Genomic DNA, 69,985 nt, shown 5'->3' on the forward strand with positions numbered 1-69,985 from the left:
AGAGAGATAGAAACATCCATGATGAGAACTAATCATCGATTGGCTGCCTCCTGCACGCCCCACACTGGGGACTGAGCCCACAACCCAGGCATGTGCCTGACCAGGAATTGAACTGTGACCTCCTGGTTCATAGGTCGCTGCTCAACCACTGAGCCACGCCAGCCGGGCAGTACCAGAGAGTTTTTATTTTTTATTTTTTTTATTTTATTGATTTTTTACAGAGAGGAAGAGAGAGGGATAGAGAGTTAGAAACATCAATGAGAGAGAAACATCGATCAGCTGCCTCTTGCACACCCCCTACTGGGGATGTGCCCGCAACCAAGGTACATGCCCTTGACCGGAATCGAACCTGGGACCCTTCAGTCCGCAGGCCGACGCTCTATCCACTGAGCCAAACCGGTTTCGGCAGTACCAGAGAGTTTTAGAGTGGCTGCTGACTGGCGCCTGAGGGGGGGCAGAGCATTCGAGATTGCACCTCCTGACATGAGGCATTGAGAGGGACACCATCACTCCTGTGGAAATGTTCCACGTAGCCTCACTCTCATCACGAGAAAACATCAGGCAAACCCAAATTGAGCAACATTTTACAAAATACCTGACTAGTACTCTCCAGAGGTGTCAAGGTCATGAAACAGGGAACGACTGAGGAGCTATTATGATTGGAAAAGACCAGGGAGATAGGACATTTGAAGGCTTTGTGAGCTCTGGAACAGAAAAAGAACGTGGTACAGGGTCAGCAAACCACTGTCTGTGGACCAGATCTGGCACTCTGCTTTTGTTAATAAAGTTTTATTGGCACACAGCCAACCCAGAGTTGAGTGATTGCAACAAAGACCATATTGGTGGCAAAGCTGAAAATATTTACTATCTGATCCTTTGCCTACTTTTGCATTACAGGAAAAAATCTGGTGACGTCTGAATAAAGTCTGTAGTTTAGTTAATAAGATTTTAACAATGTTGATTGCTTAGTTTTGCAAATTGGCCCCGTGGTTCTATAAGATATAAATGTTAGGTAAAACTCTCTGCACTATCTTTGCAATTCTTCTATAAATCTAAAATGATTTCAAAGTTTTAAAATGTTTTAATGAAGAGGAAAAGAAGCCCGAAGCGGGGGCGGAGAGGCGTGGGCAGAGGCAGCCTTGCTGACACAGGCCCTCACGGCGACGGGGTTTTAGGCACGAGGAGCCCGCTCCCAACTCCTGGGCACAGAGCACGTCGTCCAGGCGGAGGGCGCACAGGCCCTGGGCCAGGCCTGCCCCTCGCGTGTGGGTGGGGGTGGGAGGGCCCCGCCGCGGCTTTCTCTGTGTCTCCCTCCTCCCCTGGATGTCCTCTGTGGTGTCTCTTCCTCTCCTGCCTCTCTGGTTCCGTGTACCTCTGTCTCTGGGTGTCCCTCTGGTCTCTCCCTGACCTTCTCCATCTCTCTGGTCGGTGTCCCTGTGCCTCGCCCTTGGTCTCTGTGTGTCTCTGCCTCTCTGTTTATCCCTCTCTCTTTCAGCGCATCCCCTGTCTGTCTCTCCCTGCCACCCCGTTGCGTTCTCTCGCCCTGTGTGTCTTGTGAGTCTGAGTTTCTTCCCGCCCCGTTTCCATTGTCTCCCAGTCTGTGCCTTCCTGTGTCTTGCTGTCTCTGTGACTCCCTTGTCTCACCTCTCTGCCTTCTCCTCAACACCCCCAGCATCCTTGTCCCCAAGGCACCAGACCTCTGCCTCCATCCTCCCGTCTCCTCTCTCTCCTCTCCCTCTCTCTCTCTCTCTCTCTCTCTCTCTCTCTCTCTCTCTCTCTCTCTCTCTCTCTCTCTCTTTCTCTATCCCCCCTCTACTGCCATCCTCATGTCTCCTCCCACTCTGCCCTCCTGCCTCCCTTATAAGATAAGGACCCTGTGGTGACACTGGGCCCACCTAGCTAACCCAGCATAACCTCCCCGCTCTGGATTCTTACCTTAATTACACTTGCAAACTCCCCTTGGTCTTGTGAGGTAACGAAGTCCTAGGCTCCAGGGTGCAGGGTGTGGATGTCTTTCGGGAAGAGGGGCCGTGGTTCAGCCTCCCAGACTGATCATCCACTAAAGTCAGACATCTTGCCCTGACCGGTGTGGCTCAGTGGATAGTGTCGGCCTGCCGACTCAAGGGTCCCAGGTTTGATTCCAGTCAAGGGCATGTACCTTGGTTGCAGGCACATTCCCAGTAGGGGGTGTGCAGGAGGCAGCTGATCGATGTTTCTAACCCTCTATCCCTCTCCCTTCCTCTCTGTAAAAAAATCAATAAAATATATTTAAAATAAAATAAAATAAAGTCAGACATCTTGCACACAAAACTCGTGCCCCACCTCTGGCCTCACATGCCCCTTCCAGGAAGGAAGTGAAGAAGAGCCAGCACCTGTCAGAGGAGGAAACCCCCCGCACGCCTTGGCAGCCCTGTGTCTCTGTGCCTCTGTGCACACCAGGCAGCCCTGGTTTCCACGGGTCTCACGGGTCAGAGCTCTGCTCGTTGGCATTGCATTTCGTCAACGCTTTTCTGCATCGATGGAGGTGAGCTGTAACCCCCTCTCTTCTGTCAGTGGGTGATCACACTGATTGGTTTTCATGGGTTGAGCCATCCTTGCATCCAGAGGTGAGGCGCACTGGGCGGGGTGTGCGGCCCGTGCTGCGCTGCGGCCACTTGCCTGAGGGTTTCCATGGCGGCGCTCACAGGGACAGTGGCTCGCCTGACCTTGGTCTACGAGGAATGCTGGCCCTTCGAAAGAGAAGGTGTTCCCTCCTCGACAATGTTTGGAAGAATCTGAGAAGAACTTGTTTTCTTTCAGTGTTTGTGGAATGTACCAGTGAAGCCATCTGGTCCTGGGCTTTTCTTTGTTGGGAGGTTTTGGATTACTGATTTATCTCCTTACTAAAGATGCATGGCACCAGAATTTGAAGCCAGACCTACACACCTCCACCGTCTCAAGTACCCATAGTAGAGGTTTCATGAGTATGTTTATCCTGCGCGTGCACACATGGGTAATAAGGTGAAGAGGAGATATTTTCTGTTTTGGACAAAACTCCATTAGACTGTGTGATATAAGGGTGGAGACTGTCTTATTCATTGTTTTAATCCTAGTATTAGTACTCATTGACTACATGCCCATAAAGAAAGCCAGTTTCCTCAGCACTTTATACTAAACTAGAGGCCCAGTGCACGAAATTCATGCAGGGGGTGTGTCCCTCAGCCCAGCCTGCACCCTCTCCAATCTGGGACCCCTCGAGGGATGTCCGACTGCCCATTTAGGCCCGATCCCTAAAAGGGCAGTCGGACATCCCCCTCACAATCCAGGACTGCTGGCTCCCAACCGCTCACCTGCCTGCCTGCCTGATTGCCCCTAACCGCTTCTGCCTGCCAGCCTGATCACCCCCTAACCACTCCCCTGCTAGCCTGATCGATGCCCAACTGCTCCCCTGCTGGCCTGATTGCCCCTAACTGCGCTCCCCTGCCAGGCTGGTCACCCCTAACTGTCCTCCCCTACAGGCCTGGTCGCCCCCAACTGCCCTTCCCTGCTGGCCCAGTAACCCCTAACTGCCCTCCCTTGCCAGCCTGATCGCTCCTAACTGCCCTCCCCTGCTGGCCTGGTCCCTCCCAACTGCCCTCCCCTGCAGGCCTGGTTCCTCCCAACTGCCCACCCCTGTAGGACTGGGTCCCCCCGCAACTGTCCTCCCCTGCAGGCCTGGTGACCCCCAACTGCCCTCCTCTGCCAGCCTGGTCACCCCTAACTGCCCTCCCCTGCCGGCCATCTTGTGGTGGCCATCTTGTGTCCACATGGGGGCAGCCATCTTTGACCACATGGGGGCGGCCATCTTGTACGTTGGAGTGATGGTCAATTTGCATATTACTCTTTTATTACATAGGATTGTGCACCCTTCCCATTACTTACGGGAACCCCTTTGCTATATGCTTTAGTTCAGGTTCTGCCTAAAGGAGAGCCGGCCCTGGGTGCAGGCAGCTTATTTGAAAGAAGGGTGACTCCAGGGAAGGAATGGGAAGTGAGGTGCATTCTTAATGAGTGAGCAGCCAGGGCGGTTCCGCTGGGGACACTGGGAACTGTGTGTCTCTTGACAATGGAAAGGCCATGGATTCACCAGTGCTCACTCCTCCGGTGAGGGCTGTCCCAGGGGCACTGACTGCCCGCTGGGGCGTGGGGAGGGGGGTTGCTAAGGAAAAGAAAAGAGAGAGGCCTGGGCCCTTGACTCTGTTTGGTGATCTACCGCTGCAAACACACCACCCAACATAGCGAAATGCCAGGAGTCGCTGTTACTGTCTCTCTGGCTCAGCGCCGGCTGGCACAGCTGGGCCACTCTGGTCCAGGGTCTCTGCTGCGTTACAGTCGGTGGTGGCTGGAGCTGAGGGTCTCAAGGCTTCTTCCCGCATCTGCCTGGTGGCTGGTGCTGGCTGTCAGCTCGAACACCTCTTCATGGCACCCAGCTGCTAATTTTGTTAACATTTTGTGTCTTTTTAAATGTTTTCTTCAGCCATCCCAGAGCTTAAACAGAGTTACTAGATGTAGGCTGGGCTATGCCAGGAGCAGAAGGGGGCGGAGCTGGGGAGAGTGGCTGAGCCTCATGGACCAGCCCCCAGGCCTGAGGACCAGGAGGAGAGTCCTGCATGGAGGAGTCGAGAGGGGGAGGGGCATGGGTGGGTCTCCGGGTTCCAAGAGGAAGGGATCAAAGCCCCCAGGGGGTCAGGACAAGCCAGTCCCCTGGGTTTGCCTCTCCCAGGAGGCCCTTCAAGTTTTCCAGAGGGTGCTTTACCCCCAGGACCGTGATGGGCATGGCTTTCTCTTCCTTCCATTCTGGCCCATTCATTCATTCACTTACTCACTCACTCATTCATTCACTCGACTGTTGTTTTCTTTAAGTTGATTTGAGAGAGAGAGGGCGAGAAACCGAGAAAAACATCCATTTGAGAGAAACATTGATTGGCTGCCTCCTGCCTCAATTCCCAACTGGGGATTGAGCCTGAAACCTGGTTTTGTGCCCTGGCCCAGAATGGAGCTGGTGACCTGTTGGTGAATGGGACAACACGCAACTACTGAGCCACACTGGCCAGGACTATTTTTATTTTTTATTTTATTACTTTTTAAAAATATATATTTATTGATTGATTTTTAGAGAGAATGGAAGGGAGAGAGAGAGAAGCACCGACAGGAGAAACATGGGTCAGTTGCCTCCCACACGCACCCCAATCAGGACTGAACCCACAACCCAAGGTGTGTGCCCTGACGGAATCAAACCACAACCTTTATGGCATATGGGATGCCACGCCCACCGAGCCACCTGGCCAGGTCCTGTGTGGCCCCTTTAAATACACCCTTGATCCTTGGGAAGCCCCATCCAGGGCCAACCAGCGACATAGGTCCCTAAACACAGGCAGCCCTGGTTTTTGTCACTCTGTGAGGCTGGTTGATTGGTTTGCACGTCTGTTTATTTACCCATCCCGCAGGCACGCCTAGGCACCAACCAGCCCCTGTGCCGATGCAGCTGAGAAAGGCAGGCTATGACCTCGAAGACACTGAGTCACCCCGGGGGCCGGGTGTGCACAGGTCGTGGTGACAGCAGGCCAAGGGCAGGAGGGGCCGGCTCCGGCTGCTCCCCTCCAGCAAGCGCTCTGGCACACCTTGTTCTCCTGTTTCACCAGCCCCTTCGCTCCTGGGTGGATAACATCTGAGATTTTAGTTCCAGATTTAATCTTCAGATGCACTTAGACATAACGTTGCGTTAGCTCTTTGCTCACCACTCTTTCTCGTGTTCCATTCAGTGGATTACATTTTCTTCTTGCTTGAGCACATCAGTTAATATTTTCAAGAATCATTGTTTTCAACAAGTTATTTTTATTTTATTACATTTTATTACATCTTAACCGTGTCTTCAGGATGTGTTTGATTCTCACACTGGTTGGGCATGGATTCTTCCCGCTTCTAGTACTGCATTCTTTTGCAAATCGTCTGGGTTTTGCCTGGTGAGATTTTAGACTTCCATCCCGTGTGCTGTCAAGTAGTGGGTCTCTTTTCATTCACCCTGCTGGCACAGGCCATCTCTCTTAACCAGCATTCTGGGGCCTTTGCATCTCAATTCTGGGAAATCCCTGCCCTGCATGCTGGTCTCCTTCAGACTAAGAAACAGAGTGTCCTCCGCATATTTTTTTTTTGTACTTTCCATCTTTTGGTCTGCTGTGACCTTCGTGGCAGAGTTCAGGAGGGGCCGACGCACAAATGAAAATGCTGTACAAGAAATATGAATTTGGAAGGCATTGGGGGGCCAGGTGGAGACCTCTTTCGTGAAGAGGCTCACTGAGTTCTGGCCTAGTCTGCTTTTTATTTACTTGAATACACATTTTCCCTTTAGCAATGCATACAGGCAGATCAAAGGTAAAGTTTGGTAAACAATGTAAAGATTATCAGACCAGGAAATTGCCTCGAGCCATTGTGCCCACAGCAGGGCAGTTTTGTGCTGATTTGCAGCCCTGCTGAATATCAAAGTCCATTGGCCTTCCAATGTCTCTTTTGCACTTTTATGCTAATTGCTGTTTGCTTTAGCCTGCATCGTCCTTTTGTGCTGCATCCAATAAGCCGTCAGCTCTGCTCCCCAATCACGCACTTGCTCTGCAGGCCTGGCCATTGCTGCTGTGCAGCCCAGTGAGTGGTTTCCCCCAATGACCAGATTCTAATTTTCCAAATTCTCTAGTCAGCCTTTCTGAGGATCAATATCACAGCATATTTGTTCTAAATTCTTTTCTGGTTACATTAACACCCTTTCCTTGGCTGTCAGTTCTCTTGGTTAGGAGTTTGGTGCCCATCATTCACGGGGCTCATCTTGGTGTCTGAGGTGCGTTTAGCTACAAGTGTCACATCTGTTTCCCACATCCTGCCCCTCAGAGGAGTAGACCAGGCCTAAGGCTCTGTGCTTGGGGCTCTCCGCTGTCTCTGGGGTCACAGCCACTGGGACACTGTCTGTCTCCTCAACCCTAGAACCCACACTCCCCCATCTTCACCCTCCAAAACAGATACCTGTGTTCTTTCTTGGGCCAGGGGTGCGTGTGCATGCGTGTGTATGCGCATGTGTGTGCACGTGTGTGTATGTGTGTGTGTGTGCACATGCAGCATGTGCATATGCGCATGTGCTGTGGAAAAAGACTCACCTCACCTGGTGGCTCCTGCTGAAGTACCCCACACAGGTATCCTTCCAGGCACCCAGGGCACTCACTTCAGTTCCCTCCCCCGCTCCAGGGCCTCTGCTCCCTCCCACAACTCTCCATCCCCGGGGCATGGGCCTTCCAGCTTTAAGGCATCGCACTGGTCTGGCCGCGTGGGCAGCGGGAGGCTGCGGTGACAGCCCACCTGACCCGTCCCATGCGCCTCTGGGCTGCTCACTCTGCAGCCTCAGGCAGCTCTGAGTGACAGAGGCATGTAGAGTCAGACCCAGCCTGGGCTCCCCTGCTCAGCTTCAATGTTCTTCACAAAGTTACGATGAGCTGGTTTTCACCTCACCTCATGGTGATGTAAGAAGGTCAGTGACGGGATAACGTGTCGGCACATGCTCAGTAAACAGGGGTCCTTCCCCTGCTTCCATCCATTCACTGTGCCTGTCCTGAGCCTGGGGTGCAGTGGTGGCTCAGGCAGCAGGCGCTGAGGGGCAACCGGGAGCTGGCTGGGAAGCTGTGAGGACTCTGGGGTGGGAGGGAGGCCAGTGGGGGGCTCTGCGAAGAGGAAAGGGGTGCTGTGGGCTGGGTAGGTGTGTGGGAGTACAGGGGAGGCCGAGTGTGGGATGTTGGAGCAGATGGTGGCATGCCTCGTTTAGGGTGGGCAGTCAGGGACTAAATGCCCGTGGGGCCAGAGATGACAGGACCGTGTGCACGCCTGGGCCATGGAGGGGTGGCGACAAGTCTCCTGGCAACAGTGAGGGGACATTGATGCCAAATTGATGCCATTGTTTAGCATTGCTCAGCCAGGACCGCCACCAGCACCCAGGCCGGGCTCCCACACTCGCAAAGGAGGGTTATAAAGGGTCCCTGAAAACACTGTCCGCCAGCAAAGTGTGTGCGAGGCTGCGGGGGCACCTGCGGTCTGCACGGAGTGCCTGGTGAAGGAGGGAGACAGGAAGCGTGGCTGGGACCCCACAGCAGTGAGGCCTCCGTGGGAACAGGGACCCAGGAGGTCTTCAGTCCCGCATTCTCCCACATATTTGCTAGTTTAGGTGGGAGTTAAGGCTGATGTGATTCATCCATTAACTCAGCCATCATTAGCTCCGGTCCCCTCTGCACGCAGTCCAGGCCCTGCCCACAGAACGCACAGGGGGTCACAAAGAGATGCTAGTAGCTGGGAACACCAGCTTGGGACCCTAACACAAGCAGGTCTGGTCCAGGAGCTCCAGGGGGTGGCGGTCAGCCAGAATTGGTCGTCTGGCGCCATCCAGTGGCCATGAATGTGAACTGCAGCTGCCCTACTTTTCAAAAAAGAAAAAGAATTGGGGTGAAAACCCTGCTTGTATCACAGGCTGCATCCCTACGTGCGCTGCTCTCCCGGCTTCTAGCTTGTAAACACTATGATCATTTCTTGCCTCCGTTGGGATCCAGCCTATGGATCCAAGCCAGTTTTGCTGAATCTAATCAAGGATTAAAAATAGAATACAAATCCATTCAAATTGCCAAAAGGCCGAGGTATTTGCAGGACAGGTGATCTGGTCTCTATTCCCACGCATATCCTTCAGAGCCATTTCATAACAGCCCAGCTTAGTCTGTGAGGAGCGCAGCTTTGTGGCTCAGGCTGGCCTCGCCCTCTGGAGGCCCAGCCCCTGGACTGGGCAGCTCTGGATAAAAATCTGCAAATGCCGCTGCTGACACAGCAACGGTGCAGGGCTTGGGGGACAGAGCCTGGCTCCCCAGAAGGTCAGAGGTCGGGGCTGGTACAGAAAGCCTTCCAGAAACAGAAGCAAGTGCGTGTGCCAAGCAAGGAGTTCAGGGAGGGGGGCGGCTGTGGAGGGTCCTCCTCGCGGGCGAAGGGGCCTCCCCCTTATCTTCAGTGCAACGGGGAGCAGCCTGGGTCTGCACCGCCTGCCAGCTCAGAGGCAGGGGGACTTCTGTCTCAGGCCTTAAGGCCTTGAGGGTGGCGGGCCTTTCAGGTTTGTGGCTGGAGACAAGGTTGGTCTGACCAGGCAGGCTGGAGGCCGGTCCTCAGCCTGCGGACACGCACACGCGGGCCCCCGCCACGCCAGCGGGGAGGGGCGGAGGCGGTCTAGGAGGACCCAGAATCGGTCCTCCCTTCTTCCCCAGCATCGCCCGGGCCGCAGCTCGCTCTCCTCCCCTCTCCCCTCACCCCCTCCGGGGTGCATTTCCAGTGAGGGGTGCTGCTCCCTGGGGGCCGAGCCTGGACAGGCGCCCTGGCTCCCGGGCCGCCGTGCTTCCCAGAGCAGGTGCGGCCCGCCCGCTGCCGGTCCCGCACTAAATCCCTGTGCCCGCCGCCCGCAGCCCCTCCTGGAAGCGGCCCGCGGACACGGGCTCTGGAGCCAGGCGGCGGCACAGACCGCCCCCTCCGGCTCCTGCTCCGAGTCCACCCCGGCCCGCGACTCGGACCCTGCGCCTCGGGGAGCCGAGCTCCCCCGCCCCCCGCGGCGGCTGTGCGGGGGGGGGGGGGGGGGGGGCCTCGGACCCGGCGTGCGGGCTCCCGGCTGCCGCCCCTCTCTCGTGGCTGATCACCGGTCTCTCACTCAGCCTCTCCCCAGACGGCTTCCCGGGCCTCGCTCCCTGGACGACCTAGAGCCCCTCGCACGCGTGCGCTCCCTGTCAGGGGCCCCGGACCCAGAGCCGCCGCTGCTCGGACCCAGAGCCGCTCGGTGCCCTGGCCGCATGGCCCCGCCTGCCTGCTCCCACGGCCCCCAGCGGAGGTGCCCAGCCATTAGTCAGCAGAGCCAAGTACAGTCCCTCCTGCGCTCCAGGCAGCCCGGGTCCCCCCCACGGCCGCAGGGACGCCAGCCCCTTCGCTTTGGTGCCGGGAGGGGGCGGGGGGGGGGGGCCGGACAGACATCAGCGCCCCGCTCCCGCCCCTCTCCAACCCCGCTCCCCGCCCCCCTCCCGCCCCGCTCCCCGCCCCGCTCCCCGCCCCCCTCCAACCCCGCTCCCCGCCCCGCTCCCCGCCCCGCTCCCCGCCCCCCTCCAACCCCGCTCCCCGCCCCGCTCTCCAGCCCCCCTCCAGCCCCGCTCCCCCCCCCGCTCCCGCCCCGCTCCCGCCCCCCTCCAACCCCGCTCCCCGCCCCGCTCTCCAGCCCCCCTCCAGCCCCGCTCCCCCCCCCGCTCCCGCCCCGCTCCCGCCCCCCTCCAACCCCGCTCCCCGCCCCGCTCTCCAGCCCCCCTCCAGCCCCGCTCCCGCCCCGCTCTCCAGCCCCCCTCCAGCCCCGCTCCCGCCCCGCTCCCCGCCCCGCTCCCGCCCCCCTCCAACCCCGCTCCCCGCCCCGCTCTCCAGCCCCCCTCCAGCCCCGCTCCCGCCCCGCTCTCCAGCCCCCCTCCAGCCCCGCTCCCGCCCCGCTCCCCGCCCCGCTCCCGCCCCGCTCCCCGCCCCGCTCCCGCCCCCCTCCAGCCCCGCTCCCGCCCCGCTCTCCAGCCCCCCTCCCGCCCCGCTCCCGCCCCGCTCCCCGCCCCGCTCCCCGCCCCCCTCCAACCCCGCTCCCCGCCCCGCTCTCCAGCCCCCCTCCAGCCCCGCTCCCCCCCCCCCGCTCCCCGCCCCGCTCTCCAGCCCCCCTCCAGCCCCGCTCCCCCCCCGCTCCCGCCCCGCTCCCGCCCCCCTCCAACCCCGCTCCCCGCCCCGCTCTCCAGCCCCCCTCCAGCCCCGCTCCCCCCCCCCCCGCTCCCGCCCCGCTCCCGCCCCCCTCCAACCCCGCTCCCCGCCCCGCTCTCCAGCCCCCCTCCAGCCCCGCTCCCGCCCCCCTCCAGCCCCGCTCCCCGCCCCGCTCTCCAGCCCCCCTCCAGCCCCGCTCCCGCCCCGCTCCCCGCCCCGCTCCCGCCCCCCTCCAACCCCGCTCCCCGCCCCGCTCTCCAGCCCCCCTCCAGCCCCGCTCCCGCCCCCCTCCAGCCCCGCTCCCCGCCCCGCTCTCCAGCCCCCCTCCAGCCCCGCTCCCCCCCCCCCGCTCCCCGCCCCGCTCTCCAGCCCCCCTCCAGCCCCGCTCCCCCCCCGCTCCCGCCCCGCTCCCGCCCCCCTCCAACCCCGCTCCCCGCCCCGCTCTCCAGCCCCCCTCCAGCCCCGCTCCCCCCCCCCCCGCTCCCGCCCCGCTCCCGCCCCCCTCCAACCCCGCTCCCCGCCCCGCTCTCCAGCCCCCCTCCAGCCCCGCTCCCGCCCCCCTCCAGCCCCGCTCCCCGCCCCGCTCTCCAGCCCCCCTCCAGCCCCGCTCCCGCCCCGCTCCCCGCCCCGCTCCCGCCCCCCTCCAACCCCGCTCCCCGCCCCGCTCTCCAGCCCCCCTCCAGCCCCGCTCCCGCCCCCCTCCAGCCCCGCTCCCGCCCCGCTCCCCGCCCCGCTCCCGCCCCCCTCCAACCCCGCTCCCCGCCCCGCTCTCCAGCCCCCCTCCAGCCCCGCTCCCGCCCCGCTCCCCGCCCCGCTCCCGCCCCCCTCCAACCCCGCTCCCCGCCCCGCTCTCCAGCCCCCCTCCAGCCCCGCTCCCGCCCCCCTCCAGCCCCGCTCCCGCCCCCCTCCAGCCCCGCTCCCCGCCCCGCTCCCCGCCCCCCTCCAGCCCCGCTCCAGCCCTGCCTTGTGGCGCGGCCTCCTCCCGGCCAGTTCCTGCGGGGATTCCCGCCCTCGGTGAGGGGCAGGCGGGGCCATCTCCCCGGACCGCTCCCCCTCACTCTGGCACATGGTCCCAGCACCAGAGCCCCTTCTCCCGGGGGCCTTCCCCACGCCATCGCCTCCTCTTCCTCTGCCCGCTCCCCCGCGGCTCCCGGCCCCCCCGAGAGGCAGGGGTGCGGTTCACAAACCCTGTCTCCCCGCTCGTCCTTCCCTCCCGGCCCGCGGGACTCAGCGAGCGCCCTCCTTCCTCCCCCTCCTCGGGCTGGTCACCGGGCCGTGGTGTCGGGGACCCACCCTGCTCTGCAGGGCTCTCCCCACCCGTCCGTCTCCCCGTTTCTGTGCGGGCTGGGTCCCCTACACCCGCCTCAGGTGGAGACCCCGCCCAGGCGAGACTGCGTCACCCACGGACTGGACCCTTGGGATTCTGGATTCAAGGTCAAGGCTGACTAGAGGCCACAAGCATCAGCAGAGTGTGGCTGCCCCAATCCTGGTGCCACCAGCTCGGTGAGCCCCCGCCCACCCTGCCAAGCCCACAGGAGGTGGGGTGAGGTCACCCAGATGCTCCTCAGCATCCGGAGGCGGGCAGGGAGAGCATGGTGCTGTTGTTGTGATACTGGGACGGGTCCTGAATGAGAAATGGACCCAGAAAAAGGAAGAAATTGCACCGAGCCTTTCCGCCCACAACCCCTGCCCACTCCGAGGCCGTCGCCCTTCAGGGTTCCACCATCACGCTCAGTTAATGTGACAGAGGAGGCACGAGCATACAACCGAGTCAAGACCGTCTCTTCAGTAAATGGTGCTGGGAAAAGTGGACAGACACGTGCAAAAAAGTGAAACTAGATCACCAACTTACACCACACTCAGAAATAAATGCAAAATGGATACAGGACTTAAATATAAGTCGGGAAACCATAAAAATACTAGAGGAATCCACAGGCAGCAAAATCTCAGACATCTCTCCCAGCAATATGTTTACCGATACAGCTCCTAGGGCAAAGGACACTAAGGAGAAAATAAACAAATGGAACTACATCAAAATAAAAGGCTTCTGCACAGCAAAAGAAACCATCAACACAACAAAAAGGGAGCCCACTGTGTGGGAGAACATATTTGGCAATGAGACATTTGATAAAGGGTTAATATCCAAAATATATAAGGAACTCATGCAATTAACAAAAGGAAGACAAACAGTCCAATTAAAAAAATCTCCGAAGTGGACGTACACATGGCCAAGAGACATATGAAAAGTGCTAGAAGTCTCTGAAGTTATTCAGGGGAAGACAGACAACCTTCCCTAAATGCAAATCCGATCACCCCACCCTCCTTCATCAAACTCCCAATGGCTTCCCCATCTCCTAGGCAGGCCCAGGGTCTTCACCACAGATCCCAGGGGCGGGCCTGTTTGCCTTGCAGCTCCACCTCATACCACTCCCTTCAGTTTCTGAATCTCAGATAACATGCTGTCTCCCAACACTTGGTCTTTCTTAGCACATACTGTCTTCTCACTTAGTATAAGTTCTCCCTCCCTTATCTTACTAACGCCTATTCTTTCTTTAGAGCTTAGTTTTGTGGAGGAAAAGGGGCCACATGCTAACCTGACTGGCTCAGGGGAGGCCTGTGTGGCAGGCTTGCAAACTTGGAGACCTAAAATAACCACAAAGGTTTAGTTAAAACTTTTTAACTAAAAGCAGTTTATGGTGGGTGTTGGGAGCGGTTATAGGGTTAAGCCTTGGACTGACCTGCTGGCAAAGTCACAAACAAGTCCCAGCTTGATCTTGTGAATGCTCCCTAGATCTTTCCTGGGTAGCTAGTGGGCTGTGGGAGGGGCAGCAAGTGCTGCCAAAACAAGTGAAACTTACAACAACATTGTCAATTGCCTTGTTTGTCCCTGACAATAAATAAAGCCTCAGCTTTGCAGTCTGGATCTGTCTGTGGCCTCAGCCAGGCACAGAAGATCCACCTAGACCAGCTTTTTCTCTTTGTCTATCATTTCTTCATCCTTCCTCGCCCCCACTCAGGCTTCCTGAACCCTTGGCTGTGCTGGTGTGGCACAAGTGGCGCCCAACGTGGGGCTGAGTGTGGAACAAGTGGCGCCCAATGCGGTGCTGAGTTCAGCCCAAGTGGCACTCAATGTGGACCTGAGTGTGAGGGAACTTCAATTGTCAGGTGAAAGGAGCCCCTAAGGAGGCGTGTGCACGCAGTAAGTAAGGAAGGGCGTGCGCACGCAGTAAGTAAGTACTAGCTAGGTGTAAAATATGGGAAATTCAGGATCGCAGGGAAAGAATGTATGTGTATCCATGCTTAAGGTTATGCTCCAAACAAGGGGCTGTTCTGTGAGGTATGAACAGCTTTTCGAGTTTTTGGATTTTGTAAGTAAAACCGGCCCATGGTTTTCTGAGGAAGAAAAGGTAAATATAGAGGCACGGGAAAAGGTAGGAAAACAACCTGGCAATCGTTATATAGCTGAAGGTCCAGAGGAAATGCCTGCCTGTGCTTTCAGTCTCTGTTCCCTGATTCTGGACTGCCTAGAGCCACTCCAGAAGGGGAGTGGAGGAATGTGGCAGGGAAATGCAAATCTTGGCCAAATTGGGTGATTAGTTATTACTTTAGAAAGCGAAAAAGAAAGAAAAATTTAAGGACAATTTTTGCATTTGAATACTTACAGGCTTGCTACTCAGTTTCCCCGGGCAAGGAAAAAACATGGTTTGTTCTTAAAAATGTAAAGTGTTATTAATGTAGGAAATGCTAAATACATTTGACTTGCCAGCTTTAAAAGTTCAAAGTGCAATTGGAAGAAATTATATAGTTGTGGTAAATGTCCAAAGTATAAGAAATTATTTTTGAGAAAGTAAAATGTTGTGTTTTCTCTAATAATTAGGAATTCAAATAAGTTGCTTATTAATGGTCTAATTTAAAAAGAGGATTAATTCTGTGATCCCAACCAAAATTTTTCTATGCAAAAACTAGTTTAAAATCTAATTAATATCTTAAGATAATTATAAAAGGTATTATAATATTTAAATCATATATAGATATTTTTTTTAATATTTTTTCCATGTTAAAATTTCAAGGTCTTAACAGAGATGATTCTTGGAAAGCTCCAAGTGCCCGGAGTAATACAAGAAATTTGTTCTCTCTTCTTAAAGGAAATCTTTTTAAATTTAACAGATCTAATATACTTGAAATTGCATGGAAAGCCTTATCAAATTTATTTATTGATTAAGGTGTCACATATTTGTCCTCATCCCCCCATTCCCATCCCCCACCCCTCCCCACGGATGCCCCCACCTCCCTGTTGTCCTTAACCATTGGTTAGGCTTGTATGCATGCACACAAGTCCTTTGGTTGATCTCTCCCCCCTACCCCCACCCTCCCCTACCCTCCCTCTGAGGCCCGACAGTCCGATCGATGCCTCCTTGTCTCTGGGTCTGTTCTTGTTCATCAGTCTATGTTGTTCATCATTTCCCCTAGATGAGTGAGATCATGTGTTACTATTAATCCTATCTAATAAAAGAGTAATATGCAAACTGACCATCACTCCAACACAAAAGATGGCTGCCCCTATGTGCACACAAGATGGCTGCCCCCATGTGGACACAAGATGGCCAGCAGGGGAGGGCAGTTAGGAGGGACCAGGCCTGCAAGGGAGGGCAGTTGTGGGTGATCAGGCCAGCAAGGGAGGGCAGTTGGGAGGGACCAGGCCTGCAAGGGAGGGCAGTTGGGGGCGATCAAGCCTGCAGGGGAGGGCAGTTAGGGGTGACCAGGCCAGCAGAGGAGGGAAGTTGGGGGTGACTAGGCCTGCAGGGAAGGGCAGTTGGGGGGGACGCAGGCCTGCAGGGGAGAGCAGTTGGGGGGACCAGGCCTGCAGGGGAGGGCAGTTAGGGGCAAACAGGCTAAGAGGGGAGCAGTTAGGCATCAATCAGGCTGGCAAGGGAGTGGTTTGGGGGTGATCAGGCTGGCAGGTAGAAGCGGTTAGGGGCAATCAGGAAGGCAGGCAGGCAAGCAGTTGGGAGCCAGCAGTCCTGGATTGTGAGAGGGATGTCCCAGATTGGAGAGGGTGCAGGCTGGGCTGAGGGACACACACCCCCGTGCACGAATTTCGTGCACTGGGCCTCTAGTATATTTATAAGAACCGAATGTGAGACGAGCAATAATAGTTATGCTGACAGGCAAATGAATCAGTCTGTAGTAAGTTTCTTTCTGGACCAACAGTTCTTTTGAGACCCAATTTCAATGTCCACCAGTTCCTTATGTGTACATGTTGGCACTGACTTTTCAGCTCTGGATGGTGGACAAATGGTGGTAATGCAGGTCCGACTCCCTCTGGTTTGGTCTCGCCCGGACCCAGGGGCGCAGCTTCACCCGAACTCAGGGGCGCGTGGCCTCTCCTGGACCCAGGGGCACGGCCTCACCTGGACCCAGGATCCAGCTTCACCCAGACCCGGGACCCAGCCTCACCCGGATCCAGGGCGCACAGCCTCACCCGGACCCGGGATTCAGCTAAATAAATATATTTTAAATGTTATGAAGGTTTTTTCCTCTAAGAAGGGAAAAACGAAGTAACTAAATATCTCTTATAATGCAGGATTCTCTGTACTGTGCTGGATTATGCATAGCACCTGAAAAAGTTCAAAGGACATTTCCTTTTTCTTATCTTGGCAGCATTATTGAGGGAAAAACAATAAAACCTCAGAAAATTCAAATTCGGACTGACACTTTACTTACATTAAATGACTTCCAAAAATTATTAGGAGATATTAACTGGGTTCAACCTGCTTTAAAATTAACCACTGCTGAATTAAGCCCTTTATTTCATACTAGAGGCCCAGTGCATGATTTAATCATGCACCTGGTGCACCAGCTGGCTGTCTGTCCGCTGGTGCCCCAGGCCTTCCGAAAGCCTCCGGCGCGGCGGAGGCTTTCGAAAGGCCTTGCGCCGGCGCAGACAGACAGACAGCTCCCCCGCTTTGGCTTTTGATCGCGGGGGAGCCGGCTGGCTGTCTGTCCGCCGGTGCACCAGGCCTTCCGAAAGCCTCCGGTGCAGCCATGACACAGACGCTGAGCTCGCGGCGCCACCCTGCTGGCCCAATCAGCTACCCCGGCCACCCTGAGTCCCGCCCCCTGCGCCTCCTGCTGGCCCAATCGTGGGCGTAGCGGAGTGATGGTAATTTACATATTACCATTTTATTATGTAGGATACTAAGGGGAGATTCATCTCCATCATCCCCACGCTGCTTGACAGAGGAAGCCAGGACAGCCTTACATAAAGTTGAGGATGCCTTAAGTTCAGCACAACTTACTAGAATTGATTACTCCCTTCCCTTACAGGTTTTAATTTTCCCTACGACACATACACCCACTGGGGTCATTTGGCAAGCTCCTGGAGTTGTTGAATGGCTATATTTGGCTCATTCTCCAATTAAGGTATTACTAGAACAGAAAGGGGGAGATGGATGTTATGTGTCACCTCAAAACAAACTCAGTCATGTTCTTTATACTTTAAATTTTTTGAACTGCGATGCAGAGGGTCGTACAGCAGCCAAAAGGCATCGGACTTACTGTACAATAGCCTCCATGGGGTTAGCCTGATGGAAGGATGCACAAACTGGACAATGGTTTGGACCAGATCCAGTAATGATGTGGGGAAGAGGTTGTGTTTGTATCTTTCCAGAAGGAGCAGCGCAGCCAATTTGGGTGCCAGAGAGTTACGTGCGTCACCACAATGGACCCAGAGAAGCTCCTTGTTCCATCGTTCAAAAGAGTGAAAGTTGCCCAGATGACAGCAAAGCGGAAAAGGAAGATGACGAAGGCTACGCAAGAGACTGAGGTGCCAACATGGGGTCAGCTGAAGAAGTTAACAACTGAGGCCCAGCAGATGGCAGAAAAGCAGGAAGTAGAGCTACTACCTCAACCATGTTTCTGGCCATGCTAGCATTGGTTAGCTGCCAGTCTTCTGAAAACTCTTTCGCAGCCAAGTTTGAGGACTCATGAGTAAATCAGCAAAAGAAACTTTCATTTAGCAGGAAAATGTTACTGTAGTTTGATTTCTTTATTGTTGTGTTGCATTGGCATTATTGTTGTGTTGCATTGGCATTGTTTTATTAATAGCCATGTCTAGATTTTGCATTGGCATTGTTTTCTTATTGGGTTTTGCATTGGAGTTGCTTTGTTAATGTTTTAATGCTCAGAACTTTGTTCTTAATGTTTAAGTTTTACTATCATTATTAGTAGCTTAAATTTAAAAGAAAGGGTGAGATGTTGGGTGAGGTTATAGGGTTAAGCCTTGGACTGACCTGCTGGCAAAATCACAAACCAGTCCTAGCTTGATCTTGTGACTGCTCTCTAGATCTTTCCTGGGTAGCTAGTGGGCTGTGGGAGGGGCAGCAAGTGCTGCCAAAACAAGTGAAACTTTCAAGAACATTGTCAATTGCCTTGTTTGTCCCTGACAATAAATAAAGCCTCAGCTTTGCAGTCTGGATCTGTCTGTGGCCTCATCAAGGCACAGAAGATCCACCTAGACCCAGCTTTTTCTCTTTGTCTATCATTTCTCCATCCTTCGTCGCCCCCGCTCAGGCTCCCCGAACCCTTGGCTGTGCTGGCGCGGCACAGGTGGGTAGTCATGTCCTACACCAGCATCTTCCCTGACAAAGGTCAAACTTTAGCCTAACTGAGCCTGTTTATTGTCTTTTTGCATCTATGATAACATATCTTTGGAATGTCAAAGTAATTTTCCTTTTCCTGGACTTCCTCAAAGCACAGGCACCATTCTGCAGACTACAAACCCCCTCATTGTTACTGAGTTCATTGTTTACTGTTAACTGTGATATACTCACCTAAGTGAAAGAAGTATGTGAAACCCGGCCAGCGTAGCTCAGTGGTTGAGCATCAACCTATGAACCAGGAGGTCATGCTTCGATTCCTAGTGAGGACATATGCCTGGGTTGTGGGCTCGATGCCCAGCGTGGGGCATGCAGGAAGCAGCCCATCAATGATTCTCTCTCATCATTGATGTTTCTCTCTCTCTCTCTCTCTCTCTCTCTCTCTCTCTCTCTCTCTCTCCCCCCTCCCTCCCTCCCTCTCCCTTCCTCTCTGAAATCAATAAAAATATTTTTTGAGCCCTAGCTGGTTTGGCTTAGAGTAGTGGTCGGCAAACTCCTTAGTCAACAGAGCCAAATATCAACAGTACAACGATTGAAATTTCTTTTGAGAGCCAAATTTTTTAAACTTAAACTTCTTCTAACGCCACTTCTTCAAAATTCACTCACCCAGGCCGTGGTATTTTGTGGAAGAGCCACACTCAAGGGGCCAAAGAGCCGCATGTGGCTCGCGAGCCGCAGTTTGCCGACCATGGGCTTAGAGGATAAAGTGTAGGCCTGCAGACCTAAGGGTCCCCGGTTCGATTCCTGTCAAGGGCATATGCTTGGTTGTGGGCTCGATCCCCAGTAGGGGGCGTGCAGGAGGCAGCCAATGGATAATTCTCTCTAATCATTGATGTTCCTATCTCTCTCTCCCTTCCTCTCTGAATCAATAAAAAAATATATATATTTTAAAATATATTTTATTGATTTATTACAGTGAGGAAGAGAGAGGGATAGAGAGGGATAGAGAGTTAGAAACATCGATGAGAGAGAAACATCGACCAGCTGCCTCTTGCACACCCCCTACTGGGGATGTGCCCGCAACCAAGGTACATGCCCTTGACCGGAATCGAACCCGGGACCTTTCAGTCCGCAGGCCGACGCTCTATCCACTGAGCCAAACCGGTTTCGGCTAAAAATATATTTTAAAAAATGTTTTGAAAAAGAGAAGTATATGTCTATTATTTTGCTTTTTATCAATTCCCAGAGGTTTCTCCACTTTGCTTTCTCCAGCCTCCCTAATCTATCACCAATGGATTTCATATAACCCACATTCGTTTCCTCTTTTGATTGTAATGCATAAAATAAGGTGCAAAACTGCCATTCTCTGGAGCATTATCTCAATCCGTTGAGATTTTTCTTCCTGGCAATTGCTGACTGTTTGACTCAAACTCCCCAAAATTCTTCACAGATTTGAATTTTTCTTACGTTGACAATTTGTGTCATTTCCTTGAGAATGCCTTCCCTCTTGTTCCCAGGCTAGGTCAGTTTCCTTCACTGCATGACCTTACAGAACCTTGTTTCACTCCTTCAGAGCACTAGCCCCTTTTTTCTAGGGTCTTTATTTGTCCATTATCTGCAGGGGGAAAGGACAATGACTGTTTTCACTCCACAGTGTATCTCTAGTGCCTAGCACAGCACATTGTAGATGCTCAGTAAATATATGTTGGATGACATTTTAAAATGCGTGTTTACTTACTCAGACCCTACTCTGCATTAATTCTTGTGTGTGGACCTTAGAAGATGCTATTAAGAAGGGCCCCAGTGGCTAACTGGGCTAACATTTAATAACAGAGCCTAAGCAGCATAGGGGCCTTTCTCACCAACTGCACTTCAGGGAGAGGCCTGCACTAAGCTGTCTGCCTGCCTGTGTTCCCGCCAGCTGAGCCAGCCTCTATAAAGGAGTCCCTGGAATCCTATTTTAACCAACAGGACTGAGATTTCCTCATCCAATCAGAGCTGCATAGCTATATCTTCTCTCCCCCCCCCCCCCACCCCATCAGCTTCTTCATCGACCAATCAGAACAGTGCCTTTTGGACCAATCAAACTGTGAGGTTTTAGAGTCCTCATCTGCATGACAATGAACCAATCAGGAATCAGGAGTGTGGACTTCTGTCTATACTAGAGGCCTGGTGCACGATTTTCTCGTGCACGGGTAGGGTCCCTAGGCCTGGCTGGCGATCAAGGCTGATATGTAAGGCGACCAGCCGGCCCTGCCCCCCACCACCGCTGCCGGTCACCTCCTTCTGCAGGGCGACCAGCAGGGTGATTAGGGGCCCCCCCCTGCTCGCACCGGCCTTGGCTGGCCTGGGGCCTGCTGGCTGAGGGCAGCTCCTGCATTGAGCGTCTGCCCCCTGGTGGTCAGTGCCCATCATAGCGACCGGTCATTCTGCCATTTGGTCAATTTGCATTTAGGCTTTTATTATATAGGATAAGCCAGCTCCCCTCTTGCTCTGAGAGTGCACTTTTCCTTTCCACCGAGAGTGAGAGCTGTGTTTGTGGATTCCCTTTCCACTGAAGGTGGGGAAGGGCTGTGCTTTGGCTGGAGCTGAAAGGTGAAAGAGGAACTCCAAAGATGTCTCACCAGAGCAGCCACAGAGCAAAGCAGCACGGGACAGTCCAGTGCAGGGCAGAACTGAGCTGTCTAACTGGAGAGGGGCCTGGCCCCGGACTATTTGGACTATTTTCACAGCCGTGCTGTGTCACAATTGAGCTGCTCGCACTGAAATTGAGCTGTTTGCATGGAATAACGTTTCCTTCTTTGCTGCACCCCAAGTTGGGGATTCCTTTGGTGTTGAATTGATGCCATCAACCTTAAGTTGATATGTGTTGGGCCCTAAGATGTCCAGAGGTGAGTAAGACAGATGTTTGATCTCAAGCAACTCCATGCAGGTTAAAAGCAATGGATATGGTATGGATTATGAAGACAAAGTTCTGCAACAGAGAAGTGGCTATATGAGAAGAGCAACATGCTTGAGGAGTCAAGTAGAGGAAAGACAAATCAATTCATTCAACATATATCTTTTTTAAAAAATATGTTTTTATTGATTTTAGAGAGAAAGGAAGAGGGAGAGAAACATCAATGATGAGAGAGAATCATCGATCAGCTGCCTCCTTGCAAGCCCCTTTCTGGGCATCAAGCCCACAACCTGGGCATGTGCCCTGACCTGGAATCCAAAGGTGATCTCCTGGTTCATAGGTTGATGCTCAACCACTGAGCCACACTGGCCGGCTTATCAGCATATATATTGAATGAACACATAGTTCTAAAAGTGTTTTAGGTGGTTGAGGTCATTGTAAGAATTTTACAGGTGAGGAAAACAAGACAGGATGGTCAAATAACCTGCACAAAGTCACATAGCTACTCAGCAGTAGGAAAGAGATGTGAGCACAAGGCTGCGTGTGTCTACGTTCTACTCACAGGCAAAGGCTCAGGGAAGAAGTGGCCATTATGCCCAGTGTGAATGACGGGGCCAGTGTTGTATCATACATCAGCCAGCTAGATACAAGACGCCTTAATGAGCCAATTAGTTAGGAATCATTTTTATTACGCATGGGTTCAGAGCAGAATATCTCTGTCAAATTCTGAACAACCACAGGAAGGAGTATTCTCTTTTTATATCCTTCTAGGTCTTTGTGTAAGTTATTTTTGCAGACAGCTTCTAGCCTTGAGTACCTATATATATACAGACACCTGTAACCTTGAGTACATATCTATATAGACACCTGGCATGGGACTATTATCAGGATCAGCGTATCAGCCCCTTACGTTAGATGGCTAGCTTGCAAGGTCAGACAGTTAAGTTTATCTTTTCTATTATTTAAGTTAAAAAACAAAGTTATTTTTACAGAGTAAGAGACCGTCGAAAAATAACAGAGTTGACTTATGGAACAAGGGACTAGCAAGAAAGAGCAGAGAACATCAAAACCGCAGTTTCAAACAGCAGTTTTCCCAAAGGGGTCATTACTCTGCTTCACAGGGATTACGAGGTTAGCTTCCTCCTCTGACCACCCTGCCCATTAAACAGAGGGAGGGATTTCATAGGTGAACAACAGGAAGAAAGGAAAAGCGAGTAGCTTCCCGCTAGGGCGAGCAGCAGCACTGTTTCCAAGGAAACAGTAACTGGTTCCCAGGCACGAGATCTCGCGGTGCTTGACCTGCGGAAGTGACGTTGCCGCTCCTGGCTTTCCGGCGGCTCGCGGGCGCCCACCCCAGAGCGAGGCTTTTTCCCGCGGGGCCGGCTCGCTCCTCGGAGCCCGGGGGAACATGGCCTCGGCCCTGGAGCAGTTCGTGAACAGTGTCCGACAGCTCTCGGCTCAAGGTGAGGCCCGGGCGGCCCTGCAGCCCCAGGCGCTCATCCCGAGCCGGGGCCCGGGGCTGGGCTCGCGGCCGCGGCGCGTAGGCCCGGACGGGATCGGGCGCTGCCGAGCGGGAGCCGCCCCTCGTGCACGCGGGCTCCTCGGCCTCCGCCGTCCGTGCGCTGGGCTCCCGTCCCGGGGCCTCCGGGACCCTCCCGCTCCCCCGCCCGCACCCCCCGGACGCCCCTTCCACCCCGGCGCTGCGCTTGACATTTTGGGGCGGTGACTTCCGTTGGCCGCCTGTGCGGGCGCCCGTTGGTCCCTTCAGCCTCCCTCGCCCGCGGTGATTGGTGCCCTGGCCGCCTGTCCCGCGGCGCCCGGCGAGCCCGTCCTAGGAGGCCGCCTGCGGCCCCCCCACCCCCCCCGCCGGCGCCCGGCGAGCCCCCGCGCCCATGTTAGTCCTGCAGAAGGCCGGAGGAGCGCTCGCTCGGAGGCTCGGTTTCTAGGGTAGAATTGTGACCGTTATCACTTTGCCCTTAATTTTCGTGCTTTCGGGTTCATTCATCTCATCCCTGATGGAACCCTGGGCTCTGAATTAAAGAGATTAGTTGCTGGCTGTGAAGGCCCCTTTCACCATCCTGTTTCTTCATCTGTAAAGTAAAAGCAAGCCCGCATTCCATGGAGTGGCTAGGGTTGAGAGGGAGAAGCCGTGTGAAAGCACCCGCCATACGGGCGCAATAAGTAGTTGCTAATTGTGGACGGCAGTGGATTGTAAAGTTCTGGGAGCTGCGTGACCTTGGGCAAGTCCCCTTTGGTGTCCAGTCTCTTTATCTCCACTTACCTCTACCTCGCTGCTGTTGTAAGGCTTAACTGTTCTGTCTCGTGTCCCGTATTTTTTATAGAAGTTAGGCTCACAGGCAAGGCATCGACTTTTTCAGTCTCTGTGAATGGAGAAACCGCCATTCATTAGGACACAAACACTTCGTTTCAGTTTTCTGGGCTGCAGGGTGCTTAGAAGGTCGGGTTGGGTCCTGCCTCATTCACTTCGTGTACAGGCCACTGAAATCCCCTGGCTGTTGAGCATCCAGAGGGATCGCTTACCTGGAAGCTGTGCCTGCATGCTCTGTGCACGAGGCCACTTCAGGAGCAGCTTGCGGGCGGAGAGAGGACGCAGTGACTGCCCTCCACACTGTGCACAGCATAGTGCATGTGGATGAGGGTCTGTTTGCTCTGCTCTCGTTCAGAATTTCTTAACATGGAGCTTAAGTGAAGGGATAGAGGGAATTTCACTGCCACATCTCTAGTTGGGCTCATTTCAATGTGCTGTGACACTTAAACTTACTGTGGACTCTCCCCTTGGCCCTGCAGTAGTTGACTCTCATGATTTCATAATGGCCCAGCTTTTAAGTCTCAACTCAGCATTGATCATTTAATATGGAGGGGGGGGGGGAAGAACTGAAATGCTTATTTCTGGGTGTTTCAAATCATTGCAAACTTATTTCAAGTAGTGGGCTTAAAAGGGGGCGATCATTTAACTGGCAGATGCTGCGTATTCATACATGCCAGTGAGGTCTTTAATGAAGTGATAGTGAGTCGGTCTGTCTCAGTTCAACTTGTATGATTGTCTTGAAAAATGATACCTAATAGATCATGGAAAGACAGCTAGTGAGGTGTGTCTGTTACTGAAATAACCTGTTACAATTGGTAAGTCTAGTTCACAGTACCAATTTGGGCCTAATTAGAATCTATACTTTTGTTGTTATAACATTGTGATATAAGGGAAAGAAAAATGGGTCTTAGGAGAGTCATCAAGCTGCTTGTTGATTGATTGGCTTTGTCAAACTATTATTAAGCTGGAGAAGGGACTCTCTTCACCTGAGTTTATGCTGAATTACCTGTTCTCAGGTGATGGGGAGAGGACAAATATCCAACCAAGTTAGCCATGGGAAAGGAGGGTAGGTGAGGGTCCAGGAAGACCAGGCAGATGTAGAGCAGGGTATGAGTCAGGTAGAGGAGGACATGGGGGAGAAGCGTGAAGGGAGGAACACGCAGCATGGAGAAAAGCAGGTGTAGAGGCACAAAGGTGAGAGAATAGGGATGTTGGTTGACTTTTGAGCTTGGCGTGACCAAAGACGAGGTGTGTGAAGGGAAGTACAGGACATAAGGCTGGGAGGCACAGGGACCAGTCACGGGCTGAAGCATTTGGACTTCTTAAAACCATTGGAGTAATTTGATTGAATTTTTCATTGTACAAAGATCACCAGGCGCCAATGTGAAATATGGGCTGCAGGAAAGTGGGCATTGGGAAGGTTTATGATGTAGTTTAGATAAGAAATAAGGATATGAATTAAGTCGGGGGAGAGCGAAAGGAATGGAGCTGAGAGACTTAGGAAGTAAAAGGAAATATCTTTGGTGACATTTTGGATACAGAGAGGGAGCAGGGAGCAGGGAGCGGTAGTGATAGTGTGTGTACATTTCTGGCTTGGGGAACCAGAAAAAGGAATGGAGGGAATGGAGAAACTTTCAGGGGGCAGAGGGATGTGGATGGTCTAGTTCATTTCACTTCTCTGGCCCTTCTCCATCCTCATCTGAAATGAAGGCAACATAAGGAATAATCTAGGTATTTCTTCCTCCGGGATAGGAAGTCTCGTGTTCCTCCCTTTGGTGTGGTTAGTACTGTAACTGAATGACATCGTGTTATTCCTGTTTTTCAGGGCAGATGACTCAGCTTTGTGAGCTGATCAACAAGAGTGGGGAGCTCCTTGCAAAGAACTTATCCCATCTGGACACTGTGCTCGGGGCTCTGGATGTACAGGAGCACTCCTTGGGCGTCCTTGCTGTTTTGTAAGGGACATCTTCTTGGGTAGCTTTGTGCTTTCTACACTGAACACTGTGCACCTTCTGACTTTAGTTTTTTGGTGCAGGAAGTAAGCCATGTAACAACATGGAGTTCTTTTGCACGACTAAAGTCATGTCATAGTAGTTACGTTTTACTTATCCCTACTAATCGTTTTTAACTTGTGTTTATATTTATGCACATTTTGAAGTTTATTTTTAAAAATGAATGGCCATCTCACTTGTGGGCACTAGAGTGTGTATTTATCTGAATACCTTTACTTATGTAGTCCATCGGATTGCCCACATTTCCTAACTTGGAAATAAAGTAGCAAGAGTGATGAAGCATGGCATGGCTGTGTATATTGAGTGTAATTACCAGTGCCCAAAAGCAACATTGCTTTGAATTCTCCAACTTTTTATTAAATATATATTTTTATTGATTTCAGAGAGGAGGAGAGAGAAACATTAATGATGAGAGAGAATCATCGATCAGCTGCCTCTTGCACACTCCCCACCAGGGATCCAGCCCACAACATGTACCCTGACTAGGAATCTAACCATGGCCTCCTGGTTCATAGGTTGACGTTCAACCACTGAGCCACATCAGCTAACAAGTTTAGCTGTTTGAGATCAAGTTAAATATACCTTGTTTTAATTGGGTTCCTTGTAACTCCGGGTACCTTACAGTAGAATTATTTATCTCTTGATGTTTTAGTATTAAAATTGGGATGTTAAGGTTGTTGTGAAAGTTGTAATAATATAAATAAACCGAGAAGAACTAAGAGTGAGGGTCTGGCTCTACTTGGACTGGGATTCCTGAGGCAAAGGTAGGGGTCAAGAGAGTTTAGAGAAGAAACTCCGATTGAAAGGGTCTAGAGCATGGGGGAGATCCTTTTTTTGCCAAGGGCTATTTGGATATTTATAATATAATTTGCCAGCCATACAAAATTATCAACTTAAAAATTAGCCTGCTCATCCCTAATGCCTTGGCAGGGCCAGACCAAATGATTTCATGGGCCGGATGTTCCCCACCCCTGGTCTAGAGCTTTGCTTTGCAATACAGTAGCCACTAGTGACATCTATGTAAATTACTTTTAAAAAGGTAAAGATTCAGTTGCAGTAGCCACATTGCAAGTACTCAGTAGCTACATGTAGCTGCTGTGGTAACTACTGTATTGTGCAGGGCGAATACCGGACATTTCACCATTGCAGAGAGCTCTGGGATGCGCAGGCTGGGAAAGGCTCCGCTGTCAGTGTTCGCTGGTTAAAAGGACAGAATGCATGCTTTTATCTTGTTTATTCATTGGGGCTTCCCCCCTTTTTTAGCATGCATGTTTTATACACACATTCACAAGTATGTACGGGGTGGGCAAAAGTAGGGCTACAGTTGTGAGTACACAAAACACAGTTTCTTCTTGTATTTAAGTAAAAGAAAACCTGAAAAGAACCCTGACCTTGTTTCTGTGTACCCCGGATTTGAATTATGCTCTTCCATTATTAGGCATGGGGTCCCAAGTTTCATGTTTTTATTTATAAACTGGAAATGACAGTGCCTTATTTATTGTGAAGCCCTGATGAAATTGATTCAGACATACTTGATAATGGGGAAGTACAGTGACAGGTGATGTTAAGTCAAGTAATACTGAACTGGATAGAAGTACAAATTGTAAGATTTTAGAGAAGTTGTGAATTAGTTTCAACAGTTCATTTTTTTTACTAAAAAGAAGAGCTTGAAGTTGACTTGTAAGCAGTGCCTCAGTGGTGGTAGCTTATGTGATTTCTTCCCCAAAACCTATCTTTGAACCTTCCTCCCCCCCGAGTGTTTATCGTGGGCAATTGGAAGGTACCATCTGCCAAGGGCATCAGGATGGGTCATCTGAGTCCTCCCTCTTCCCAGCACCTCCAGTTCATCCTGTCCTGCTCATTAGAAAGTGTTTTCTCCCAGATGGACCATAGCATTGCCCAGGCCTGGCCATAGCCTTCTGGTCCGTAGCTCTAGTTCCTTGTCCTGCTCAGCCTGTTATCTTCAGGGCAGGAAAAGCAACAACTGGCTTTTAAATTGAATAAATAGTCCTGACCACATTGGAACTGAAAAGAAAAATATTATTTTAAACTTTAGGTTATAAGTTTATATTGAGTTCCTTCACAAATACTAGGAAGACCTGATATTTGGCCTCATTTAATGGAATTTTTCTTTTTTTCTTTAATTTATTTTTTATTGATTTCAGAGAGGAAGGGAGAGAGAGATAGAAACATCCATGATGAGAGAGAATCATGGATCGGCTGCCTCCTGCAAGTCCCAACTGGGGATCGAGCCCACAACCCGGGCATGTGACCTTGACCGGAATTGAACCTGGAACCTTTCAGTTTGCAGGCCAACACTCTATCCACTGAGCCAAATGGCTAGGGCTGGAATTTTTCTTTTTAAAAGCTGTTCTTTTCCAAGCATTTTTTTTTTAAAATCTATGTTGTGTCTTGATTGTGCAAACAAACAAACAAAAAACAGGCCAAGAGAATCTCATAGATCCTTTTTCTTAATTTTTAAAAATACTGAGACACATTTAATTCACAGAGCATTGGAGGTAGGATGGATTTCTGACCTCAGTTGCTTCTACCTTTTCACCCCGTGAAATATCAAGATAAATTGATTTTTTCCCTTTATTCCAGATTTGTGAAGTTTTCTATGCCCAGTGTTCCTGACTTCGAAACATTATTCTCACAGGTTCAGCTTTTTATCAGTACTTGTAATGGGGAGCACATTCGATATGCAACAGACACGTGTAAGCTAAACTGCATTTTGCTATTTTCCATTGAATGTATTTTGCCTGTCTAGTCATTTATATTTTTAATATTTTGTTATTGTATCTAGTTGCTGGGCTTTGCCATCAGCTGACAAATGCCCTTATGGAAAGAAAACAGGTAAGCAATGTTATTCAAGTGTTTGTAGTTCTGTTATAACATCCTAGATGCCCGGTGCACAGATTCGTGCACCGGTGGGCCCTCAGCCTGGCCTGTGCCCTCTCACTATCTGGGACCCCTCGGGGGATGTCGGACTACCAGTTTCGGCCCAATCCCCGCAGGCCAGGCCAAGGGACCCCACTGGTGCGTGCACCAGGCCTCTAGTATGCATATAAGATCTTTGGTTAATCTCTTCCTGCCCTCCCCCTAACCCACTTCCCTCTGAGATTCGTCAGTCTGTTCCATGTTTCCAAGCCTGTGCATTGAGCATCTGTCCCCTGGTGGTCAGTGCATGTCATAGCGAACTGTCAGTCGCTTAGGCTTTTATATATATAGAAGATATCTAACTTAGACAGTAAACTAATTTGTTAAGGTTCCAGGTTAGTACTAAGAGTCCTACCACTTAGATGTAGGTGGTCACTTCAAGTACTCATAGTGTTTGCAGTAAGGACAGCTAGTCCCTCCGCGGGTGTAGACTCCAGTGCAGGGAGAGGCCGGCCTCGGACCCTGCAGCCAGCGGCGATGGTTTTGGAGCTCCTGTTCTAGTGTCCTTTGTGTGGTAATATGCTGGGTTTTGTTTGCTAAAACTTTTTAAACTTTTAATTGTAACATAATTTTCGCTTTATAAAGAGTTGCAAGAATAATATAAACAATTCCCATATACCCTGCACCCAGATTCTCCAGATATTCATATCTTACCACAGTTGCTTATCTTTTCTCTCTCTTTTTTCCTGAGCCATTGGAAAGTAAATTGCAGATAGAATGGCCCTTGAGTGTTGCCTAAAAAATGGGACATTGTCTTATATAACCACAATACAAAGATCAACCTCAGGAGATGAACATTGATAAAATTCTTTAGCAAATATACTGACTTTACTCCCATTTTGCCAGTTGTTTTATTAATTTCTTTATAACAAAAAAAAAATCTCAGTTCATGGTTTGTGCTACATTGTCCCACAACTTTTATTTCCTTTAATCTGGAACAGTTCTTTGGTCTTCCTTTAATTTTGTGATATTGACACAAGTTACAATTGGGTGTTTCTCTTTTATTTGGAATTGAACTTCAAGACTAGTTGTTTGAAGGAGACTGAAACAGAAATAAGCGGTTGGTATTTTGTAGGAGAACTGAGTACGTGGTGGTTTGAAAGAGAGGGTTAAAAAAACTGCCAACAACCTTTACTGAAAAACTATTTACAGTTATTCAGCACTTTAGTCACATCTCCTGTCCTGAAACTGACTGTACCTCACTTGAAACTCAGTCTTGTTATTTATAATCAGGTTCCTTTATAACTGGTCGTATCAGTTTCAGGAGTAATTTATTATCAGGTAAGAGATGATGTTGGAGAACGTTTCCAGATGATGCCCAGCTACCTGAGGGGAAAATGTCAGTGTCCTTGAACACAGTTAAGTTTACTAAGCATAGGCTGTCATCTGTTTTAAATGATTTATTTAGATGTAAATATATTGAACTGTTGAAGTAATGTTGCTTTTGATTATTTATCTTCATTGTAAAAAAGGCTTTATGGTTTTAAAAATGGTGCTGAATTACTCTAACTGTCACAAGAAACAGCGTCAGAAAACATTGTCTGACTGAATTGGGACAGTCCTGAAAGAGTATGGAAACCTCATGTTGTCATTCAAAGAAACCTGTCAATTAGTGTTATTTTTTATTTGTAAGTGACAACATAAGATCCAATGTGCTGCCATCTCTGAGAGCTTATCTGAAAGAGATGTCATTTCTGACAGCCCCTGCGAGGAATTGGCATCCTCAAGCAAGCCATAGACAAGATGCAGATGAACACAAACCAGCTGACCTCGGTACATGCCGATCTCTGCCAGGTAAGCAGCAGAGGGTTAGACTGAGTCGGGGATGGAAGATTGGTTGTAGGTTTGCTCAACATCAGATTAGATAAATGACGGCAATTTAGTGGAGACTGATATGTTCTAGCAATTGATATATATAGGTACCTCTATCTATAGAAAGGGGATTTTCAACAGTTTTTGGATAAAAACTATAGAACAGGGCTCAGCCAGTAGGCTTGGTAGAACAGAGTAATTAACACTTCTGACATTTAAAAAATGCCAAGTTGTTTTCTTTTTTAAGGAATCTGGAACCTGAGAATAAACACAGGTAACTTTACACTTTAAAATGTTAGTTATTTATTTTAATACATTTTATTGGTTTTTTACAGAGAGGAAGGGAGGGGGATTGAGAGTTTGAAACATTGAGAGAGAAACATTGATCAGCTGCCTCCTGCACACCCCCTACTGGGGATGTGCCCGCCTTTGACCGGAATTGAACCTGGGACCCTTGAGTCCGCAGGCCAACAACTCTATCCACTGAGCCAAACCGGTTAGGGCAAAATGTTATTTATTTTATTGCGCGTGGTTCAAAATCCAGCAGGCAAAATGAAGTCTCCCTACCACCCTGCCTCACAGCCACCTCTCTCTCCAAAGGCAGCCAGTGTTAGCAGTTTCTTGTTTATCCTTCCAAAGATATTTTATGAATGTACAAGCAAATATGTCTATTTTTTCTCTTTTTATTTAATTTTCACCGGAGGAAATGTTTTTATTGATTTTAGAGAAAGAGGAAGGGAGAGAGAGAAACACTGATGTGAGAGAAACATTGATCAGTTGTCTCCCCAACCGGAGATCAAACCTGTAACCTAACTATGTGCCCTGACTGGGAATTGAACGCGCAGCCTTTTGGTGTACAGGTCAGCGCTCCAACCAACTGAGTCACCTGCCAAGTCTGTCTCTTTTTTTATACAAATTGTAATAATTTGTATGAATAATTACATACAGTACATTGCTTTTTGCTTTTTCCTCCCCTTGCTTTTTTCTACTTAATGTATCTGTTTTTTGTTGTTTTGTTTTGGTTAATCCTCACCCAAGGATATTTTTCCATTGATTTTTAGGGAGAGTGGGAGAGAGAGGGAAAGACAGAAACATTGATGTAAGAGAGACACATCGATTGGTTGCCTCTGGCATGCGCCCTGGACCAGGGCCCAGGCGGGGGAGGAGCCTACAACCAAGATATGTGCCCTTGACCGGAATCAAACACGGGACCCTTTGGTCCACAGGCTGATGCTCTATCCACTGAGCCAAACTAGTTAGGGCAATTTATCTTTTTTTAAAAAATATGTTTTTTATTATTGATTTTAGAGGGAGAGAGAAAAACATCAATGTAAGAGGGTAACATCGATAGGCTGCCTCCTGCACACCCTCTATTGGGATGGAGCTCCTAACTGGGGTATATGCCTTGACCAGGAATTGAACCAGCAACCTTTCAGAACATGGGACAACTCTGAACTAACAGCCACACTGGCCAGGGCTCTACTTAAAGTATCTTAGGGATGGTTCCATATCAGTGGTTTATAGCTGCAGAGTATTTCATAATATGGGTTTAACCAGTTCCCATATTAAACAATTGAGATTGTTTCCTTAATGAATAACATGGTTTGTGGATTATTTCAGTCACATGTTCTAGTTTCAATGAAGGTGTGCTTTTTCCATTTTTTATGTTTTAAGAAACGTTTGTGATTGGTGTATAAAATACATAAAGTGCTCTAGTAGTACGTGAACAGCCAGCTCAGGGAGTTGGTACGTTGTGTGCACCTGTGCCACATCACCCACATACAGGACGTTGCCATGTACTTGCACAATTTCTTACGCTTATGTAAAGGATTTAGAAATTGAAAAAGTATAATTAAAGAAAAAGCTTCCATTTTTAATCATAGCATACTGATCTGTTTCTGTGATTAGTTCAGCAAAGAAAAAAAGGACTCACTTGTTTGCGCATCTATGACAGAATGGTTACTCGGTGAATTGTTAGCTGAACTTTAATTCATTTGTGGCGTACTGAATCATGGTTGGTTCATCCTTTATAAAGAAGTGCTATTAGCCCTGCTGGTATAGCTTAGTGGTTGAGCATTGACCTATGAACCAGGAGGTCAGGGTTCAATCCTGGTCAGGGCACATGCCCAGGTTGCTGGCTCCTGGGGAGCATGCAGGAGGCAATCGATCAATGATTGTCTCATCATTGATGTCTCTCTCTCCCTCTCCCTTCCTCTCTGAAATCATTAAAAAAAAATATTTTAAGAAACAACACCAAATGCTACTTTATTCTGAATGCTTAAGAAAACAGAGTAATATGTTGATATGTGGATCCTTTTAATCAATAAGTTAAATGTGAAAATGTAAAACAATGTTTTCTTGAACTTTTTGGAGTGTGTGAATTTGCTGCTTCTGCTAAAGCTTGCCAGAGTACAATTAAAATGACAGTTTAATACAAATATTTTTTCACAGCTTTGTTTGCTAGCAAAATGCTTTAAGCCTGCCCTTCCATATCTTGACGTGGACATGATGGATATTTGTAAAGAGAATGGAGCCTACGATGCAAAGCACTTTCTATGTTATTATTATTATGGAGGCATGATCTATACTGGGCTGAAGAACTTCGAAAGAGCACTCTACTTTTATGAGCAGGTAATCTCATCTCTAAGTGGGTGTTTTGAGCTTGTGTGGTCAAAGACATGCCCGCCTGGAGCGGATTGATTTCGGGCTCTGAGTACCAGGTGGAGGTCCTGTCAAAGACCACTTCTCAGTGACCATGTGCACCAAGCATGTCAAACTCAAAGGCTAACACGGGCCAAATAAACAAGGCCGCAAAAAAACCCCAAAAGTTTCCATTTTCATAGGAACGTAGGTTTATTTCAATAAGAGACATGCTGAATACAAAGGGCTGAAATAAATGAGTCATCGTTAACATAAAATAATAGAACATTTTAATGAAAATTAATATCTTATCTTGAACGTTAACTTACCAGACACTGAATAACTGCACAAATTAATAAGCGTAATGCAAATAAACCTGTTTTTCTTGTTCTCTGAAAGCGAAATATTTCCTGTTGCGCACACCAAACAAGTCAATCCAAGACGAATGACGACGTGGCCATCGGCTGCTAAAATATGGGCTGCTGGTCTTAGTGGAGAGAAATGCTGCGCCTGTGCGTAAGGTGCATAAGGGAAATGAAGGCAACACGATTATAGTAACCAGTCATTAGCAAACGTAGTTCGTTAATAATTATGTATAACAGGATATTATAAAAATTAAGTTATGAAATTTTTATTAAAACGTTTCTTACATACCATTATATTGGCTGGGCTGCAAAAATATTCGTTGTGTGCCGCATGCGGCCTGCGGGCAGCGAGTTTGACATGCCTGGTGTCCACAGTGGTGATTTGCTCCTCAGTCGAAGGGCATTAGCTAGGAGGGAAGGGCACTGGTGGTGGGTCTGACCCGGCTGTGCCGCTGATGCCGTCTAACGGGTTCAGTTGTAGATGTCTCAGCCTTCGTAGCGTCCTTTGCATGGAGGTAAGAGTTTGAACTGAATGATCTTTGAAGTGTCTTGTTCTAAAGCCATATGTCGTGTTTTAAGTTTTATTGTAATAAGTAAAATATTGTCATGGTTGAAATTCAAAGGATATTAAGTATGCACAGTGGAAAATCCCCACTTCTTTGTCTGTGTCTGTAATAGCCACTGGAGTATGTAGTATGACACTCTGCAGCTTGGTGTAATAGTCGAGGTTTCCTTAGAGTCTGAAAGGGAGAATATAGTGCAGGGGGGCAGGAGTAGGTGTCCAGCTCTGAGTACATGAAACAGTTTATCCTTGTATTATTACTTATTAATTATTGTATTAATTTCCACATGAACGGTAAACATATTTTTGCCCTATCCTGTATTTTCTAATACTAGTGTTTTAAGATGTTTATCAGATGTCAGTTAGTTCTTATTTTATTCATAGCACATATTAAAATAAAGGATATTTAAACCTTCAAGGAGCTTACCACTGAGCTGAAATACTAGCAGGTAAATACGCACACATCTGTGACTGAGCATTGCCTCCGTGAGTGGGGGTTGACAAGTACCACCAAGAGAACCTAGGGAAGGGTCACCAGAGGTGCTGGTCGCGTTAAAGGACGTTTGTAGGCAGGTAACATCTTCAAGAGGACACAGTCCCAAATTTCAGTTCCGCCCAGCCTGTGTGGTCCAGTGGTTGAGGGTCGACCCATGAACCGGTCTCAGTTGGATGTCCAGTCAGGGCACGTGCCTGGGTTGCGGGCTTGTTCCCCAGTGTGGGGCTTGCTTGCAGGAGGCAGCCAGCTGATCGGTGATTCTCATCATTGATGTTTGTGTCTCTCCCTTCCTCTCTGAAATCAATAAAAATGTATATTTTTTAAAAATTCAATTCTTCAGAAAATTTTAAACACACTTCGTAGCCACTGAATGCATTATCATTGTACAGCCCCAGTATAATAAGTGATTAGATACTGATCTAGAAATATCAAGATGATAGGCAATGTACTTAGAAAAATAGTTCCATCAAACAGTTAAAATATTAAAAACAAACTTTTTATATTTATAGGTGGAAGCCTTTTACCTGAAAATATACTTATTCCCTGATTTACCCTAAGGACAAGTATTTAGTATTAGTCTACTCCATGCCACTGTGTGGTTTTTTTGTTGTTGTTGTTGTTAATCCTCACCCGAGGATATTTTTTTATTGATTTTTAGAGAGAGAGGAAGGGAGGGGGAGAAACATGGATAGAGAGACACATCCATTGGTTGCCTCCTGGGGCCAGGGATCCTTCAAGCCTGCAGCTAAAGTACATGCCCTTGACTGGAATCAACTCGAGACCCTTCAGTCTGCAGGCAGACGCTCTATCCACTGAGCCAAACCAACTAGGGCAAGCCACTGTGTTTTAATAATATGTATGCCATTATAGATGGTATTAGTAACTTAATTTCAGAAGGTGATACCGATTATATTACCACTTCAAAAAAATTCCAAAAGGACGTACATATTGGAAAAAATTCAGTATAGCATTGTATCAGGCAAAAAGTGAAGCATCTTCATTTCCTCATATTGCACCACAGACTGGCCCAGGTAGTGGACTGGTCCTCGATGGGTAGAACTGAGAGTTGATTCTGTTCTTTCACTGCAAGAGCAGGTTGCAGGGGGCCGTATTCTCGTGTGCTTAGGTGACTGTTTCTGTAGAATAATCTCAAAGAAGTGCCTCAGGCTCAGTGGGTTGAGTTTTGCTATGAAATATTGGGTTGATAGGGTGTGATCGTTTTCAGTTCTTCTTAACCTTCACAGATGCAGGTGAGAAAGCGAAAAGGCAGCCGCAGAACGGGAGAAATATTTGCAGATCATGTTTCTAAGGGACTTTCATCCAGAATATACAGAGACCTCTTAACAAATCAACAGCAAAATGAAAAATTTCTAAATGGGCAATGGACTTGCATAGACATTTCTCCAAAGTTATACAAATGACCAATAAGCACATGAAAAGATACTCATCAACATTAGTCATCAAGGAAATACAGATCAAAAGCACTCTGAGATACCAGTTCATACTTCCTAGGGTGCCTGCATTAAAAGATACCAGCAAGGATAAATGTTAGTGAGGTGTGGAGGGTTTGGAGCCCTCACAATTGCAGTGGAATTATAAGATGGTACAGTCACTTGGAAAAGGAATTGGGAGTGCCTCAAATGTTAGACTTAGAGTTACCATGTGACACAGCATACCCAAGAGAAATGAAGACAAATGTTCACACAAAAATGTGTGCTCAAATGTTCATAGCATCATGACTTACAGTGGCCAGAGGTAGAGACACCCCAAATGCCCACCAACTGAGGAGTGAACAAAATGTGAAACATCCGTGCAGTGGAATATTCTCCACCATGAAATGGAATAAGGTATCAGCAGCAGGGACGAACCTTCACAGCTGAGCCAGCACAAAAGGCCGCATATTTATGATGCCATTTATATGAAATGCCACATCAGGCAAAGCCATAGAAACATAAATAGAACAGTGATTGCCTGGGGCTGAGGGGAGGAGAGAAGGGGCGTTGCTGCAGGTGGATGTGGGGATCCTTTTGTGATGGGATGACAATGCTCTGAAATTGGTGGGAATAGTTACACAGCATGGTGCGTATACTAAAACCACTGAGTCGTATGCTCTTAAGAGGGAAAATGTTATGTATGTGAATTGTATCTCAATAAAGATAAAGCAGATAGGACATTGAATGTAAGTATTGTTTTCTAATTCAGGCAGTACCTATAGTTGATTGTCCTTTCCTGCTACCGTGTGCTGTCTTCACATTCAGTGTTCTTCTCTTGCTCAGGCTATCACTACCCCTGCCATGGCGGTCAGTCATATCATGTTGGAATCATATAAAAAGTATATTCTAGTTTCTTTGATATTACTTGGAAAAGTACAACAGCTACCAAAATATACATCTCAAATTGTGGGTAGATTCATTAAGGTGAGTTTTTAAAATAAAATTGCTTTCTTAAGTCCTTAAGGAAATGTAATGATACATAGTTGTATAATTTTATTTTATACTGATTTAATTCTCCCAACAACTTCAATTTAGCGGACATTTGTTAACTGTCTGCAGGGAGCCTGGGAGCAGCGGTTCTGGTAGAACCTCTAACATCACTCCTATTCATACACCTCTGATCACCGATTGGAGTAGAATGTTTCTCAGGAACCTGTTTTCAGACTTAGAGCTGTAGATGTTTGAGCTCCATTAAGGGTTGATTTTTTTTTCTTCATAATTTAGTGAAATGCTAGAAAAGCAGTGCTGATTGTATTGAGCTCTCAGTTGGCTCAGGTGCTGGGAGATCATGTGAAGACGACGGTTCTGCTCACGGAACTTGTGTGTTCCTTGAGAACCCCATCTTTGGGACCACATTAAAAATAAATTAATTCTTTAAAAAATATTTTGAAATACATGCTCATGATTTTAAAAAAATTTGAACAGCCCTGGCCGGTGTGTATCTATCTGGTTGACCATCAACCCATGAACCAGAAGGTTAGGGTTCAATTCCTGGTCAGGGCACATGCCCAGGTTGCAGGTTCCATCCCCAGTTGGGGGTGTGCAGGAGGCAATTGATCAGTGATTCTCTTTTCATCGATGTTTCTATCTCTTTTTCCCTTCTCTCTGAAATCAATAAAAACACATTTTTAAAAATGGAACAATTTAAAAGATGGTGAGATCACAATCTTTTTTATTTTTATTTTTTAACATAATCCTCACCCAAGGATATTTTTTCCATTGATTTCTAGAGAGAGTGGAACGAAGGGAGGAGAGGGAGAGAGAAAGAGAGATGAATATTGATGTGTGAGAGACACAGTGATTGGTTGCCTCCCACACGCGCCCCTACTGAGGCTGGGGAACCTGCCACCAAAGTACATGTCCTTGACTGGAATCGAACCCAGGACCCTGATCACTGAGCAAAACCGGCCAGGGCAGGTCACAATCATTTTAATAGCAATTTTACCCCGTTTGTCCCTGTACAAAAGTCAGATTTCAGGGTACCAGTTTGTATGTTGTTTTGATGAAGAGAGCCAGTGTTCTCCACCAGAGAGCCTGTCGTCGTTCTCAAGCTCTAGGCTGCCTGGTCACAGGCTGGAGGTTGGGAGCAAGGTGGGTGTGAGAGATCCCATGGAAGAATGAGGCAGGATAGGATTAGGGTTGCCATTCGCAGATCATTTTGGAGAACTCCCATGGTTCCTTTTGGTGGCTCTATTTTAGAAGGAATGCTTTGATTCTTTTAAATTTTATTTTAAATATGTTTTTATTGATTTCAGAGAGGAAGAGGGAGGGAGAAAGAGATAGAAACATCAGTGATGAGACAGAATCATTGATCGGCTGCCTCCTGCACACCCCCTACTGGGGTTTGAGCCCACAACCTGGGCATGTGCCTGACCGGGAATTGAACCGTGATCTCCTGGTTCATGGGTCGATGCTCAACCACTGAGCCTCACTGGCTGGGCAGGAATGCTTTTCTAAAGGGGCATGATTCTACAAGCATTAGTAGTTTATTTATGATGGTATCATAACTGGTTGAAAAGACCACAAACTTCAAAAGTAGAAATGTAGGTTTGAATCCAGTTTACGCCTGTGCTCATAACCACATTCTCTTGGACCTCTGCCCCAGTTTACAAGGATAATGTGTGTGAGGTAAAATACCTAAGGCAGTTCAGGCTCTTAGGTGCTCAGCCACCATCAGTTGTCTTGTTCCTGTCTTCCTTCTTATCAAAAGTGGCCGATTGTCCCATTGCTCCTGGGGAGGTGTATGTGTGTGCATGAAATGAGAGAGAGAGTGGAGAATAATGAAAATTCCACCTTCTTTCTTCCCAATAGAAAGAGGAGCCACTGATGGGGGAAGATGTGTGTGTCTTCACCAGATGCAGTGTAGTTGCACCTGCTGTGCAGTTATTTGTTCTGTGCCGCAAAGGTTTTTATAATAAATTACTCCATAGTGAAAATTTATCCTTGGTCTTCACTGAGCATTTGTTGGGTAGGTTATAATTTGTTAGGTAACAGTAAAGCGTATTAGATGCACTTGCTCAAAAAACAGTGCCATGTTTTGTTTTGCTTCCTGAATAAATTTTACTTCTCTAACATTTTAATCTGCTTTTTCCCCTTTAAACCTTTAGCCTCTTAGTAATGCATACCACGAGTTAGCACAAGTTTATTCAACCAATAACCCCTCAGAACTCCGAAACCTGGTGAATAAGCACAGCGAAACGTTTACTCGGGACAACAACATGGGGCTGGTGAAGCAGTGCTTGTCCTCTCTCTACAAGAAGAACATCCAAAGGCTCACCAAGGTGAGGACGTGGCCCGCGATGCCATTCCCGCCTCGCGGCCGCCGCCCTCTCCTCTTTCCCTTCTCCGAGCTGAGGAAGCAGCTGCAGGGTTACCGTGCAGCAGGATTGCCCACCCGGAGCTGCCACAGCTGAGAACTTGGTCTTGGGGGCGAGCGCAGGGTATCTGAGATGAGGAGCAGGTGAGGAGGAAGCCGGCGGCGCAGTGACTGCTCTGGGAGCAGAGGAAGCTAGCCTGAGGGGTAAACCGTTCCGTGGGCAGCGGGGGCTGCACGTCACAACACAACGCGGATGGGAGCCCTGTGAGCGGCCTGGGCCGCTCAGGCTGTGCTGAGCTGCTTGAACACAGCACTGGGACGCTGATGACCACTCAGGCCAGAGGTGAAGAAGCTGTGATGGTTTTTGTATGTAGAAAATTTTACAAGAAAAATGAAATCCCAGGTGAGCTAGGAAGGCATATACTACAAGGAATAGGAAACTAAGCGCAGCTTAAACAGAGTGTTGTTTTTCCTTTGGGGAAGTAGTCTGGTCAGACTGGTTCAGAACTGGTGAGAACGGTGCAGCTGTCTCTGTGTGTGCCCTCTGCCTATGTCCGCAGCAGGGTGATGGGCAGAGAAGCAGCGGAACGAGAGAGAATAGGGGTGTTTGTTGCTGGGAGGGCCAGGGCCCTGGGTGAAGGGGGGAACGGAGGAGGATTTGACAGTGAGGGCCCAGGGAGCTGGAGGAAAAGGAAGAGTAGGGCTGGTCGTGGAGGCGGCAGACCCCGCACGGAAAAGAGGAGGGGTGAGGAGTGCTCACCGGACAGGGAAGGAAACGCCTACGTACTAGAGAGTAGCTAGCGAACATGAGGGAGTCAGCAGAGAATTTGTAGAAAGTTAATTTGTAAGAGGAAATAAAGAATGTGAAAGCAACTAAAAAAAAAGATAAAAAGCAAATATAACTTGTCAGCCAGAGGAAAACCAACTTGACCCACAAAGAAGACCAGGATCTAAGGGACTCAGAATAACAAGCAGCCTAGTTCTCCCACAGCATTTCCTCCGGTCCAGGTGCCGACAGAGCCACTCGGAGTGATTCCTGCCTCACCATCAGGAGGTGGCCTTGAAGACCAGCACCCCATTGTGACTAGACTTAAGGTTTAAGGAAAAGAATCAAAATATTACCAAGGTTAAAAGACAGTGTATTTTTTAAAAATTCAATTGCAGAAAGTTAAATAAAAGTTAAATGAGGAATTAGATCTTAAGAAATCTAGTAAGTAGGTATCGCTGCAGAAACCATCAGTTAACTGTGTGAAGCAGTCAGCCACAGTCCAGCCCTGAGCAGTAAGCTGGTAGTTTATACTCTGGTTTGGATCAGGTCAATCAAGAACAGGAGTTTGACCAAATGAACAGGAAGAGCCTCAAGGTGGTCAGTCAGGGCCGGGGCTGTGGCTCAGTCTTGTATGTGCTGACTCATGGTTGGTTGGGTCCACTGGGCTGAAAAGCACTGCCTAGGGGACATAAGGAGGGACAGTGTGATTAAAGGATGTGTCTGGTCAGAAGGTTAAGTCTTCGATGGTGGCTGTTAAACGTTTTGGCATTACGTCCTTATGCCAGAAGAATAGAAGGGGGAAACATCGAAGGTTTTTCTACCCAGCATGTCTCTTTCTTATTCAAAAGTCAGAAAATAAAAGCTTTGTAAGAAGTCTCAACAGGTAGACTGTCAGTGACAGGAGCCATGTCCCATAGCAAGGCAACTGGGACAGGTTATCCCATGGAGGTTGAATCTACTCCATGTTAGCATTTTGATGGGCGTTTTTCTAGCCTCCTCTTCTCCGTCTTCTGTCTGTATGCCTGTGTAGGAACTCCCAGTTAAGTCTGATTGGGATCCTGTTCTTCATGCTGTTTTCTTCTCTGCTTTTTTTGTTCAATATGTCTTAACCCTCTTTCTTCCTTGGCAACATAAGCCTCTGTCACAGTACCTGTGTGAGTAACAATAGTCTATTGTACGGTGGATCGTAATTCATTCAACCAGTCCTTGACTGATGGGCATCCAGTGGCATTTTCTAGTTATAAGAACATTGATAGTTCTATGTATTTAGAAATGTTCACTTTTGAATTTTCCTTTGAGTTAAGCTACTATTGTACTTAAAATTAACAATTTTATTTTCTTAGGTGCTATTCTCCAAACTAAAGTATATGTCGATCTTTTTGGTCCAGAATTTTCAAGATCAGAGTTTTAACGTGTCCTGCTCTAAAAATGCCATTATTATAAATATTGCTGACTTTTCTTTGGGGGGGGTGTCTTTTATTTATTTATTTATTTATTTTAATGTATTTTTATTGAGTTCAGAGAGGAAGAGAAAGGGAGAGAGAGATAAAAACATCAATGATGAGAGTCATTGATCGGCTGCCTCCTGCACGCCACACAGTGGGGATCCAGCCTGCAGCCTGGGCATGTGCCCTTGACCGGGAATCGAACTGTGACCTCCTGGTTCATAGGTCGATGCCCAACCACTGAGCCAGGCCAGCCGGGCAGGAGCTCTTTTAATTTGTTCTTGAAAGAGATAGTTTCATCACGTCCCAAGCAGAGCAGTGATAAACACTGGTTTTCGAAGGATTCATATTTATTTCATCAGTAATAAGTTTATAATACAAAGTTCAAAAGATAGAGAAATGTCCCTCCAGGTCATATACTCCAGCCCCTCTTTTCCTTTACCCAGAGGCCACCCAGTGTAACCAGCTCCCGGGGCATCAGAGATTGTCTGTGCCCGCTCTCTCAGACCCATTGTCTCCCTTTCTTTTACACACGTTAGGGTGCACTGTTCTGCGTCCTCTTTTATATTTAACTGTACATATCTTGGATCCTTTTTTGATTCATAAAAAAGTCTCACTTCTTAGTTTTTGTTACAACTGCATTGTAGTGCATTTATATAACTGTGCTGTGCCGTACTTAACCAGTCCTCTGCTGATGGACCTGTAGGTGGCTCCAGTCTTTTGCTGTTGCAGACAGTGCTGCGGTGATAACCTTGCACGCATGTCATTTCAGACACAGGCTGCACTTCTAGAAGTCATTACTCTGGAAAAGTGGTGGCTAAAACCACTGGGCTCATCTGTCAAGTCATCTTCACAACAAAAGTCACTTTGTATAGTAATGGAAAGCACTTGTTCAGTGATTGAGTAGAACTCTATACACATTGAATAAAATTTATTTTCTCAGTAGTTCCTACCTGTGATTAATTCTGCTTCTGCATTTCAGACCTTTTTAACACTATCGTTACAAGATATGGCAAGTCGTGTGCAATTATCTGGACCACAGGAGGCAGAAAAATATGTCCTGCACATGGTAAGTGTGCTTTCATTGTTAAAACTTATTAGTGGATTTCTGTGTTTGTATAAGTAACAGGTGTTCATTATGGAAAATGTGAAAAAGGAAAAGGGGGTTGGGGAACATCCAAAGTCAACTTCTGTGGACATTTTGGTTTATTTCCTTAACGATCTATGGATTTCTCTAATCACAGTAATTATAATAATTATAGGGCCCTAACCAGTTTGGCTCAGTGGATAGAGCATCGACCTGCGGACTGAAGGGTCCCAGGTTCGATTCTGGTCCAGGGCTTGTACCTTGGTTGTGGGCACATCCCCAGTAAGGGTATGCAGGAGGCAGCTGATCGATGTTTCTAACTCTATCCCTCTCCCTTCCTCTCTGTAAAAAATCAATAAAATATATTTTAATAAAATAATTTATAGGTTGCATCCTGTTTGTGCTCATGTCAGTTTTTGTAAACATTTAAAACACTCATGAAAATTTTTTTTATTTCTTTATTGATTGATTTCAGAGAGGAAGAGAGAGGGAGAGAGAGAGAGAAACATCAATGATGAGAGAGAATCATTGATCGGCTGCCTCCTGCACGCCCCTTACCAAGCCCACAACCTGGGCATATGCCCTTGACCGGAATTGAACCTGGAATCCTTCAGTCCACAGGCCGATGCTCTACCCACTGAGACAAACAGGCTAGAGCATCATGAAATATTTATGATATACAAAGAGGCATAAAGCAGTGTTACTCAACATGCTGGTCCATGATAAGGTCATGAACTTGTGCCCATATGTAGGTCAGGGCATTGCTTCCATCACCGGCAGAGTCCTGCTCAGTGAGGCAGTGTGCTCAGTGACAGCACTGACCGCGGTCTCACTCGAGCCCCTTCTGTGCATAGAACAGTGTTGCTATAAAGGGTGCTAGAGCAGGCACCCCTGTGCTCAGCACCCAGCTTCAGAAACCAGATACTACCAGTATACCTGACACCCGTTTATCACTTCCAGGTGTATCTCCCCACTCCCCATATTTGGATAAGCGTCATTTAGTTGACTACATGGTAACCCACTAGGTTGATGTACTGTAATCTACTTACTGCTTAGTTACGTAGATACATGGCTCGACCAGAACAGACCTGTCCTGGCCCACGACAGCGGTCTGCAGGAAGCTAGCATCTGCATGTTCTGCTCTGACCTCCCCTGTGGCTCCGAAGCCCTGCCACATCAGGATTAGGAGTAACACAACTGTTTTCCATTGGGATAATGGAGTAGTTTATTCCCATAGTCCAATTTGCAAATGTTTTGAGGGTTTTTTTCCTATTCAGAACACACAGACATGCCAAACAAAACTTGTCTGACTTAACCAACCTGGGAGTGTCTGCTAAGGGCACCTGGCTAACCCTGTAGGGGTTAAAGGGAATGAGGAAGCTACAGAGCCTCCCAGGGGTCAGAAGAAACACCTGGGTGGTTATGACCCCAGCCAGGACACAGAAGTTAGCAAATGCTTTGAGGGGTCAGAGGAGGGGGGCGGGTTTTGAACACTGCATAACCAACCCAGACACAGCCTGTCAGGCCCTGGGTCCGCAGGGGGTGTTTTGTCTCCAGCGGGCATTTGGCAAGGTCTGAAGACATTTTTGGTTGTCCCTGCTAGGCTGTCCCTACTTGTATCTAGAGAGCAGAGGCCAAAGATGCTCTTTAACAGCTTAAATGCATAGGAGAGCCACACAGCAAAGCATTAGCTGGCCTCAAGTGTCAGTACTGCCGAGCTTGAAAAAGCCTGGCCTGGGTGTTAGGTCCATGAGGGCAGGATTTTGTTTAGAGCGGTTTGAAGTTCAAAACAAAATTGAGGGAAGGTACAGAGATTTCCCATTATCCCCTGTCCCCGCACAGCACAGCCTCCCTCATGGTCATCACCCCGAAGTGGTGCCGTGTTACAGCAGAGGAGCCCACATGGACACATCCTCACCGCCCAGAGTCCAGGGCTTACGGTGGGTTCGCTCTTGGGCATTCTGTGGGTTTGGACGATGGATAACGATATGTACCCATCATTGTGGTCTGACACAGTGGTTTCCCGCCCTACACGCCCTCTGTGCTCTGCCTGCTCATGTCCTCTTCTCCGCCCCGGCAGCCACTGACCTCGCTCCCACAGCGTGGCCGTCTCCCCTCGGCCTCTGGTTGGACTCGCACAGGAACAGCCTTCCACTGGCTGCTTCCCTCAGGGATCTGCAGCGAAGGTCCCTCCTGTCTCCTCGGGTTTGCAGTGCTGAGTAACATTCCATTGTCTGGATGTAGTAGTTGCTCACTCATCTCGGTTGCTTTCAAATATAAATAAAACTGCTATAAACATCCTTGTACAGGTTTTTGTGTGGGCATAAGTTTTTGACTCGCTTTATAAATACCAAAAAGGGTGATAGCTGGACCATATGGTAAGAGGGTCTAAAATGCCATCGCCATACCCAGGCCTCTAGGGTTTCTCCTGTGTCATCTTCCAGGAGTTTCCTGACTCTGCATTGACCTTTCGGTCTGTGGCCTGTAATGTTTGTGGAGGGTGTAGTCTGTGTCTAGATTCTTTGTCTGCGTGTGGATGGCAGATGAGCTCCCTTTGTAGAAAGGCTGACTGCTTGATGGTGTTGCCTGTGTCCTCTGTCAAAGACCCAGTGACTGTGTTTATGTGGATCTGTTTCTAGGCTCTCGATTCTGTCCCACTTACCTATTTGTCTTGATTACTGCAGCTTTATAATAAGTCAGGCAGTGTCTGTCTTCAGACTTCGCCCTCCTTAATAGTGTATGGCTTTTCTGTGTCCTTTTATCTCTCCACGTAAACTTAGAGTCAGTTTGTCAGTATCTGTAAAATAACTGGCTGCGATTTTGACTGAGATTGCATTGAATCTGTAGATCAAATTGGGAAGAACTGACATCTTGATAATATCGAATCTTTCTAGCCATGAACATGAAGTAGTTCTTAATTTATTTAGTTCTTTGATTTCCTTCATCAGAGTTTTGTAGTTTTCCTCAGATAGATCTTACAGATATTTTGTTGGATTTATTCCTAAGTATTTCATTTTGGGGGATAGGGATGCCCATGTAGATAGCATTGTTTTCAATTTCAGATTACACTTGCTCATTGCTGCTTTATTCAAAAGCACCTGCCTTGTGTTATAGTAGTTAACCTTGCGTCTTGCAGCCTTGCTATGCTAGTAATGGCAGGAGTTTTTTGTTGGTGGTGGTGATACTTTCAGATTTTCTGCATAGATGATCATGTCGTCTATGAGCAGACAGTTTGATTTCTTTTTCACAATCTCTGTGTCCTTTTTAGTCTTACTTTGTTAGCTAGCACTGCCGGTGCAGTGTTGCAGAGGAGTGGTGTGATGCCTTGTTACTGATCTTTGTGGGAATCTTCAAGTCTCTCACCAGGCGATACTAGCTCTAAGTTTTTTGTAGATATTTTTCATCAAGTTGAGGAAGTTCTCCTCTCTCCCTAGTTTACTGAGAGTTTTTATCATGAGTGGATATTGGATTTTATGAAATGCTTTTTCTGCATATGTTGATTTGACCATGATCTTTTTTTTTAGCCTGCTGACATGATGAGTTAACAGAAATGTTTAACCGGCCTTGCACATCAGGAATAAATCCCACTTGGTTTTGGTGTATAATTCTTTTCCATATTGTTGGATTTGCTTATATGTTGAGTATTTTTGTATCTATGTTCATGAGAGATAGTGAACATTGTAATATTTTTCTTGTAATATTGGTATGGCTGACTTTGGTATTAGGGTAATGCTGGCTTCATAGAATGGCCTGGGAAGTGTTTCCTCTGCCCCTGTCCTCTGAGAGAGATGGTAGACATTGGCCTGACTTCTCCCTTCCTTGTCTGGTGGGACTCAGCAGGGAACCTTTCTGGGACTGGTGCTTTAAAGAAAACATTTTATTGGCGTGTAACCCACATAGGGAAAAGGGCGACCAGCACCCAGATCATGAGCCAGAATACTACCAGAACCCCAGAAACAACTCTCAGGCCTGCTTCCATCCTGCTCTGGGCTAGAAAGGTTATTATTATCTTGACTTCTCACATCCTATTTTAGTTGTGTTTGTTTTGAGCTTTGTCTATAATAATAAAAGCGTAATATGTTAATTAGACCGGATGTCCTTCCGAATGACCTTCCAGGTGAAGCCGGGGCTGCAAGGGAAGCCGGTGCCGGCAGCCAGGAGAAAGGAAGGCCTACTCTTGCATGAATTTCATGCATCGGGCCTCTGTATAAAATAGAAAATGAAACATACAGTATATACTTTTTGGGATCTGGCTTTTGTGCTTAACATGAGATTCATACATGATGTTATATGTAGTTTTACTAGTAGTTCATTCATTTTCAGGGATCCACTGTGTGAGTATACTCTCCCATTCTAATTAGATGAACATGGTTATTACAGAAAGTGCTGCTGTGGTGAACCTAGGTTTGCATTTCAAATAATTGGATATATTCCTTCCACTTTTTAAAAAAGAGGCAGCTCTCTGATCACTTAGAGAATTAGGCATTCTATTTAATGTGTGTTGGGCTGGTTGCTGTATCACTAACAGTATCTGTCCTTTCCAAGGCTAGAAAGAAGTAGGCGGTGTAGGGAGCTCAGTAGCAGATGGACTCATTGTTGTCACCCTGTGGAGCAATTTTGTTAGGAATAACAATACCTGTTTGGGACTTTTATTGGCTTCATGCACAGGATTTGGCTATGATGATCAATCAAATAAATACCCAGTCATTGATGCAACTAAAGAACATAGACCTTGAAACCACCTTGGAATCAGCATTAGCAGAAAAGTTTTCTTGAAGGACCAGAAAATAATTTCTACTGGGTGAAACAAAACTGTGTTGGCATTTCAGTTTTAAAATGCAAGAGCAATGTAAATTATACATAATGAAGCTAATGTTTAAAGATGCAAGAGCAGCCTTGGCCAGTGTAGCTAATGGTTTGAGTTCCACCCAGACACTGAAGGGCCCTGGGTTCGATTCCCAGTCAAGGGCACATACCTGGGATGCAGTTTCCATCCCCAGCTCGGGGCATGTGTGGGAGGCAACCAGTCGCTCGGCTCTCTCACATCAATGTTTCTCTCTTTCGTTCTCTTCCCCTCCCTCCCTCTCTTCCACTCTCTCTAAAAATCAATGACATGCCCTAGCCAATTTGGCTTAGTGAGTAGAGCGTCAGCCTGCAAACTGAACGGTCCCAGGTTCGATTCCAGCCAAGGGCACATGCCCAGGTTGCAGCTTGATCCCCAGTAGGGGGCTTGCAGGAGACAGCCGATCAGTGGTTCTCTCTCATCATTGATGTTTGTATCTCTCTCTCCCTCTCCCTTCCTCTCTGAAATCAATAAAAATATATTAAAAAAATGAAAAGAACAATCAGTGGCAAAAATATTCTTGGGTGAAGATTAGCAAAAATAAATAAAGATGCAAGGGCAGTTTGAAAGCGTTATGCTAAGGGAAACAAGACACATATTGTATGATTCCAGTTATAGAAAGGTCCAGAATAGGCAATTCCATAGCGCAGAAAATAGGTTAGGGGCTGAGAGGATGGGAGAGCAGAGAGTAACTGCTCAATAGGTATGGGTTTCCTTTTGGGTGATGAAAATGTTTTGGAATTAGATAGAGGTGGTAGTTGCACAACACTGCATGTACTAAATACCACTAAATTATACACTTTAAAATGGTTAATGACTTTTACCTCACATGTAAAATTAAATACAAATGAAACAATGTAAAGGCATGGATTTTTATGAGTGTGTTAGTTTTGCACCCCCTAGCATCTATAATGGTGCCTAGAACATTCTCAGAATTCAATAAATACTTGTTGAAAAAACAGTTGTGCTTAAAATACACATATACATTTATGTATTTACTAGAGGCCCAGTGCACGAAATTCGTGCACTCAGTGGGGGGGGGCGTGTCCCTCAGCTTGACCTGTGCCCTCTTGCAGTCAGGGAGCCCTCGGGGAATGTCCGACTGACGGCTTAGGTCTGCTCCTCCTGGGGAGCGGGCCTAAGCCATTAGTCAGACATCCTTAGCGCTACCGCGGAGGCGGAAGAGGCTCCCACCACCACTGCTGTGCTTGCCAGCCATGAGCCTGACTCTGGCTGAGCGGCGCTCCCCCTGTAGAAGTGCACTGACCACCAGGGGGCAGCTCCTGTGTTGAGCATTTGCCCCCTGGTGGTCAGTGCACATCATAGCAACTGATCATTCCACTGTTTGGTCAATTTGCATATTAGCCTTTTATTATATAGGATAGCTTTCTGTGCTTTGCCCTGGTTATATTGAATCACTATAAATTCCCATAGTGTTCAGGTCTAAACTTCTTCCCTGATTTTTTTTTATAGATAGAAGATGGTGAAATTTTTGCAAGTATTAATCAGAAGGATGGTATGGTCAGTTTCCATGATAACCCTGAAAAATATAATAACCCAGCCATGCTCCATAACATCGATCAGGAGGTAAGCATGAGCATCCAGTTCTGATGTTGGGTTGGTGTTTGAGACACTGTCCCTTTGCTCAGGGTAATTTTAGTGTAAATGCAGGCAGTTCCCAGCGAGCCTCTAGGAGCACTTTAGTTCCTCGAAAGGGAATTACAAAAGGGGCTGCTTTGACTCCTCGGGGTCATTGGTTGTGAGTGAGTGGTGGGTTAGAGTGCCCATGGAGCGCACCAAAGCCTGCTTTGACTCCTTAGTCATCTGAAGGGTCTTACAATTAGTATGATTTTATCCACACTCAACTGGCACCTATGATGGAGTCTCGTTGCTGTGGCCAAATGTATTCAGAGTTCCAGGTCGGGTCAGAGAACATCTGTACAGGAGTGGGGCGGAGGGAGGAAGGCCACAGGGCAGCCACCCCTGCGCCTCAGGTCGTGCTGCTCTGAGTGCCACTGGTTCTGCAGACGAGTCGGGATTGCGTGGGTGGTCTGTGCTTCTCAACTCAGATTAAGGCAATGAATCGAACAAAGCCTTACATCTCAAAGCGTAAAAAGCAAACTTCTAGTTTTCAGGGTTTTCCCAAATTTGAATTGCAGATAAGGAACTGGGGAAGGACACTATGCATTGCTTGTTGCTTTTTTTTGTTTGTTTTTGGTAATTCATTTGATGGCAAATGTCACCTGACATGATTTATAGTCTTTATTTATTCTACTTAGTCTGAATGTTTTTAGGGTTCACTGCAAATGACAAGGTGTTTGATTAGGGGGTGCTTCCCTAGGTCCTACTCCTGGGACTGTATTAACTTTCTGAATTCAAAAATACGGACTCCAAAGCTCCAGTGGTTCCAGGTCAAGGGATTGGGAACCTGTAACCCCATGTTATTTGAATAGTCTATCTAGTACAGTAGTCGGCAAACTCATTAGTCAACAGAGCCAAATATCAACAGTACAACCATTGAAATTTCTTTTGAGAGCCAAATTTTTTAAACTTAGACTTCTTCTAACGCCACTTCTTCAAAATAGACTCGCCCAGGCCGTGGTATTTTGTGGAAGAGCCACACTCAAGGGGCCAAAGAGCCGCATGTGGCTCGCGAACCGCAGTTTGCCGACCACGGGTCTAGGTTCAAATCGACCTACACCTGGACTCTAACCACCTTCAACCTGTCACCCACAGATGCTGAAGTGCATAGAGCTGGATGAGCGGCTGAAGGCGATGGACCAGGAGATCACAGTGAACCCCCAGTTCGTGCAGAAGGTACTTGAGTAGGGTTCCCCTCATTAACTAGAAGGGGGCTGGATGGAGAAGGAGGGGTTGTTCTCACATGAGGACTGTGAGCTCAATTTCAGGCTAAATGTTTAGCTGCTGGGAGTTCTCGAAAACCTTTATTACAGTCCACAGAGAGACTGTGGAGAGCATTTCACACTATAGACTGCTCAGGGGATGCAGAGGGTGGCCCCTGGACCGGATTCCTCTCCGTGCACACGAGGGTAATATTGTGCACAAAGAAACGGGGGCTGTCCTCTGGGAGGCCCCAGGTGCTTGGTGGGGCAGGTGGGAACTTGACAAGGGCCAGCGTAAATGCACTGCTTCCCTCTTCCTTACAGAGCATGGGGTCACAAGAAGATGATTCTGGAAACAAGCCGTCCAGCTATTCTTGAAGCAAACGGCCATCCTGATGTAAACAAGAGGAGCTATCACCGTGGCCAGTAGCAGCTATTAGAAGGGCAGCAGGGAGGACATGGAGAAATTACATTTTGTTTGACTTCTTCAGCCCTATGTGCTTTCAGAAAACCATTCTCTCTGCAAAGGGGAAAAAAATCAAACTTTCAAGTCTGTTGTGGATTTATTTATCCTCAGATTAATGTTGTCATTGCATTAAATCTACCCTTTTGTTTTAAATTATTTGAACATTGATGTGTCTTTTGTATCACTTTTCATCTGAAAAGTTTTTGAAAACATTCATTTCAAACAGAAATCTATTTTAGAAACTTTTGGAAGATTTTGATCTAAAGTTGGTAGGTATCAATTGCTTTTTTTTAAAAAGGCATGAGAGGCCATAAGACAGAAGCTAGTATTTTATAATTAAAATGAACACGCATTTCCGTAACATGCGGCTTGTGAGTTAGAGGTGCTGTGGCGTGCTGCTAACCTCTGGTGCACGCGCTCCTGAGAGGCTTTCCTGCGGCAGGTGCCAGGCTGCCCTCTTCCTCGGAGCCTCTCCAGCCACACCGGCAGCTGCGTCCTCACGGGTCAGGCCGCTCCTCCCGAGAGCTCGAGGCCCTGACGGTTCGCTGATAGCAGGGAATGGGGTGGAGCCTTTGAGAAGGGGGATCAGATTAAACTAGAATTTGATCCTTAAAAAAAGTTTCTCTCTCACTAGCAACATCCACTTTCTTAAATGTATCAACTTGTGTAGTCAGCCACTTCTTTTCGTTGTTTATAAAAAGAAACTGGAACCTCATGAGTCCCGTAAAAAGTGCCCCTAACAGAGGCTGAGGGGTCTTGTGGTCGGTTACGGTAACTGTGTGAGCCAGTGCCGCTGTGTCCGAGGAAACATGACGGGAGTGGAGGCTGGGCTTGACCCTTATCTAAACTCCTAACCCCTTCCCCTTTTCACCCATCCTCCCATCTGGCAGCCATCAGAATGTTCTCTGTATCCATGACTGTTTTGTTGGTGCATTTATTGGGGTTACAGTGGTTAATAAAATTATATAGGCTTCAGGTGTACGTCTTTATGTACATCTGCAATTCCAGTTGGGTCCTGGGAGGAGGTGAGTGTAGCTTCTACCTCCTCCGCCACCATCCTGGATTCTCTGACGTACTTCCCTAGTGTAATACCCTCTGGGTCCATCCATGTTGCCGATGGCAAGGTGGTTTTTATGGCTGAGTAGTAAGTATTCCATTCATCCATCAGCTGACACTTAGGCTGCTTCCATATCTCAGCTATCCTATCTAATAAAAGTAATATGCAAATTGACCATCACTCCAACACACAAGATGGCTGCCCCCATGTGGACACAAGATGGCCAGCAGGGGAGAGCAGTTGGGAAGGACCAGGTCTGTAAGGGAGGGCAGTTGTGGGTGATCAGGCCAGCAGGGGAGGGCAGTTAGGGGTGACCAGGCCTGCAGGGGAGGGCAGTTAGGGGCAATTAGGCTGGCAGGGGAGCAGTTAGGCATCAATCGGGCTATCAGGGGAGTGGTTAGGGGGTGATCAGGCTGGCAGGCAGAAGCAGGGGCAATCAGGAAGGCAAGCAAGCAAGCAGTTGGGAGCCAGCAGTCCTGGATTATGAGAGGGATGTCCGACTGCCCGTTTAGGCCCAATCCTATTTGGATCGGGCCTAAACAGGCAGTCAGACATCCCTTGAGGAGTCCCAGATTGGAGAGGGTGCAGGCTGGGCTGAGGGACACACACCCCCATGCACGAATTTCGTGCACCGGGCCTCTAGTTTTAAATAATGCTTCAGTAGGCATAGGGGATGCAGATGTCTTCCCAAATTAGTGTCTCAGGTTTCTTTAAATACTCAAAAGTGGAATGCTGGCCCTGACTGGCTTGGCTCGGTGGATAGAGTGTTGGCCTGCGGACTGAAGGGTCCCGGGTTCGATTCTGGTAAAGGGCATGTACCTTGGTTGCAGGGACATCCCCAGTAGGGGGTGTGCAGGAGGCAGCTGATTGATGTTTCTAACTCTCTATCCCTCTTCCTTCCTCTCTGTAAAAAATCAATAAAATATATTTAAAAATAATAATAATAAAAAATAAAATTGGTCATGGTAACTAATTAAACTGTTTGTAGTTTTATATGTTCTTTGCTTACTAGTGTGGAGCCCAATCAGATTTGTACTCAATTGCTGCTGTGGCCATTTTCTGTTGTTGTTAATCCTCAGCTGAGGACATCATTTTCAATGGCAGTGGAAAGGGAAGGGGGGAGCGAAGGGGAGAGAGAGAAACATCGATGTAAGAAAGACTCTGCATGTGCCCGACTGGGCTGGGGATCAATTCTGCAACTGAAGTACGTGCCTTTGACCGGGGATTGAACCCACGACCCTTAGCGGGCGATGCTCTAACCACTGAGTACACCAGCCAGGGCTGCTGTAGCTATTTTCAGGGTGAAACCTCTCCACTTTGACAAATGTTATAAGTGTTCTATTTTAGAAAATGGAAGGGCACCACCACACAGGAGTCTGCAGACATTCCTTGCACCTTCCTCTAAGGCTTTCCAGGCATTATGCAAACTCAGTAAAACTCAAGTCTCTGCTTTCTTGATACCAAAGTAGAAGCAGAATTCCTAACTACTGCATCCTTATGGGGCTCCTGCTGTTGTCTGCTTCAGTCTTATGACTTACCACAAAATACACAGGGTGGGCAAAAGCAGGCCTACAGCTGTGAGTGCAGGAAAGTTTACCCTTTTATTATCCTGTATAATATCCTATATAATAAAAGATGAATATGCAAATCGACCGAAAGGCAGAACAACCAGCCGCTATGATGCGCACTGACCACCAGGGGACAGACGCTCAACGCAAGAGCTGCCCCCTGGTGATCGTGCGCTCCCACGGGGGAGGGCAGCTCAGCCGGAAGCCGGGCTCACAGCGCAGCAGTGGTGGCAGGAGCCTCTATAGCGCTAAGGGCCCCTCGGGGGTGTCCGCCTGCCGGCTTAGGCCCCTCCCAGCTCACTCACTCCCTCCCCAAGGCTGTTTGCTGTGCTGGCAGCAATCGATCCCGGAGGGCCTAAGCCGGCAGGCGGACACCCCCGAGGGCTCCTGGACTGCAGGAGGGCGCAGGCCAGGCTGAGGGAGGGATGCCCCCCCCAATTATCACATTAGTTGTTATTATCGACCTGCTTTTGCCCACATGTATGCAGTCTGTGCTGTCCAACGTCAAGAGGCGTTGGGGTGGTGGGAGTGATGGAACCTGTAAGAGCGTCCTGGCCTCCTCTCCCCATCCTCCCCGGCCCCCGCAGGAGGCCAGGGAGCCGCCCTTCCTCTCCTGGGCCCTCTCCTCAGCACACGGACACCACGGAGACCGTGGCCTCGGCGACCGAGGGCGGCGGGCCTCCCCCACACGCAGGGCTTCCCGCGGCCACGCCCCTCCTGCCCCGCCCCCCACAGGACGGGCTCGCCGGCCACGTAATAAAAACATGTGGTTTAAAACCCAGCTTTCCCGAGAAATTAGTGTCTTCATATCGTTGCGATGTTCTGTTTCCTTCCGTCTTCGATGTGGACCGGCAGCCCGAGGACAGCTGTCTCCCACCAAAGCTCTTTTAAAATGTGTTCTTTTCTTAAAAGAATTAAGTATACGCCCCTCTTGGAGTGGTTGCCTCCAACAGTCCCACCGGTACGGATTGAACCATTTCGTACTTCTTGGTGGGGGGCTAGGAAAAGGGGGCGACAGAGCAAGGTGTCGGGCAGGGGCTTCAGGTTCCCGGCCAGATTCGGAGTTACCAGACTCGCGCCCCTCCGCGTCCTGGGCGGGTGGTGCGGCCCGTGCGCCCCTCCGCGGCCTGGGCGGGTGGTGCGGCCCGTGCGCCCCTCCCCGGCCTGGGCGGGTGGTGCGGCCCGTGCGCCCCTCCGCGGCCTGGGCGGATGGTGCGGCCCGTGCGCCCCTCCCCGGCCTGGGCGGGTGGTGCGGCCCGTGCTCCCCTCCCCGGCCTGGGCGGGTGGTGCGGCCCGTGCTCCCCTCCGCGTCCTGGGCGGGTGGTGCGGCCCGTGCGCCCCTCCCCGGCCTGGGCGGGTGGTGCGGCCCGTGCGCCCCTCCCCGGCCTGGGCGGGTGGTGCGGCCCGTGCTCCCCTCCGCGTCCTGGGCGGGTGGTGCGGCCCGTGCGCCCCTCCCCGGCCTGGGCGGGTGGTGCGGCCCGTGCGCCCCTCCGCGGCCTGGGCGGGTGGTGCGGCCCGTGCTCCCCTCCCCGGCCTGGGCGGGTGGTGCGGCCCGTGCGCCCCTCCGCCTCCTGGGCGGGTGGTGCGGCCCCGGCCAAGTCAGGCGCCCGAGGCGGCTCCGCGGCGGAGGTCTGGTCCGGTGAGTGGGCGCGGGCGCAGCGGTGGCGGAGGGAACTGGGCCCGCGAGGAGGGCGCTGGGCGGGCCGTGGACGAAGGCGAGCTGTCAGGTGCTCAGCGTCTGAGTGCGGCCCGGGCGGTGCTCCCCGCCGTCTGAGTCCGGCTCGCGGCGGGGACGTGCGGACTGAGGCCCAGGGCGGCGGCTCGGCGTGCGGTAGCCCGGGGCGCGCCGCGACCCAGCGGGGGTGGGCCCTCGGCGGAGGCGTGAAGTGCGCCGGTGCGGGCCGTGCGGACCGCAGGTGCGTGGGGCGGGGCGGGTTCGTGGTTGGGGCCGAGGGCCGCGGTCTGTGCCCCGCAGGCCCGGGAGCGCGCAGCCTCGGGGAGTGAGCGAGGCAAGTGGTACCTTTCCGTTTTGCCGCGTTGGCAAAGGCGGTCGTTTGTGGTGGTTAGTGGTTTATGGCCGGAGACGAACGAGGCTGAAGGCCGCTGCTCTGAGGGGCGAGGCCGCCCGCCCGGCTGGGGTGGGAGCGGGGACTGCCTCCCCGCGGCCCCAGGTGGGCATGAGGCCCCGCCCGCCACTGCGCCCGTGGGCGGGCCCCCTCCTCCGGAGGCCGAGCCCGGCTGTCCCAGCGGCTGCGACCGTCCCCGGTCAGCAGCGGCCGGGGCCGAGGGCCGGAGTCGCTCCCGGAAGGGCCGGCGCCAGGGGCAGGAGGGACGCCGTGGCACCGCTGCCCGCAGGTCCGGCGGCACCCGAGGGAACAGCCTCCGAGCGGCCTGGCGGGGTCGGCGCTCCGCGCTCCCGTCCTCCCGTCCTCCCGCCCTCCCGCCCTCCCGCCCTCCCGTCCTCCCGTCCTCCCGTCCTCCCGTCCTCCCGTCGTGTGGGGAGACCAGGGGGGGCGGGCCCAGGCTCAGGGCCGCCGGGCGTGGGGCGTCGCTGCTCCGCCACGTGGGCGGGGGAGGGGGGACTGACCTTCCGCAGCTCTGTCCTGGGGGCGCCGTCAGAGGCGGCCCGGGTCCGGTTAGGGCGGCGGGGGTGGCGCCTGGAGAGATGGGGGGCCCGGCCCACAGGGCTGGGCGTCTCCAGGTGAGTGTTCCTCAGGAGCCTCTGTGCCCCGTGGCTGGCCTTCTGACCGGCCGTGGGGAGGGTGCAGACGGTGGGAGCGTTTTCTGTGTCACAGACAGGTGCGGTTCCACGTGTTTGTGTTTGAAGAGGTCCTTGGCGAAGTGCAGCTGGAATCCCCAGTCCTCCTCTGTGCTCTGATTGAGGTTGGCTGGAACCGGCCTGACCTTTTTTCATGCCACTCAGCTTGTTGCTCTTAGAATTAGCTCTGAGTTTTTTCTTTACCTACGAAACATCGGTCTTCTCTGAAGTATGACTGCCACCGTCCTACCTGATTCCTTTGGGAATGACCTTGAGTGCCCTAGTCCGGCCGGACAGGGCCTGTGAGTCCGCTGAGTATGTGCCGTCCCAGGAAGATGTGGCCTTCCAGGGCTCACACCCCTCCTTTAGTTTGGGTCCGACACTTACTCCTCCAAGGTTCTTATTTCATCAGTGGTTGCCTCACCCCCTCTTCACATTGGATTTTTCTAAAAATCAAAACATTTTTTTTTTAATGTTGATATTATTACAGGAGTTCCCCCTCCCCCGCTTTGCCCACTTCCATACTCCCCCGCCTCCCTGTGGCCATAGGGTATGTATATGTATTCTTTATCCAGTCACTCCCCCACCCCTGGGCACCATCCAGTCTGTTCCCTGTAACCATGCTTCTGCTTCCATTTTGTTCCTCAGTTTATTTTGTTCATTAGATTCCACTTATTAGTGAGATCATATAGTATTTGCCTTTCTCTGACTGACTTATTTCATCTAGCATAATACTCTCCAGGTCCCTCCATGTTGTTACACACAGTAAGACTGCTTTTTCACAGCTAAGTAGTATTCCATTGTGTAAATGTACTACAGCTTTTTTATTCACTCATCTGCTGATGGGCACTTGGGCTGTTTCCAGCTATCTACAATAATAAAAGAGAAATATGCAAATTAACCATACCTCTGCAACACCCACAAGCCAATCAGGAGTGAGTATGCAAGTTAACCCAACAAAGATGGGTTAATTTGCATATGCAGACACTCGGGATCGGCTGCGCTCCAGCTGGAGCGGAGAAGACTGAAGGCTCCTGCCGGAGCGAAACTCTGGACGGAGCAAAGACGGAAGGCGGCAGCCATAGCGAAGGCCTGGGTCCCCGGTGCTGGAGGAAAACCAGTGCCGGCAGCCAGGGGAAGGAAGGCCTATTGCACGAATCTTTGTGCAACGGGCCTCTAGTCCTACCTAATAGTAGACAAATATGCCAATTGACCATACCTCTGACACACCCACAAGCCACGCCCACCATCCAATCAGAGCGAGCATGCAAATTAACCCAACCAAGATGGCTATAGCCACAGAGAGCAAGGTTTCCTAGGTAACAGGAAGCCAAGCTTTCCGCCTGCCCTTGCCAGGCCTAAGCCTCCACTCAAGCTACAAAGTTTCAATTATAGAAGGTAAACAAATTCAAACAGAAATGGCGGCAGAATGGAGCTTGAGAGAGCAGGCCAGGGTTGCTCCCGGCAACAGGGGAAACAAAGCTTTCCGCACACCCTGGCCGGGCCCTCCCGCTTACGGCAACAAAGTTTCAATTATAACCCCAACACAAATGGCTACTGGCCTCGGAGGGAGCCCCACGCTTGGCTCCGCTCCAGGCTACAAAGTTTCAATTGTAGAAGGAAAATAAATTCCAGATACCAGGGCCTCCGCTTGGGTTGCCAGGGGACGTGGCCGGCCTGCAAACCACCACAGGCCCCTCACTCAGGCCGCCCTACGCCCCAAGGGAACCCCACCCTGATCAGGGACACCCTTCAGGGCAAACCAGCTGGCCCCACCCCTGTACCAGGCCTCTATCCTATCTAATAAAAGAGTAATATACAGATTGATCATCACTGCAACACACAATATAGCTGCCCCCATGTGGTCAAAGATCCTGCCCCCATGTGGACACAAGATGGCCAGCAGGAGAGGGCAGTTGGGAGGCACCTGGCCTGCAAGGGAGGGCAGTTGGAGGTGATCAACCCTGCAGGAAAGGGCAGTTAGGAGTGACCAGGCCGGCAGAGGAGGGAAGTTGGGGGTAAACAGGCTGGCAGGGGACTTGTTAGGGGGTGATCAGGCTGACAGGCAGAAGCGGTTAGGGGCAATCAGGAAGGCAGGCAGGCAAGCAGTTGGGAGCCAGCAGTTCTGGATTGTGAGAGGGATGTCCAACTGCCCAGTGGGATCTGGCCTAAACGGGCAGTCGGACATCCCTTGAGGGGTCCCATATTGGAGAGGGTACAGGCTGGGTGAGGGACAACCCCCCTCTGTGCACAAATTTTGTGCACCGGGCCTCTAGTGTATATATAAAGGCCTAAGAGACCAGTTGACCGGTCACTATGATGTGCATTGACCATCGGGGGGCAGATGCTCAATGCAGGAGCTGCCCCCTGGTGGTCACTGTGCTCCCACAGCGGGAGCACCACTTAGCTGACCTACAGGTCAGATGTGGGGCTCATGGCTGGCGAGCGCAGCTATGGCAGCACGAGCCTCTCCCACAGACACTCCCCCTGCATGCCCCTCCCCTATCCAGACTGGGACTGAGATTGTGACTGGCATTGGGACTGACTGGGTGTGAGCCCGCAACCGCTTCTCGGTCATGGGTGTGCAGCAGAGTGGTAGTGAGCCTACTGAGCGGCGGCAGGCGCAGCGGGGTCGGGATGAGCGGTAGTGGCGCAGCGCCCGCCCGGGTTCCCCCTGGGCCGCCTGTCGCTTCATGCACTACTATATCCCTCAGGGGATGTTGGATGCCCACTTCAGCCCGATCCATGCAGGCCATGCCGAAGGACTGCACCGGTGCACAAATCTGTGCACTGGGCCTCTAGTCTTACCTAATAATAAACATGTAAATTGACCGTACCTCTGCTATGCCACCAGCCAATCAGGAGTGATATGCAAATTAACCCAACAAAGATGGCAGTTAATTTGCATACACAGGCGCCGAGTGACGGTGGTGGGATGCTTGTGTCGGTGCGTTCTGCCCCACCCCTGGTCTCTCAGGGCCTCTGGGCAGCGTGGGAAGGCGGGGCCGGAGTGGAGAGAGGCGGCTCCCGAGCCTGAGCGGAAAGGGGCTGGGCCGGAGTGGAAAAGGCGGGGCTGGCAGCCAGGGAAAGGAAAGCCCATTCTAGCACGAATCTTCATGCATCGGGCTTCTAGTTGTATATAATGCTGCTATGAACATAGGGGTGTGTACATTCTTTCTAATTGGTGTTTTGGGATTCTTAGGATATATTCCCAGAAGTGGGATCCCTGGGTCAAAAGGCAGTTCCATTTTAAATTTTTTGAGGAAAGTCCATACTGTTTTCCACAGTGGCTGCACCAGTCTACATTCCCACCAATAGTGCACAAGGGTTCCCTTTTCTCCACATCCTCACCAACACTTGTTTGTTGATTTATTGATAGTATCCATTATGACAGGTGTGAGGTGATACCTCTTTGTAGTTTAAAAAAAATATATATATACTTCTATTGATTTCAGAGAGGAAGGGAGGAGGAGAGAGATTGAAACATCAATGATGAGAGAGAATCATTGATTGGCTTTCCCCTGCACACCCCACACTGGGGACCGAGCCCGAAAACTGGGCATGTGCCCTGACTGTGAATTGAACCATGACCTCCTGATTCATAGGTCAATGCTCAATCACTGAGCCACCCCAGCTGGACACCTCTTTATAATTATAATTTGCATCTCTGATGATTAGTGATGTTGAGCATTTTTTTTATGTCTATTGGCCATCTGTATGTCCTCTTTAGAGATATGTCTATTTAGGTCCTTTGCCCAATTTTCCTTTTTAAATCCTCACCCGAGGATACTTTTCCATTGATTTCTAGAGAGTGGAAGGGAGGAGGAGGGAGAGAAAAACATCATCATGAGAGGCACATTGATTAGCTGCCTCCCATGTGCACCCTTACTGGGGCTGGGGAACCTGTAACCTAAGTACATGCCCTTGATCAGGAATTTAACCCTCAACCCTTCTCTGCAGGCCAGTGCTCTAACCACTGAGCCAAACTGACCAGGGCTTTTTCCCATTTATTATTGGATTGTCTGTCTTCCTAGTGTTGAGTTGTGTAAGTTCTTTATATATTTTGGAAATTAACCCCTTATCAGATGTATCATTGCCAAATATGTTCTCCCACACAGTGGGTTCTCTTTTCATTTTGCTGATGTCTTCTTTCACTGTGCACAAGCTTTTTAATTTGATGTAGTTCCATTTGTTTATCTTTTCCTGAGTTTCCCTTGCCCTCGGAGACATATCTGCAAAAATATTGCTATGAGAGATGTCTGACCTTCTTTGTTTCTTTTATGGCCTTTGTTTTTGAAGTCTATTTTGTCAGATATAAGTATTGCTACCCTAGCTTTTTTTTGTTTCTATTTGCGTGGGACATTTTTTTCCCATCCCTTCACTTTTAGCCTGTATGTATCTTTTGCTCTGTGGTGCATCTCTTGTAGACAGCATATATATGGGTCGTGTTTCTTATCCATTCGGCTACCCTGTGTCTTTTGATTGGAGCATTTATTCCATTTACATATAAGGTTATTATTGATAGATACTTATTTATTGCTATTTTTCCAATGCCTATGTTTCTCAATTTCTTCGTAAAATAGTTCCTTTAGCATTTTTTGAAATGCTGGTTTGGTGGTAATGAACTCCTTTAATCTTCTTTTGTCTGGGAAGCTCTTTATTTCACATTCTATTTTAAATGATAGCCTTGCTGGATAGAGCAATCTTGGATTTAGGTCCTTGCTTTTCATCATTTTGAATACTTCATGCCAATCCTTCTGGCCTAAAGTGTTTCTGTTGAGAAATCAGCTGGGTCAAATAGGAACTTATTTGTAGGTAACTGACTTTCTCTCTTGCTGCCTTCAAGATTGTCTCTTTGTGTTTAATTTTGGCTTTTTTTTTTTTTTTGCCACTTTGTGATGTGTTTTGGTGTGGATCTCTTTGGGTTTAATCTTGTATGTGCCTTCTGGATTTGTGTGACTTTTTTCTTCACTGGGCTCAGGAAGTTTTCTGTCATTTTTTAAAACACGTTCTCTATCTCTGGCTTGCTTTCTTCTCCTTCTGGCATCCTTATATGCGGATGTTGTAAATTTAATGGTGTCCCACATGAATTTTTAAACCATTGTTTCTTTGACTTCACTGTAGTAAGTCATGTGTACCCTTTATTGAAATTCAGTTTATTTGGTTCCCATGACACGAGGCTCTTGGTGTTCCCCATGATGGTGTGGTTGAACCTTCCCTGCTTCTGGACACCCTCAATGAGCCTCCACATTCTGTGGCAACAACGGTCATCTCACTGGGGGCAGCTTCTAAGTCACTTTTCCAAAACTATTAATGTGGTGCCTGCCATGTGTCAGGAACTTGTGGACACGACAAGGCCCCTCCACATAGGGAATGCTCACGCAGGGCGGGGAGAGAGCGGTGGGGGGGAGGTGAGACGTGGCGGCTTTTCTGGGTGGGCGGATTAGGGGTGCTGTTCCTGGCAGGGGACCGCACGGAGAGACTGAATGGTGAGGAGGGAGTCAGCCAAAGGCTGTGAGGAGTGCTGGGGACCTTTTTCCTCAGCTGCTCTCATACTATAGTCCAGGCTCGTAACTCAAGGCTCCCCACTGAACGCCCTCCTATCTCTCAAACTCCGTCTCCTCTCCACTGCCCACTCCCGGGAACACAGGGCCCTGGCTCTCCACACCTGCCAGCCGCCCTGTGTCCGTGTGTCTGAGCCCAGGCCTGATTTGCTGTCGGACCAGCTGACTTTCTCTTCCAGTGTCGGTTCTGTGTTGGGCTCTGCTGCCCCCTCCCACTGAGCCCCAGCCCCTGCCTCTGGGACGAGGACTGTGGATGTCGTGGCAGCTGAGGGTTGATCACCAGAGCAGAGCCACGGCAGGGGGCTGCTCAGAGGGCACAGCAGGGGCAACCTCAGGCAGTTTGTTGAGAACACTGCCCCCCAGGGTGCACCCTCCCAGGGGACTGTTCCCCCCCCCCCCCCCCCCCCCCCCCGCTGTACATATTCCCACTCTGAGGCTTTGCTTCCCTGTAGGTTCGTGTCCCAGGCAGGCCCTCAGGGCCCTTGCCTACATGGATGGGCGTGAGGCCAGAGGGTGCCCACCTTCTTTGGCTTGTAGTGGGGGTGGGAGAAGAGGGTTTATTCAGGAACCTAAATGTTTCCTTGATGGTTCTGAGCCAGGCTTCCTAGTAGAACGCTGCGCCCCAGGGTGCACCCTCCATGATCTGCACTGTCCTTTTAAAACGATGGCTGTGAGTGCAGCCGCTCGGGAACACCTGAAATGTGGCTGGTGCGTGAGACCGAGGCACGTGGCTTTTCAGTGTTTTTACTCTAAGTGCCGGCTCACAGCTGCTGTCTTTGATGTGAGGGACTGGCTTTCGCCCCCCCCCCCCCCCACACACACACACACACGTCACACACGTGCTGTAAGCCGACATCACTGTCTCTCCTCCGTGCCTTCGTGCCTGTATTCTCTTCTCCAAACCTCCTCTGCCTGCCACCCAGTGGACACGCTCCTACTTTACAGCCTTGCCTGATGCTTCCCAACTAGCGGACACTGTCTCCATTCACACCCTGCTCTGCCTCCCTTCAGATGGACGAGCTGCCCAAGCCCAGCCTTCCGCTGTGCGCTGGGCCCACCCTCCGCGGCCTCCCGCCCGGCCTCTGCTCCTCTCACGATTCCCCTGGTGCTCACTTGGTCTCCAGGGTGACACTGGAGTTCACCTCACTGCCTGCCATTATCTGTCACCCTGTCCAGCTCTCCCTCCCTTTCACATCGAGGCTCTGGGAGAGGCCTGGCCCCATCGAGGTGCCCTGGCCCCACCGGACTGACCCCCTGCTCAGCTCTAGCCCGTGCTCCCTCTGCCATCACCATCGGCTTCACAGGCATGACTCAAGGTTCATGTTTATCATGTTTCTCAGCAGAACCCCGCAAAGGCTCTCTGATCTCTGCCAGAGAAGTTCAGGGTCTTGCCATGGCCTGAAAGGTCCCTAACATCTTCTTCGTCCTGGTTTTCTGCCCTTGTTCCCTCAGCTCTGCCAACACTCAGCCCCCAGCCGTGCCCGCCTCAGCTCCTGGCTCCCTGCTCTCTGTTCCTTCAGGGCTTGCTGAGGAGCCCTTGTATGAGACCACGTCCCTCTCTGGTGCGGCTCAGCCAGGACCCCTGTGCAGGCACTCCTAGTGTGTCATGCAGAGAAGGCAGCTGTTCACATCCCCCCCCCCCCCCCCCCCGCCCCCCGAGGCTGAGCTCCCTCGGCATTGCCCTCTGTGCTGTGGCCTCGAAGCCCGCTCAGCACTCTGACTGAAGGGCCGTCTATGTGATCACGGAAGTATCTTTTCCCTCTTGTTGGCTGTAACTCCTCGTGGAACTCTTCCTGTTCTCCCTGCACCACGGGCAGTGCTGGCTCAGGGTAGGTGCTCGGCTGGTGCTGCCTGCTGGGTGGCCACCTCTGCCGGATGGGAAGCCCCTGGCGATACCTGCCCAGTCCCAGGCTCCAGCGTTGCTGACGGCTCTGTGGTGTGAGCACACAGGCGGCTGATGGCCTTCCCTCCTCCCAACACAGGCCGGTGCTGTCTCCAGGGCACCATGAACGCCATCGTCGCCCTCTGCCACTTCTGTGAGCTCCATGGCCCCCGCACTCTCTTTTGCACGGAGGTTCTGCACGCCCCTCTTCCAAAGGGGGCTGGGGACAGCCCTGGCCAGGGGGAGCAGGCCGAGGAGGAGGAGGGCGGCATCCAGATGAGCAGTGGGATCTGCACGCACAGCCCAGCGGAAGGGGCCAGCACAGAGTCCAGCAGCCCGGGACCCAAGAAGTCGGACATGTGTGAGGCGAGTGTCTTGGGGGCTGGGCCATTTCTCTCCCTCCAGGACTCGTGCTTATGCTGGGGGCCTCCTGGGGGCAGCAGGGCCTGTGGTGCAATGGGTGGGCCTCCCAGGAAGTGGGGTCTTCCAGTGGTGTGTGCAGACCATTCTCCATGGAGGGAGTTTGCTTCTTTTATGTCCCTTTAGCTCTTCCCTTCACCCTAGCTTCCGCCTTTCAACCCGCCCTGTGCCAGCAGGCTGTCGCCACCACCATCCCATTTGCCTTTCAGCCCCCCACCACACGCTCGTGTTCACACTCGTGTCCACATTGGCCCATCCCAGGCTCCGATTCCCTCTGGCTGGTGTTCTCGGACGCTTCCTCCTCGCGGGGTCCGGGGGCTCCTGTGTGCTGCTTTAAGTTCCCTCACCAGGTCACTTCTTCATGTGAGGGACCTGGGTTGGGCCCTGACCTCAGAGGCATGTTGGATTCTTGCTCACACTGATGCTAATACCTGTGGCCTCTTTCTGAGACTCCTGCTAAGTGGCTGTGTCAACACCAAGGACAGATGCCAGCACAGCGCACTGTGAGCCCTTGCAGCTGTGAGCCTCAGGTGTCCCTTCTGTGTGATGGGAGTCGCACTAGTTTGCTCATAAGGCTGTCCTTGGGATTAAAGAGGTAATGTGTGCAGAGCTTTTTGTTGTGTTAATCCTCACCCAAGGACGTTTTCCCCATTGATTTTTAGAGAGAGTGGAAGGGATGGGGGAGGGAAACATCGAAGTGAGAGAGACACGTGGATTGGTTGCCTTTCCCACGTGCCCTGACAGGGGCTACGGATTGAACCTGAAACCCAGGCACATGCCCTTGACTAGGAATCAAACCAGTGACTCTGGTGTGTGGGCCGACGCTCTAACCACTGAGAACACCGGCCAGGGCTGTAGAGCTTTCTGAACACCTGCTGCATGAGTCTCAGTAGATTGGATCTGTGCTCACACCCTGTGAGACCTTTGTGGTCTTTGCATCCTGGTTCTCGTCAGGAAACAGCAGAATCCCCAGGGAAGTATAACTAGCATGCAGTTACGACTGTATGGAGTCCCTGCTTCAGCTCTGCTCAGGGCAAGAAAACATGGCGCCTGCTTCCCCACTGACTGGTTTTCTTTTCCTTCTTGTGGGCAGGGCTGCCGGTCTCTTGCTGTGGGGCATCCCGGGTACCTGAGCCATGATAAAGAGACTTCGATTAAATATGTCAGCCATCAGCACCCCAGCCACCCCCAGCTCTTCAGCATTGTCCGCCAGGCCTGCGTGCGGAGCCTGAGCTGTGAGGTGGGCACTGCGGTGTGGGAGGGGGAGCTGTCCTTGGAGATCTCGTACCCCAGGATTCCCTGAACAGGCCCAGAGGGCTGTGGGAAGGAAGACAGAAGGCAGACCCTGAGCGGGGTGGGGCCACGGGGGTCCCTTCTCCAGAACCCAAAACACGCAGTGCTGGGCTCATGGCTTCTAAGTGGTTGCTAGCTTATCATTTTAAGCACCAAACTTTTGTTATTTGTTCATTCTTAATGGACACATTTCTAAGGTATGGAATATTTCTAGGATACGTAGTTTACCATATCAGACATCATCTTTTTCCCCCTCAATCATCATGTGCTCTCAGATCCTCCTGAAGAGGGAGTCCATTGTTTCTAAACTATGTGGATGCTGCTGTTGAGTTTCAGTCTTAGCTTTTATGTTTTTTTCTCTCTCCAGAAGAATTCATAATTCAGTAACTGAGACTTCCGTCACCATGTCCACTTGGTCAGACCAGAACCCCACTCTCAGAGCTCACTGCTGTTCCGTGTGCCCACCTTCGGCTCTTTCCTGCCTCTGGCTATTCTGCTCCGAACCTGCTAGCTGGCAGGCAGTGATGCCCGATGGGGTTTGTGTACAGGGAGCGTGGCTGTGGCATGGGACCCGAGTCCTGGCCTACAAATGCAGCACATTTTACCACGTGGGCTCCGCAGTGGCTGTCTCACCTGCCGCTCTCAAGTGTATCTCAGAGTGATGTTGGCAGATAGGAGTCTGGGGTAGATTTATTTGTGTAGGAGTTACTTATGGCTCAAGGTAGAAAAAAGAAATAAGCCTACTTGGCTGGCCCTTGCACTCCAGGATAACAGACAGTTGGATCCCAGGAGGAGATGGGAGCGGTTTTCCTCCCACCCCCTCCTCTTTCCCTCTCCATAATTAACGGGGGCTGATGCTAGAAGGGAATCTGAGCGGGAGGCTGACTCTGTCCTGGAAGCAAGGCGAGGACTGTCTGCTTTGGCGCAGGTCTGCCCCGGCCGTGAAGGCCCTATCTTCTTTGGGGACGAGCAGCACGGGTTTGTGTTCAGCCACACCTTCTTCATCAAAGACAGCCTGGCCCGGGGCTTCCAGCGCTGGTACAGCATCATCACCATCATGATGGACCGCATCTACCTCATCAACTCCTGGCCCTTCCTGCTCGGGAAGATCCGCGGGATCATCGATGAACTCCAGGGCAAGGCGCTCAAGGTGACCAGATGGAGGGAGTGGGCCGCAGGGCGTGCGCGGGTGCTCCTGCAGTTGCGGCTCTGTCTGCTAGTAAATGGTCGTTTCCTGGCCTCGGTCAGAGTTGTGGCTGGAGGCCCGGCCGTCGGCCAATCAGACTGGTTGCTTTTCTGGTCTCTGATCTGTCCTGGTCTGGTTCAGCTCTGGCTTCTTGACTGCCGTCAGACCTGGCTTCACCTGATGTCCTCATCCTCTGACCTCCGTTGCAAAGGCCTGGTCACTAACCAGACTGCAGACCCGCCACCCCCAGCTGGCATTGCACCTCAGGGCAGGCCAGGTGATGCCTGGCAACAGTTTTTCTCTGGCTCAGGTTGCTGGTCTATTGCAGGGACTGGGGGGGATCTGCTCGTTGTAGGGTCCCGACAGCCATACTGAGTGTTGCTCGTTTGCCTGCTCGAGGGAAGTGAGGGTGCTGATCACATGTCCCCCATATGCTCTGCATGGTGAGCCCTCCATGTGCCTGGAGCGGGAGGACTGGATAGATGTGGAGCATGACAGTCATGGCCATGAGCACGCCTGCCGCCTCAATGTCTCTCCAGCGCCCCAGAAGGCTGTCGTAGGAGAGGCAGGGGATGCTCCCAGTTCCCCTGCCCAGCCGTCTGTCGGAATCACGAGACTGGTGCTCTGTGCTCTGCGTGGGCTGGGGACAGGCTTCTGGGCAGCACCAGGATGCTGGCTGGGAGCCCACGGCCGCTTGGCTGCTGTGCTCGGGTGCAGGGCTGCCCTCCTCTGCGTTGCAGGTTTTTGAGGCAGAGCAGTTTGGGTGCCCACAGCGCGCCCAGAGGATGAACACAGCCTTCACCCCATTCCTGCACCAGAGGAACGGCAACGCCGCCCGGTCGCTCACCTCCTTGACCAGCGATGACAACCTGTGGGCGTGCCTGCACACCTCCTTCGCGTGGTAAGGAGGCCGCAGGCCTTTCAGCATCTCCAGAGAGAGCAGGAGGACTTGGGGAAGAGCAGTGTTGGGCCTCCGTGGTGTGCAATGTAGTGAGCACTGACCTGGACCCCGTTCTCCCTGAGGAGTGCAGGACGCGCCCTGTAGAGCTCCCCTCCCAGCGATGTTGCTAAATGCTAGTGCCAGCGTGCACGCTCCCTCCCAGGAGCATGCTGTGCCTTTCCCTCGCCCTCTTCTTCCCTACAGGCGGGCCCCCCTAAACTCTTAGGGCCCCCAGGAGGCTTGCAGCCAGGGACTTGTGTGCAGCGGCTGCTCCCAGCTCGTTTCAGGCTAAGCCCCGGCCCTGGCCTTAGGCCCCCTTTTCTCGGACTTCTTACTGAGCCGAGGCAGCCAGTGAGGCTCATTTCCCCAGCGCATCCCTCTCCTGTTGCTTCTATCCTCGGCCCTTCTTTGTTTCGCTGTCCCCAGCCTTAATAAACGTCCTCTAAAGAAAATCTAGGCCCGGCCGCCGTGGCTCCGTGGTTGAGTGTCTACCTATGAACCAGGAGGTCTCGGTTCAATTCCCAGTCAGGGCACACGCCCCCGATCCCCAGTGAGGGGTGTGCAGGAGGCAGCTCATCAGTAGTAATGCTCTCCATCATTGATGCTTCTCTCTCTCCCTTTTTCTTTCTCTCTGAAATCAGTAGAAATACGTTTTAAAAAAAAGGTATTCCAAGGCAAGGGATCTTCTTCCTTCTTTGTAAACAACAATGAGCATTTATCTCCCACACCTTCTGTGGGTCAGAAGTTGGAGAGAGGCTCAGCTAGCCAGTTCTGGCTCAGGTTCTAAGGAGGTTTTCGTCATCTGGCTTGGCTTCCTCACGGGGCTGGCACGTTGGTGCTGTCTGTGGGCAGGAGGCCTCAGCCCCTTGCCGTGCGGACAGACGAGCTGACTTCCCTCAGAGTGAGTGAGCAAGGAGAGAAGGGGTGGGATACGCAAGGTCCTGACCCGGCCGCAGCCCCACCCGGCTGTGTCCCGCTGTTAGGACTGTGCTGTGTCGCTGGGGCTAGCCTCGTCCGGAGGAGAGGGTCCGTCTTCCTCTTGGGAAGGGGTTGGTGGATGTATTTGAAATGACCCTGTTTGTCCTCTGGCCTTCGATTGTTTCTGTCCCTCCATTGCACGATCCTCCAAAGACCCCCCAGATTCTCATTCCTGTGCTGTCAGTGTGAAGTCTAGGGTTCATCCTCTAAGGTCCTGGTGGGCGAGGAGCTCAGAGGAGGACCCTCAAGTGCAGCTCCCAGGACCTGCGAACCCCACCATCCCACATACATCCCTCCTGGCCTTAAAGATCACTTCTATCTAGGAAATTTCTAAACCGCTCACAGTGGAATAAACAGTACAGTGCACCAGGCATCCTGTCGTCCGCTTTGGCAGCCATCAGCATCTTCCTGCTTTTTCATGTGCCCCTCACTTTCTTCTAGAGTTTTACAGCAAATGTCAATTGTATTATTTCAACCGTAAAACCATGATCATATCCAACAAAATGGACTAATTTCTTAGTACCATCCAGCCTAGTCCACGTTCACTTTTCCTGTTTTGCCTCAGAAGTGACTTTTGAATCAGGCCACACGCAGTGTGTGGCTTGTTGTAAATCCCTTGTCTGGAATAGTGTCTCCTACCCTGCTTTCCTGTGCCTTTTGTTGGGAGAGCTGGGCCATTGGTGTGGGATCTGGCTGATCACATTGTGGTATCGCTCACACGTTCTTTTACGCTGTTTTCTGTAAACTGGGAGTCAGAGAAGAGGCTTGAGGGGCTTCGGGTTCAGCTTTCTCTTGGCGAGAGACATGCCGGCTCTGTTCTCAGGCTCCTGAAGGCATGCGGCAGCCGGCTGACGGAGAAGCTCCTGGAGGGCGCGCCCACCGAGGACACCTTGGTCCAGATGGAGAAGCTCGCGGGTAAGCGGGGGCACCCTCTGCCCACGTGGCCTCTGGGGCCATCCCAGCCAGCGGCCTCCTCCAGGCCGGCAGAGAGCTGACCGGGGCACCCTGGGGATGAGCCCCTGAGGAGCCTCTGCAGAGAAGCTTGCCCTTTAACCCAGGCGCTCCTGTTTTCATGTCCTGTCTCACATTCCTGGACAGTCCAGGAGTCTGTCCCAGGCCGCCAGGAAAACACACTGTCGGGTCGTCGGTCTGGAAGGATTGGCTGATGGGAAGCTTTCTTGTCCCTGTTTTATCGTTAACCAAGTGCTTGGTCTTTCCGGACTCTTCCTCTGTGCTCGTCAATAGAGTGCTGTGCTGCCGCCGGACCCAGGGCTCCATCAAGGGTGGCGGTTCCCACACTTCACTGTCTCTGGGCCGCCCTCTCAGGGGTGGGGTCAGCTCTTGGTGTCTGGGCGCAGGGCCCGTGCGCTGAGGAGCTCCCAGGGGCTGGTGCCGAGGACAGCAGCCCGGGAACCCCTGGTCTCGCCCGCTGTGCTTTACTCCAGGGGGCAGTCACTTGGTGCTTGAGGTCTAGTCTCAGCGGTGTGGCTGGTAGATCTGACCGTGGTGCGTGTGTGTATAGCTTGTTACTAACCCTGCTGGTGTGCTGCGGTGGCAAATAATTGACCTTAAAACAGTGGAGCTGTCTCAAGGCCCCTCCTGTAGTCAGGTGACTTCCACACGCTTGCACTCAAAC

The 69,985-nt window shown here is 50.4% G+C and overlaps 2 protein-coding genes across 6 annotated transcripts in view; both read left to right on the forward strand.

Annotated features, from left to right (window-relative positions):
• The first annotated feature begins 22,603 nt into the window (after positions 1-22,603).
• Positions 22,604-50,838, forward strand: COPS3 (COP9 signalosome subunit 3). Of its 2 annotated transcripts, XM_079799078.1 has the most exons (12): positions 22,604-22,748; positions 25,440-25,569; positions 28,231-28,343; positions 28,433-28,482; positions 30,268-30,360; positions 32,830-33,009; positions 36,718-36,858; positions 39,042-39,215; positions 42,447-42,533; positions 48,868-48,981; positions 50,131-50,211; positions 50,562-50,838. In XM_079799078.1, exons 1-12 carry the CDS (start codon positions 22,694-22,696, stop codon positions 50,613-50,615), a joined length of 1,272 nt encoding a protein of 423 aa, XP_079655204.1. In that variant the 5' UTR covers positions 22,604-22,693; the 3' UTR covers positions 50,616-50,838. The 2 variants fall into 2 exon arrangements, with proteins under 2 accessions (XP_079655204.1, XP_079655205.1); XM_079799079.1 differs by lacking the exons at positions 22,604-22,748; positions 25,440-25,569; positions 28,231-28,343 and having other exon boundaries at positions 28,443-28,482; positions 30,200-30,360.
• A 4,021-nt stretch (positions 50,839-54,859) lies between these two features.
• FLCN (folliculin) overlaps positions 54,860-69,985 on the forward strand; it is a 22,215-nt gene continuing 7,089 nt past the window's right edge. Inside the window, exons 1-6 of one of the 4 annotated variants that reach the window (XM_079797391.1) lie at positions 54,860-54,967; positions 63,633-63,898; positions 65,046-65,192; positions 66,174-66,395; positions 67,172-67,332; positions 69,173-69,264. In XM_079797391.1, the coding sequence (XP_079653517.1) occupies positions 63,656-63,898; positions 65,046-65,192; positions 66,174-66,395; positions 67,172-67,332; positions 69,173-69,264 (865 nt within the window). In that variant the 5' untranslated portion in view covers positions 54,860-54,967; positions 63,633-63,655. Of the gene's footprint in view, positions 54,968-55,032; positions 55,056-55,109; positions 55,245-59,518; positions 63,480-63,632; positions 63,899-65,045; positions 65,193-66,173; positions 66,396-67,171; positions 67,333-69,172; positions 69,265-69,985 lie in introns of those variants that run through there. The other 3 variants (XM_079797394.1, XM_079797393.1, XM_079797392.1) reach the window with 3 other exon arrangements.

The sequence above is a fragment of the Cnephaeus nilssonii genome (assembly GCF_951640355.1).
Source record: "Cnephaeus nilssonii genome assembly, chromosome: 19".
Classification (NCBI taxonomy): domain Eukaryota; kingdom Metazoa; phylum Chordata; class Mammalia; order Chiroptera; family Vespertilionidae; genus Cnephaeus; species Cnephaeus nilssonii.

Excerpts from the sequence above, each read along its gene's own strand:
- COPS3 (XM_079799078.1), top strand. The coding sequence starts at position 22,694 with ATGGCCTCGGCCCTGGAGCAGTTCGTGAACAGTGTCCGACAGCTCTCG. Across the intron at positions 28,344-28,432 it reads TCGATATGCAACAGACACGT|TTGCTGGGCTTTGCCATCAG; the intron begins GTAAGCTAAACT and ends TATTGTATCTAG. Across the intron at positions 33,010-36,717 it reads CACTCTACTTTTATGAGCAG|GCTATCACTACCCCTGCCAT; the intron begins GTAATCTCATCT and ends TCTCTTGCTCAG.